Source organism: Sarcophilus harrisii, chromosome 2 (assembly GCF_902635505.1).
Source record: "Sarcophilus harrisii chromosome 2, mSarHar1.11, whole genome shotgun sequence".
NCBI classification, from domain to species: Eukaryota; Metazoa; Chordata; class Mammalia; order Dasyuromorphia; family Dasyuridae; genus Sarcophilus; species Sarcophilus harrisii.
The window spans coordinates 605643480-605709802 of record NC_045427.1 but is presented as its reverse complement, the minus strand read 5'-3'; the positions used below and the strand labels follow the sequence as shown (position 1 = coordinate 605709802).

Here is a 66323-nt window from a genome sequence, read left to right as displayed (position 1 = left end):
AGCTGACAACCCCATTTGTCTTGCTATCTTCAACTGTACAATGGGGATAGTTAATAAGAGCACCTATCTCCCAAAGCTGCTGTGAGCATAAAATTAAAGAATACTTGTAAATCGCTTTTTAAACTTAAAAATGTGACATTCATTTCAGCTACTAGTAGTGTGTTATTAACTGGTTGAAAATTATATCCTATTTTTCTATTTGATTTTTTATCAGACTAATTATATAAAACAGATTTGTAGATTACCAGCCTGGTACAGATAATTTTTCTATTTTGTTTATAATTTTTCTATGTGTGTATACACACATGACACCCAGAGATTTGTGGGGAGAGCACTAATCATTAAGAGAAAGAATTCAAGATGAATTTTAGCTGAATCATGAAGGTAAATTGGGCAGAGGCAAGGACATGCACTCAAGGCAAGTGCAAAGGAAAAGAAATGGAAAATGAAGCAAAATGTTTCTATTGGACGCTACTAGACACGAGTTAATCAACAGAGGGCAGCAGAGCACCTATCCCACAGTAGGTATTCAAAAAATGGTTGTTAAATTGAATAATAATAGCTAGTATTTAGAAAGATCCTTAAGTGTTACAAATTTTTTACTAATATTATCTTATTCTATTCTTCCAGCAATTCTGGAAAGAGTACTATTTTTATCACTATTTTATAGATTAAGAAATTGAGGCAGATAGTGTTAAGTGATTTGTTCAGAGTCACACAGCTAGTGTGTTTTAAGGCCAAATTTGAATTCAGGTCTTCCTGGAAAGAAGTTAGAGAGAATATAAAGTTAATATGCATAATTCTACTCTGAAAATGCTTAGCAATCAAGTAGAGAGGTAAGATTTCTGATATATATATATATATATCTTGAGAGTATGGTTATTGTACAGGAGAACTTGACTTTTAAATGAGGAAATCAAGGAGGGTTTCATAGAGGAGTGGTATACAGTCCCAATTAATTGAGACTTTAAGAAAGAAAAGAATTTCACTAGATCATAATAAGAAAAGAAATTCATAGTTTCAGAGCTCAGAAGAGACTTCCAAGACCATCTGGTCCAACCCTCTCATTTGTGAATCAGTTAAGATCCAGAGGGCTTAAATCAGTTGGCCAATGTTATCTTGTTTTAGTTGGGATTTAAACCCCGGCTTATGCTGATTTCAAATCCAACATTTTATTTACTGTGCCATGCTGTCTCTGCAAAGTAGAGAGAACTAATTTCACCCAGAAATTTAAAAGCGCAAGGAATGACTTGCATCCAAGTTTAGCTGGACAACTGAATACTTGAGGGAGAATACTATGAAATAAACCTGGAAAGATTATGCCAGATTATGGAGGACTTTGAATTTCAGGACAGTATTTTATCCAGCAAGGGTTTTTGAATGGGACAAATTACATTGACCTTTATATTCTTAGAAGACAAGCAATGTGGTGAAAGGGGATGATTGTCTAGATTTCACCATCATGATTCAGCTGCCTCGTCCTCAATCCCCTGCAGTCCTTTTCTTCCATGAGTGAGATCTCCTAGGAACCTTTATTTTGAAGAAGGCTCAGTCCAGCCATCCTTCATTTTCAGAACATTACCTCCATGCCTCCAAGACCTACCTGTTTTCGGTCCCCTTTTCTGTGTGGTTTTTTCCATTAGAATGAAAGTTCTGAAGGCAGGGACTGTTTTTATATATTTTCAGCATTTAGCACAATGCCTGGTACATAATAAATGCTTAATAAATACTTATTGACTTGATTTGAAGGATGGATTAGAGGGGAGAAGGATCAGGGGCAAAGAGGTCAGGGTCTACAATAGCCAGGTCCTAAAAGCCTAAATTAGGGCAAAGGCAGTAAGTGTTAGAAAGAAGAGGAAAATTATTGCTGAGGCAGAATTGATAGGACTTAGCAAATTATTGAATGTGGATAATTTTTTTTTTAAATCCAATTCAAAAGTCTTTCTAATTCCTTCAGTAAAAATCTTCCCCTCAGAATTTATAGAACACTTTGTAGTTTTCTTTGTCCATATGAAATGATATTATGTTGTATGGTGTATCATTGTATTATATTGTATAGTATCATATGTCATAGCACATTGTATTGTAATGTATCATATTATATTGCATTATATTATAGTGATTTTTGTATGTATGTGTATGCACACATACATATCATATATCCCTAGTAGGCTGAAAGGTAAATGAAGACAAGAAACTGTACTGGGTAGATTTTATAGTGTGGTGAAAAGAGCATTTGGGTTTGAGTTAGGACTTTGAATGTATGACCATGAATAAGTCACTCAATTGTTCTAAGCCTAGTTACCTTATCTTTAAAATGAGATGCTGATATTTATTATAGACCATACCTCATAAATCTTAGAGTTCAACATAAACATGAGTTGTTAGTATTATAGTCTATATTTCGTATATTCCTCAAAAACCATCTGTCCCTAAAGCAGAAATCTTTATGATGAAAACATTATTCCTCATTTTGGGAATTATTACATTATTGCATGACTGTGCATGAAAGAATTTGTCTATAGTGGGGAAAAGTAGTACTTAATATTGAAAAATTATTAGAATTTTTACTGTCCCTTAAAGTGAGTTTGCAAATACAGTGGACATACTTCCCAGCACCTAGCATAGCTGATTCCCACCTCTGCAAGTAGCACTTGCTTAATAAAAGTTTGTTGAATTGAATCATTTAATTGAATCTTAGATTCAAAGCCCACATCTGGACGGGATGGTCTCTTATGGTTTACCCTCTTGTTTCAGACAGTTTTAACCCATCCATATTAGAAGGTGCCTAAATAATGCTTTTAATTACATTCCCAACTACCAATTTCAAAACCACAGGCCAGTTCCAAATTTCATTTCCACCCCTTCCCATTCTCCACACTAAGGGTCACCAACAGATCATTCCTTTCATCTGGATTTCTTAGGCACGAGGTTGTTTTTTGTTTGTTTGTTTGTTTGTTTTGTTTTGTTTTTCCCTTTAAGGCATGAATTTCTTAACCATTTTTGTGTCATGGATCACCTGGGCAGTCTGGAAAAGCCTGTCTTAGAATGATGCTTTTAAAAAGAAATTAAAAGGACCAAAAAAAAAAAAAAAAAAAGATTGTAAAGGAATTCAAGGGGCAGCTAGTTAGCACAGTGCTGGAGTCAGGAGGGCCTGAGTTCAAATCCAGCTTCAGCCGTTAATAATTTCTAGCTGTGACCCCAACTGCCTCAGAAAAGAGAAAGAAGAAAAGAAAGTAATTACATTGAAGGGCAATTATAAAACAATACCAAAATTGCAAGTTTAAGGACACCGGGTTAAGGATTTTGAATGGTGGATCAGAAAATGCTGTGCTCATCATAAAGTCAGTTTTGTGTAAAGGGATTGTGTTACGGAACCATTTTCTCTAATTTCCTTTGACATTTCCTCCCTCAAAGAACAAGAGCTTGATTCAGATTGCAGTCTCACTTGTACAATTTACCTCACATCTAAGTACTAAAAACTCAGTAATAACAAATGCTATAGACACAATCATTCATTTCTAAATGCATTAATATTGTTACCACCCCACAAACAGCTATTTTTCAGGGGTCCTCAAACTACGGCCCGCGGGCCAGATGCGGCAGCTGAGGACGATTATCCCCCTCACCCAGGGATATGAAGTTTCTTTATTTAAAGGCCCACAAAACAAAGTTTTTGTTTTTATTATAGTCCAGCCCTCCAACAGTCTGAGGGACAGTGAACTGGCCCCCTATTTAAAAAGTTTGAGGACCCTTGTATCTAATCCAAGCCTACACCAAGATCTAAAATATGCCCAAGAAGCATCAGATGAGAGAGGTATAAGTACTGCCAGCCTCAGAATATATACGTAGTCCAGTGGTTAAAGTTTTAGACACAGACTCATGAAGACCCGAATTTTAATTCCATCGATTGATCAATAAGAATTTTATTTATTTATTTTTAATTTTTGCCTCAATAGCATTTTATTTTTCCAAATACACGTAAAAATGGTTTTCGACATTCATTTTTGTAATATTTTGTTTGCCAATTTTTTTTCTCCTTCTCTCTCTTACAGCAAGACAGCGAGCAGTCTGATATAGACTATACATTTGCAATATTTTTAAATATATTTCCGCATTTGTCATATTGTACAAGAAAAATCAGACTAAAGGGTAAAAAAAAACCATGAGAAAGAAAAATCAAATAAACAAAAAGATGACAATACTATGCTCTGTTTCACATTCATTCTCTGTAGTTCTCTCTCTGGATGTGAATGGCATTTTCCATCTTGAGTCAATTGGAATTGTCTTGGATCACTGCATTGCTTAGAACTGGGTCCATCACAGTCGATCATCACATAATCTTGTTGTTGTGTACAATGTTCTCTTGGTACTGCTCACTTCACTTAGCATCAGTTCATGCAAGACTTTTCAGGTAGTAAGAATTTTATTAAGCACTTACTTATGAACCAGACATTTCTAAGATAAGATACAGGAAAAAAGAAAAGAAAATCAGTCCCTACCCTCAAGGAGCTTATATTCTTTTTTTTTTTTATTTAATAGCCTTTTATTTACAGAATATATACATGGGTAACTTTACAGCATTAACAATTGCCAAACCTCTTGTTCCAATTTTTCACCTCTTACCCCCCCCACCCTCTCCCCTAGATGGCAGGATGACCAGTAGATGTTAAATATATTAAAATATAACTTAGATACACAATAAGTATACATGACCAAAACGTTATTTTGCTGTACAAAAAGAATCAGACTCTGAATTATTGTACAATTAGCTTGTGAAGGAAATCAAAGATGCAGGTGTGCATAAATATAGGGATTGGGAATTCAATGTAATGGTTTTTAGTCATCTCCCAGAGTTATTTTTCTGGGCATAGCTGGTTCAGTTCATTACTGCTCCATTAGAAATGATTTGGTTGATCTCGTTGCTGAGGATGGCCTGATCCATCAGAACTGGTCATCATCTAGTATTGTTGTTGAAGTATATAATGATCAAGGAGCTTATATTCTATTGCTAAGAGATAACATGTATGACTTTGTATATTGTGTGTATGTATAAAGTATATATAAGAAATATACAAATGGATACAAAGAAACAAAGGGGGAGGCACTAACAAATTGGGAGAGTTGAACGAGACTTTCTTCTTTAAAAATTGAACTGATAATTTAAAGAATATTGGGCTAGAGTGACCCATGACTATTGTCCCTGTGGCTGGGGAAGCTCTAAGGTTGTCCATCTGTCTATCCCAGTAATTAGTTCCCACAGATGTTACTGGAGATTGAATAGCCCTTCCAGAAACAAAGGCAGAGTTAACATGGTCATAGTTTAAGAAAGGGAGGGTGGAAACCTTTTGAAGTTGTTTTTAAAAAAGATGCAGAATAGGGAGTAAAAAGGTGTGTCTTAGGTATTCTTGACATAATGATCCAGGTGAGGCAGAAGTGAAGTAGGGCTTATTTCCTAGAGATAAAGTGAATTAAAATCAACTGAACCAAATCTCTTGTATTATCTCCTCTATTAGGATGTAAACTTCTGGAAGGCAAGGACCAAGGCTTTTTGTTTATTTTGTTTTTGCCTTTCATTTGTATCCCTAATCCGTTGCCTATGGTAAATACTGAATACATAAATGAAAGTTGACTGATTGACTAACAGGGCTGGTGAAAAGATGAATGGGAAGTACAAAGAAAAATGCAGAGTTTTGAGAAAGTCTTTAACTCTTGGGACTCAGTTTCTTTATATGTCAAATGGGGATAATATCTGTGCTGCCACAGAGGATTGTGATGAAGCTCTAATGAATGAACATATAGGGACATATATATGTTTATTCATTAGAGAGGAAATGAATTTACTTGTAGTTAAACAATTAACATAGGATAGCAGGACCAGGAAACAAATTAATTTCATTCTTTCCACAAAAAAATGTAACAAATTCTCTGAGGTCCTTCCAACTTGAAATCCTATGAAAGCCTACCATTCCTTAAAGATGTTCTGGGTTCTTCAGCATCAAAATTATATGATCTTTGGGGAGGAAGGGAGGGAGACAGTTTGGAACCTAAAATGTAACCAAAAAAAAAATAAATAAATAAATCATACCGGGGGGGGGAGGGGAATTATATAATCTCTGACACTCTCCAATTTAAAATCCTACAAAAGCCTACCATTTCTTTTTTTAAAAAAATAATTGTTATTTTTCTGGTTATACATGTATATTAACTTTTTAATTTTTTAAAAGCTTTTTATTTTCAAAACATATAACATAATTTCCAATATTCATCCTTGCAAAATCTTGTGTTCTAAATTTTCCCCCCTCCCTTCCCTCCATTCCCTCTCCTACATGGCAAATAATCCAATATATGTTAAACGTGTAATTCTATACATATTTCCATAATTATCATGTGCACAAGAAACATGAGAGCAAAAAGGGGGAAAAAATGAGGAAGAAAACAAAATGCAAGAAAAAAACAACAGCAAAATGTGAAAATATGCTGTGAGCCATCCTCAGTCCCCACAGTCCCCTCTCTGGGTGCAGATAAACCTACCATAAAAGGAAATTCCTTGTCCTTGGACATTTTCACACGAAAAATTCCCCTAATTTCCCCTTTCTGTTAACAGGCTTCCAATTCTTAGGTGGCTAAACTGTAAACACCTAAAACCTTAATTCTCTGGGGACTGCTAATCCCACAGAGCCCTCAAATTGACAGAGACAGACTGGGCTTGTGAGCTAAGCTCTTTAAATAGCAGCAAATGCTCCAGGAGTCACTGGGGGCATGTGCTGGAGGTCAGTTAGCTCCCCGGTCCGCTTTAACAAAGGACAGGGGGCTAATGCTGAGTGGGAAGGAGGGTGAGACACGTAGAACTATGAATTTTGTGGCCCGGTTGCTTTACTTGAAGGAACCACTGAACCGAACTCCTCGGGCTCACTTTGGAGGTGAAGAAGAGTATGATCTATTCTGGCCAAGGTTGGAGAACTCTGGGATCTAAGTTAGAACTAGAGCTGTGTCTGCCCCTGTCCACCCCTAACTTCCCTTAGAAGCTCATGGATCGTCCCCCAGCTAAGAACAGACCTAGACTCAGGGGAACTGACCTCGTAGAAATCCAGTCACCCTGGCTGCCTCCTTACACTTCTGTGGTTAAGATTCTGCTTCAACTCTTTGTCTATGTGGCTGTTGTATTGTTTAGGTAATGCCTTTTACTCATTTTTTCTCTTCTCTGTCCCTGGGGCTCAGGTCTACAGCTTTTACCTTGCTTTTATCAGGAAAGAAAACTGGGTGTTTCAGGGTGAGAATTTTGGGGGGTGGGTAAAGAAGTAACCAAATTCCTAGTGAATTTTATCTCAGCTCTATAATCTTGGGAAACGATTTTATGTATATATATATAATATATGAGGAAGTGAGCCATTTTTCTGTGAAGTCATCTGTATAGTTTTATTTTGATGGGAGGGTGGTGTGTACAAATTGCCACCTTAGAAAACTGTTAGTGACTGGCATTTGGGGTGTTCCCATAATGCTTGATAGAGATCATCCAGTTTTGATTCTAAAGTTTCTGTGGCTTTCATGGGCAGAAAAATGTTGTAATTGAAGTCATAGAAAAATCTTATTGGAGAAAAATTCAATGAGGTTCAAAAACCTCATTCTATGTATAACATTTTTTCTTGGTTGTCACAAGTTTTTTGGGGGGAGTAATTCAATTCCTTCCTTATTATTGCGACATGACAGCTTTGTCACAATGAGCTCTTTCATAAGTTGGAGCGTGGATTATTGAATCCGAAAGTCATTTAAATATCATGAGGTCTTGGTTTTCTCATCTGTAAATTGGCAATAAGAGCAATAATATTTATACTACCTCACAGGATTGTCATGAAAAAATTGGTTTGTGCACCTCAAAATTTTATAGGGTTCTGAGGCTTTCCTAGCAAGGTCTAGATCAGTGAAGAAAGGAAATACTTTCTACCAGCTGGGAATTTTTATTCACTACAGCACTTCAAGGACAGACTGGATGACCACTTGCTGAGTCCTGGAAGGAATGCTTTGGATTAAATGGCCTCTGAAGTCCCATCTAAAAAAAAAAGAAAAGAAAAGAAAGAAATACCAATCAACTCTTATATAGAGTTTTAAAGTATATGCATATTAAAATTTAATTTTTGCTTATTGTAATTTTATCTGCACCCCACAACAGTCATAGGAAATAGGTTTTGGAGGAAGTCCTGGGAAGTCTCATAGATAGTAAATGTCTGAAGTTTTGAGCCCAGATCTTCTTTACTTTGATGCCTTATTTTTTTTTTAAAGCACAATTGTATGATTATTTTTGTAATGAGAATTGGTGTTATCAATGACCTATCTCAGATTTCCTTCTAGGCATGTTAATGCATACTTTAATACAATGCATTCATAAAACTAGATTTCCACAAGATAGGTAGAGGAGACTGGATTAAGGATATCTGTGACATTTTACTTAATAGTTGGTTCAGGCCCATAAGGATTATTATTAAAGCCTCTTTAAATTTACATATGTGTATGGAATGGGATTTCTTAAAATCCCTAACTTCAGTCATAGTTTAAAGCTTAAGAGGTTTTAACTCACAGTATTGCAATACCTTATATAATTTGGTCCTTAGAATACTCCTGTGGGGTAGCTTGCACAAATATTATTATACCTGTTTTATGGATGAAGAAACTGAGGTTCAGGGAGGTTACGTAATTAGCCATTCTTGCACGGCTGGAATGTGGGATAGCTAGCTAATCAAGGCTTCATGTTTTCAAGTCCAGTTCTCTGTTCACAATACTGTTGTGCTAGATAATCTTCTGCCTTGTTCAGATGGGACAAATGTCAAGAGTTCTGTTTCCCATAAGGCCTTTTGGGTCGGAACATTGAGACTTCTCAGTCAAATACAATATCATACATGAAAAAAAAAAAAAAAAAAAAACCAAACGGATTCAATATTGCCATTCAGGGTAATAAAGTGAATAAAGTAAAAACGACAGCTTTATTGTGTGGTTTTGCAAGTCAGCCTTTCTCCTCAGAATGGGGTTAAGAAATCTTTCCCCCTAGTCCCTGGAATGTGTCTCATTGTCCCTTCCTGATCTTATTTTGCTGTTTTTGCAGCTATGCTGAGGAGCTGATTTCCAAGAGGTAAGTTTCTTGAATCACATCTGACCACTCTTTGTGCACGATGTCTAACAAAACTTAAAGACTCCTGAAGACCACCCGGGTGAATGTGAAGGGCATAGAAGGGAATATACGTGTGTGGATGCATTTATATATACATACATACATATATATTCACAGAAAGAGACAGACACATACAGAGACAAACAGATAAAGAGACAGAGACAAAGACAGGGACAAAGCGCATATTCAGAAACATTTGATATTTGTAGAGAACCATACTAACTGCTAGGGATACACATACAAGCAAAAAAAAGTCAAGATAGTTTCTGCCTCTCAAGATGCTTATAATCTAAAAGAGGGAAAGGCAATGCGCATGTACACACACACACACACACACACACACACACACACACAAGCTGAAAGGGCGGTTGGATGGAAAATAATTGGGATCATGGTGAAGTCAGAACTGGAACTGGGAGAGGAATGAAGGCAAGCTGTCCCTGCCATTCCTCCAAATGGAAGAATCCTTTCATTCACCCTCAAACACAACTTAGTATATGATGGATTTGGTTTAAGTAAATGTATTAATCACTTGAACAATATGAAACTGCTTTATCCACGAAGTACCTTTGCTCCACAGGCTCCTCTTAATACATGTGCTCAACTGGGACATAAAAATATGGTATTGACAGCTGACATATATGAAGTGATTTGTCAAGGGTTTATGTACGTTATCCCAGGGGAATCTAGATTCCCCAGACCATGACTTTTACATAAATCAGACAGCCAGGTGGTCTGATCTCCCAGATCAGAAAGATTCATGATCCCTAGTTCAAATCTGGCCTCAGACACTGACCTAGGCAAGCCATCTAACCTTATTTCCTCACCTTAGTTTCCTGATTTGTAAAATGAGATAGAGAAGGAAACTACTCTAGTATCTTTGGCAAGGGGGGCGGGGGGTGGGGGTGGGGTGGGAATCCATATGGGATCATGGAGAGTTAGAAAGGACTGACCAACAACAAAATTAGCAAATCACTTTGGAGTAGTTACAACAACCTTTCCGCTGGAATCCCAAAACAATTAGAAAAGGGGTGTTTACTCAATGACCCGATGGCAATGTTGTATTTCAATGGAATAAGTCAGTAAAGTGATTCTAGAAAGCTGAATTTGTAAACACCCCTAGTTCTTAGAATAGTTCGATATCAGGAGTGTTATGGGATTCAAATGAGGTAATGAATGTAAAGTACTTTGCAAATCTTATAGTGCTATATAAATGCCAGTAGTAATAGTAATAGTGGTGATAATAGTCCAGTGGCAGTGCATGATGGCATCTGAGGTAGCAGCAGCAGCACCAGTACTACTACTAGTAGTAATAGTAGCAGTAGTGGTAGTAGTTATTATTATTTTTACCCTCCTATCCATCTGTTTTGGTGATGATTTCATACCCTGAGTCACTTCCAATTGTACTTTCATGGAGCTCAAGCAGTGTTTGTGGAGCAAACAGGGGTGGGGGGATAAATGTTTAACACCTGACTCTGGAGGAAAAGAATGTTTGCATATACTTTTCAGTTTATTCGGCATTAACATTCTATTAAGCCCAGACAATCAACAAAACATTAAATTAATCCCTGATTTGCAAATCTGAGATAGAGGTGTAAAAATTCACTTAGAAAATTTAGAATTTCAGCTCAATGGCTCCAACCAGTCTCTGAATCAATTCCCTGAGAGTTCCCTGTATGACCGTATATGTATGTGTATATATATTAATACATGTTATACATATATACGTATACACACCATTCATATTTGTGTAAATTTACATATGTTGATATGGGTTTCTATCTGCACATGTATATTTGGTCACAAAAATGTGCGCATGTATATCTATGTGTGTATAACATATATTTACATAGTTAGTTATTTGCTTATTTGTGTCTCCCTTGTTAGAAAGTTATCGTTTCAGCTCCTAGAGAGCCAGGACCGTAGTTTTTAACATTCTTTGTATTCCCAGAAATTAATATCCTACCTGGCAATAATAGGAACTCAATAAATGTTTGCTGATGGGCTGATTGACTGACCTTGGATTTCCATGGGGGGGGGGGGGGAAATGAGAAGAAGAAAGGGAGGGAGGGAGGGGGAGAGAGACACACAAAGACAGAGAGACACAGACAGAGAGATAGACAAACAGGTAGAGACAGACATGGACACAGATAGGGAAAGGAGAGAGAGAGACAGAGAGACTGAGAGAAAGATGGTGGTGGTGAGAGCTAGAATTTTGACTGGCAAAGGAAAAAGTTTTTCTTTGTCTCTGATTAATATGTTAATGATGATTCCAAACACTCAAACTGATATAAACCATCCCAGGATTATTTTCTAATTATGCATGCACCTGATTAAAGGGTGGGTTGGGTCTAGAGAGGCTGGTCTAGAAATAACTTGACCCCAGGTTATTTCTTAATGGGTGGGAAACCCATTAAGTTTACTGATGTCAGGGCAGCTAGGTGGCGCAGTGGATAGAGCACCAGAAATAAAATACTACTTTAAGAACTTTATAACTATAATATTAGGGCAGAAAGGCACTTTATATATTATTGATTCTCAGATTACCTCTGATTATCTTACATTTAAGGAAACTGAAACAAAATTGAATGATTTTTATCAAGCTTGGGAAGCTATTAGGTCTAGAGCTAAAATATATACCCAAACAAAGAGTTAGATAATCGAATCCTGGTGCCTTTTTTCTGAAGAGGGATGTAAAGGAAAGAAGTGAGCCATTTCTTTTATAACTTTAATCATTAATGGAATATCACCTCAGTCAAACTAATACACATGTTAAAGACCTTCAATTAAAAATTCCAAGGTCTTCCATTGCATTCAGGGCCATCTCTAGTTTTCTTACTTCATATTTTGTTCAGGAGAAGAAAGTGAAATATCTTTGCACAGCTGTCCTTTAATTTTATACAATTATATTTCATAGCCTAGAGTCTTGGATCTGGGAAGAACATGGAGGACTAGGAATTGATTTTACAATGACAACTTCTGGAAAAAGTAATAGGCTTTCCTGTGGCTGTGTTCCCTTATATTTCAAATTTGCTCAGCAAAGATTTCCCTGAGCCCTGAATGTGAAGGGCATTATTTGCGTTTCAATTATTCTTGGAGATTAAGAAATTGAGGACCTAAGGGGATGAAGGGGGAAGTAGGGAAGGGTATATCACAAAACCAGACAGCAAATGGAACTGGGCAAAGAACCCAGATGGCCCTGCTCTCCAGTCCAGTTTTCTTTCCTTTATTGACTTTAGCAAACTTTTTTCCCCTAAGGCAATGGGCATTAAGTCACTTGCCCAAAGTCACATAGTTAGGACATGTTAAATATCTGAGGCGGATTTGAACCTGACTTCAGGGCTGATGCTCTATTCACTGTGCCACCCAGCTGCCCTGACATTAGTAAACTTAATGGGTTTCCCACCCATTAAATTCTAAACTCCTTAAGAGCAGGGTCTATTTTTGTTTGTTTCTTTTTTGTTTCTAATCTTTCTTTATAAACCCAGTGTTTAGCATATGTATGCTTGGAACTGAGTCAGTCAACAAGCATTTATAGTGGTAGTTTCTGGAGGGGCAAGGGGTTTGGGGGGGGTGGGATAGTAGATAATCCACGTAGTCCATTTCATTAAATGATTATAATTTTTTTTTCTTTTTTTCTGAGACAATTGGGGTTAAGTGACTTGCCCAGGATCACACAGCCAGGAAGTGTTAAGTGTCTGAGGTCAGATTGGTACTCAGGTCCTCCTGACTTCAGGGCTGGTGCTCTATTCACTACACCAATTAACTGCCCCATGACTATAATTTTTAAAAAAGTAAATATATATTTTGCAGGTTGAAGGACAAATGTGATACACAGATATCTAAATCTGCATATTTATACATATACCAATAGTAATTAATACTAAGTAAAATACAAGTACAGTTAAAGGGATTATCAGTTACATAGTAGCTTTTTGATATTGCATAAATTCTTAATTGATTATTACAAATAGCATTATCTAGAATTAGGAAGGAAGCAAACTTTGAAAAAAATTTTAAGATATAAATTTCATTTTATCTTCAGACAAAGATTAACCTTCTTTCCCACTCTCTTTTCTCCCCTGCTTCCCTATTCAAGAAAGCAAGAAAAACAAAATCCCTGTTACAAACATCTATGGTCAAGCAAAACAGAATTTTTCAATGATTGTGTCTGAAACATTTACATTTTAATCTGTATTCTAACATCATTTCCTTTTCATCAAGAGGTGGTGACCATGTTTCATCAATAGTCCTCAAGAATTATACTTAGTCATTGCATTGTTCAGTTCCCAAGATGTCTCTGTCTCTCTCTGTGTTTCTGTGTGTGTGTGTAAGCCTGTCTCAGTCTCTACCTCAGTCTCAGTCTTAGTGTCTCTTTCTCTCTCTCTCTCTCTCTCTTTCTCTCTCTCTCTCTCTCTCTCTCTCTCTCTCATTGGCCTAGATCTGCATTCTTATCCTCTTGAACAGGTATATTCAATCACAACAAATTTCTTCATTATATCCTAAATGATATTTATCTCATTTTGCATTCTGAGTCCTTCACTTCTCTATCAGGAGGTAGGTAATATGTTTCATCATTAATTCTCCGGAACTCTGATTGGAATAAAAATGGTCATATAGATATTTATCTAAGCACTTTGACATGAGACAATTTCCTCTGACTTTCCTTTCCCTTCCTCCCCACCCCCTAGAGTATTCTTTCTCTTTTTTGTTCCCATTCTTTTCTTAAAATAAGTAAGTTGTTTAATTTATATGGCACTGAATAGTACATTTATTTGAATAGACTTGTCATTTTTATTATATTGTCCTAGCTTACCCATAAGCAATTAATACTTTTCCAGTTGTTTTAGATCTGACTATATATGTGAAAAGTGTTTTGTAATTATGTCCATATACTTCCTAGCATATATATATGGACATAATTACAAACAGTGCCATATAAATTAAACAACTCAAAATTATTTTATGGAGCTGGAAAATAATTTGGAAGAATTATCAAGAATATCAAGGGAATAAATAAAAAAAAATTGTGAAGGAAGATACTCTAGCTGTACCAGATTTTAAACTATATTATGGAGTTGTAATTATCAAAATAATATGATACTGTCTAAGAAATAGAATTCTGTCTAAGAAAGAATGGATCAGTGTAATAGATTAGGTAGACAATATATAATAGCAAATGACCATAGTAATTGAGTTTTTGATAAATCAAAAGATGCAAACTTTGGGGACAAGAACTCACCACGTAAGAAACCTGTTAGGAAAACTAGAAAATGATATGACAAAAACTAGGTATAGATCAACATCTCACACTATATACCAACATAAATTCAAAATGGTAATGATTTAGACATAAAGCATGATATCATAAGCAGATATAGGGAAGCATGGAATAGTAATTGAGAAATTTTTTTTCTTTTTTTGCCTAGGCCATTGAGGTTAAGTGACTTGCCCAGGGTCACACAGCTAGGAAGTGTTAAGTGTCTGAGGACAAATTTGAACTCAGGTCCTCCTGACTTCAGGGCTGGTGCTCTATCCATTGCACCACCTAGCTGCCCCTCAAAAAAATTATTTTTTAAAAAACCTATGTGAAATGATACAAAGAGAAAGTCTGAAGAAACAGGAAGTCATTGTGCACAGGAACTGCTAGCAGTATTGTAATGAATATTAACTGTGAAAGACTTGCCTACTCTGATCAATAAAAAACTCCTGATGAAAAAATACTATCCACCTTCAGTGAAAGAATTGATGAATTCTGAATGCATATCAAATTATAATTCTCTTTATTTTTTCTTGCTTTTTAAAAGATGTGGCTAATATAGAAATATGTTTTGCATGATTTCAATGTATAATTGATATCATATCTCTTGTCTTCTCAGTGCGTGTTGGGGTGGGTTGGAGAGAAAGAATTTGGAACTCAAAATTTAAAAAGAAAAGAATGTTAAAAATAAATAATAGTGTTTTCTTTCTTTCTTTTTTAAAGAAAAGGAAACCTTTGGGATTATAATCAAAGCTAGATATGGATTAATGGACTATTCATCCAAGATTGGTTTAATATCCCATGATGTGTAGTTTTAGTGATGAAAAATTAAAGAGAATCTTATAACCTCAATACCAAATCATATAAAATAATTTACATTGCAGAGCACTATTATTTCATATTAATTTTTGTAAAGATGGAAAAAAGAAAGAAATATAAGTTGGGCAGGAGAGAATTATAGATTCAGCTTTGAGTATGGTGAATTTGAGATGCTGCCTATAGAACATCCGATTGGAATTGTCCAGTAGGCAGTTGGTACTGGATTTCCAAGGAGACAGTAGGGCTGAATACATAGTTTTAGGAGTCATATGCACAGAAATAAGAATGGAACCCATGGAAGCTGATGAGATGATCAAGTGAGAGAGTGTAAAGAGAAAAAAAAATAGGGCCTTGGAGGACACCTATAATTGGATGGTGGGGTGGGATTGATGACCCAGAAAAGAAAAATGAGAAAAGAGAGGTGGGATAAATAGGACAAAAACTAGGAAAGAACTTTGTCATGGAAACTCACAGGAAAGAGAGTTGACAGCAGGAAAGGGTAGTTTAAAAGTTGGTACAATGAGGTCAAGAGAGATGATGACTGAAAACAGGTAATATTTGTTGCTGTTTAGTCATTTTTCAGTTGTATCCAACTCTTTGTTACCCTTTTTAGGGTTTTCTTGGCAAAGACATTGGAGTAGTTTGCCATTTCCTTGTTTAGATTATTTTTGCAGATGAGGAAACTAAGGGAAACAGAGTTAAGTGTTAAGTTCCAGGGTCAATCACATGGCTAGTAAGTATCTGAAGCAAAATTTGAACTCAGGTCTTCTTGTCTCCAACCATGCTCTGCTCCCTTTGACACAGCGGGCCACCTTACTGCCCTTGAGAAAAGGTCACTGTATTTGTTAAATAAAAGACCATTGATGCCTTTGGAGACAGAAAGTTAAATTGAATAATATGGTAGGAAGTCAGATGGCAAGAAAAAATAAAGTGGTGGACAGAGTTTGGTTTTTTAAATGGAGTTTATCTGTGAAAAGCAAGAGAGATAGAGGACAAAGTAGCTTGAGAAGATTATGGGATCCAGGGATGGTTTTTTAAGGATGGGAGAATTTGGGTGTATTTTTAACAAATGATATCTTACTGAGAAATTCCTAGTACTTAGATCCCCCATAGCGAGTAGTTTCTTGGCTAGACAAACTCCTAATCCTTCCTTTTATTTCTCTTTCCAGGAACGATGATAAAGAAAAACCTGAAGCTCCCGTCCTTCCAGAATGCATCTATGAAGAAGAGCCCTTGGAAAACAGCAGCCTTAGTTCATGTCAGTCACCTGATCAGCTTGACCAGTTAAATGATTATTTAGAAGAGGATGATATTGAAGGGAATATTAAGACATGGAAGTTGATGGTGCTAGAGCATGGAGATGAGCATCCAGTCATACCATCTACACCCCCAGTCTGCATCCAAACAACCAACTTCCAGTTGATCGAATTGGAAGATATTAAAAAAGCAGCCTCGCAGATCGAGGGGAGTATCCAGGTCACTCCATGCATGGTATGGTATAAGATAAACAGACCTAGATTTTAGTTGTATGTTTGCCACTAACTAGCTGTGGGGTTTGGGCCACAGCTCTCTAGTCTAAGTGCTTTCTAAAGTATTTTCTAAATACTGTTTCTGTGGCAAATGTGTCCTTTTGAAGACCAAATGGGACGAGGTCTTTAAAAAGTTCTGGATGCTAGTCCACTGTGAGGGACTCTTGATTATTAAAATTAGTTTCTCTAATTTACAGGCCATTTTGGAATAGAAAAAAATGCTTTAAAGCAGTCGGTCATGGAATCAACAAGCATTTTTTTAAGTGCTTATTATGTGTGTAGCAATGTACTAACTGCTAGGGATGCAAGAAAAAGCAAGAAATGCTTTAAAGCAGTTGGTCATGGAATCAATAAACATTTTTAAGTGCTTATTTTCTGTGCAGCAATGTACTAAGTGCTAGGGATGCAACAATAAACAAAAATCTGGGTCCTTGACTATGAGGAAATTACAGTCTTATGAAGGAGACCATATGTAAACAACTGTATAAATGCCAAATATACATAGGGCAAGGGAGGAAGAGTATAATCTCAGAATGTTCTTAATAATTGCTTTCTTTTGCATCCTCATATGTTTTACTTTATGCCTTTTAAAAGCAATATTCTGATAAGAGGTTCTGAAGCTTCATAAGACCATCAAAAGAATCTGTGGAATATGATTTTTAAAAACTTTGTCTTAGAGGGAAAGAGTCATTCTCTATAGGCAACTCAGAAGAAAGAAGGAACTGATATGGTGATGACTTTTAGAACTCTAAAGAGAGTAGTTGCATCTTTCTAACATCCAACTTAGTAATTCCATGCCATTTCATTAACATCACCAATGGCTGTTTTCTGTTTTCCCCTTTTCAGCTACTCTTAAAAAAGAATTCTACATCAGATGCCTATATTTCCTCTCCTTATATATATGACCTCTCCTCTCCTCTTAACCTTATGCAATATGATTTCTGACATCATTTAACTGGAATTGCTCTTTCCAAAATTACTAATGATCTAAGTGACAAATCTAATGACTTTTTCTCAATACTCATTGTTCTTGATCTCTGAGCCATCTGTCCTTGTTGATAAATGAAGAGATTGTAAGAGGCTATTTAGGTGGCCTTAAATTCCAATCATTTGTACTAGTTGAACTAAATCATTGATTTATTTTTGAAAGAACTGGCAAATAAAATAATTTAAAAATTCAAATTAGAGCAATTTCTGAGGTTTCCTTTATATTCATCAGAGTGGCAAAGGTAACCAAAGAAAAAGAAAATGATAAATGTTGAAGAGGCAATGGGGAAACAAGCACATTAATGCATTATTGACAGAATTGTGAATACTACCTGTAGCATCCTGCTGACGACTTCCAGCCAGGCAAACTTCCAACAATTACTGTTTGAGTTTAGCCAAGATAACTTTTTAAAAAATTCTGGAATTAACAAACAACAAAAAAAAAGACAATATTAATAGCAGAACAGAAAGAGGTTTATGTGAAACCACAAGTCTCTATTATGTACTTGCTTTTAAAGTTTTATGTAATAAATTCTGTTACCCTCAGAACTCTGTTTCCTTCCAAACTCCCTCCTTTTCTCTTCTATGCCTTAAAAAGTGCTTAGGAAAAACCCCTTTCTTCCTTCCTTTCTTCTCTTTCTTCCTCTTTCCTTTTCTCTGTTCTTCCCTCCTCTCTTCCTCCCTCTTTCCCTTTCTCCCTTTCTCCTTCCCTAAACCACAAGTCTCTATTATGTACTTGCTTTTAAAGTTTTATGTAATAAATTCTGTTACCCTCAGAACTCTGTTTCCTTCCAAACTCCCTCCTTTTCTCTTCTATGCCTTAAAAAGTGCTTAGGAAAAACCCCTTCCTTCCTTCCTTCCTTCCTTCCTTCCTTCCTTCCTTCCTTCCTTCCTTCCTTCCTTCCTTCCTTCTTTCCTTCTTTCCTTTTTTCTTTTCTTTTTCTCTTTCTTTTTTCTCCTTCTCCTCCTCCTCCATCACCTTCTTCTTATTGTTTTTCTCTTCTTCTTCATAATTGCTGAGTCACTACTAGTAATGTTTGAAAAAACCTAGAGAACAAGAGGTATCAGATGACAGAAGAAGAGAAAAATGTCTTGATTTTTTAAAATATAAAGATAAGAACAGGATTTGCAAACTTTAGGGCAATTGATTTGATTTTAATTCCTAGAAAAAGCACAGATCATTAAAAAGAAGTCTTGATTACAAAAGACCAGCATAGTTTCATCCAGAACAACTCAGGTCAAACTAACAACTTTTTTTTTTTTTATTATTATAGCTTTTTATTTACAAGATATATGTATGGGTAATTTTTCAGCATTGACAATTGCAAAACCTTTTGTTCCAATTTTTCCCCTCCTTCTCCCCACCCTCTCCCCCAGATGGCAGGTTGACCGATACATGTTATATATGAAACTAACAACTTTTTTGAACAGGATTATTAAACAAGTAGGTGAGGGAAATGCTACAGATGTAGTTTACCAAGATTTTAGCAAAATTTTGGAGAAAGTGATTTCATTCTTATGGTGAATATGGAGAGATGTAATTTAGATGAAAATATAATTTATCAATGAAAGACTCTTGAAAATCAGTTATAATAAAACATGCTAGTCATCTCCTGACACAGGAGTGATGGATTTGAGATGTAGAACAAGACTTACTTTTCTGGATATTTTACTTGATTTTGATTCTTTGTTTTATGGCTATGCTTGGAGGAAGGCAATGTGTGTGAGAGGGGAAGCTAGTGGTTATATGAGTGGAGAGAAGAATGAGAGCTACTGTGAAGGTAAAAATGAGAATTGGTGACTGAATAGATAAAAAGATGAGGAAGAGAATGTGGAAGAGGAAACAAGATTTCAGATCTGGACGACTAGAAGGATGGTGGGTGATACCCTCAACAGAAATTGGGAAGTTTGAAAGAAAAGAGGGGGTGATACAGGACCAAGATGCAGGACCCAATTGAACACTCCCAATATTCCCCTCCAAAAAAAACTTAAAAAAAAAACAAACCTCAAACTCAATTGGAGCGGCAGAGATACCAAAAGGTCAGAAGGCAACATTTTTTCAATCTAAGACAAATTAGGTCCACACTACCAGGATGGGAGCAATAGTAGTGGGCCTTGGAGGTATTTGTGACAGTAGCAGCAGCTTTAGGGACTCTCAACCCAAACATCATAAGGAGGGGTTGGATAACTAGTCAGAAAGAGATTACAGGGGATGTTTTGCTATCAGTGAGCCCCTATGCAGTTCCAGAACAGAAGAGAACCTTCTGGTCAGTCACAAGGGAACAGGGACCTGATCAAAGTTTCAAGGCAAAGAGAAGCTTCCAAAGGGAAGCAAAGGCCCTTCCTTAGTAAAAACTAAAGGTCAGACCAGAAGAACAGGCTTTCCTGGATCATACCTCCTTGGAATATCAAAAACCTGCTCATTCCCAAAGTAACTCTAAAAACAGCATCATAAAAAATCTTAAAGCTTGGGACACTGCCTCTCTACCCGCAAGTGAGCAGAGTCCATTTTTATATAAAGTTCAGAGCCAAGAAGTAGCCTAGAAAAATGAGCAAATAACAAAAATAGAACTACGGCGGGGAAGATCTAGACATGAACTCAGAAGCTGAAAACATCTACCAAAACCAAACCAAAACTTTTTTTAAAACCTCAAAGAAAAATGCCAGTTGGAACTGAGAACAGGAAGAATATCTGGAAGAATTAAAGCAAGACATAAAAATGATAGAGACAGCATTTCCTTCTCAAGGTCATTCCCCTCCCACCACATACCTCATTCCTACTCCTTGTACTTTGGTTCCCCCTTATTCATGTTAATTCTAAGTTTCTTAAAGTTTCTCCCTTTTCAAAATCCATTTATCTTCTTGTTGGGATCCAGATGGTTCTTTGAATCTAGATAATTAATAGACTCATTTAAATTCACCTCCTCTCAAACTGGTCACCTCTTAAAAGAGTCACCTAGTAATGTGGCCAATCATTTCACAGCCAACTATACTGTAGTTCTAATCCAGTAAAGGAATATTTTTCATACTTTATAAAAAGACCACCTTATTTTGAATTAGTTTAACACTTCCTTTTGTGTTCCTTACTTTCAGGATTTGGTTAGGATTATACTTCAATTTGTGCTCTAGAATTTATCAGTTTTCTCTCTAGAGGTGGGAAGCATTTTTCATGGAGTCTTTGCTAATTGTCTTGGTTCATTATATTGATCAGAGTAGTTGTCTTTCACAAGTGATCATATTATAATATTGCTGTTACTGAATACAATAATCTCCTGGTTCTTCTTATTTCACTTTGTATCAGTTCACATAGACCTTCCCATATTTTTGGAAATCATTCCACTTGTCATTTTTTATAGCACCATAGTGTTCTATCACAATCAAAACACTCCTCCAACTAATGGACATCCCCTCAAAACTCTGCCACAATAAAAGAATTGTTATAAATATCTTTGGATACATAGGTCATTTTCCTTTGCTCCCCAGGATACAAACCTAATAGTGGTCTTGCTGGGTTTTTACACATATTTTCAATGTAACACTCCTTTTACTCTATCTTCTCTTCTTCCCAAGCTGTGGAATCATGAGACTTTGTGTATGTGTGTGTATGTATGTGAGGGGATAATCAAGAAAAATTTAAGCTCTATTTTTTTTGCAGATTTAATTTTTTATTATTATTATAGCTTTTTATTTACAAGATATATGCATGTGTAATTTTTCAGCATCGACAATTGCAAAACCTTTTGTTCCAACTTTTCCCCTCCTTCTCCCCACCCCTTCCCCCAGATGGCAGGTTGACCAATACATGTTAAATATGCTAAAGTATATGTTAAATACAATATATGTATATATGTCCATACAGTTGTTTTGCTGTACAAAAAGAATAGGATTTTGAAATAGTGTACAATTAGCCTGTGAAGGAAATCAAAAGTGCAGTGGACAAAAATAAGAGGGATTGGGAATTCTATGTAATGGTTCACATTCATTTCCCAGAGTTCTTTTGCTGGGTGTAGCTGGTTCAATTCATTACTGCTCTATTGGAACTAATTTGGTTCATCTCATTGTTTAAGATGGCCACTTCCATCAGAATTGATCATCATATAGTATTGTTGTTGAAGTATATAATGATCTCCTGGTCCTGCTCATTTCACTCAGCATCAGTTCGTGTAAGTCTCTCCAGGCCTTTCTGAAATCATCCTGCTGCTCATTTCTCACTGAACAATAATATTCCATAACATTTATATACCACAATTTCTTCAGCCATTCTCCAACTGATGGGCATCCACTCAGTTTCCAGTTTCTGGCCACTACAAAGAGACTTGCCACAAACATTCTGGCACATACAGGTCCCTTTCCCTTCTTTAAGATCTTTTTGAGATATAAGCCCAGTAGAAACATGGCTGGATCAAAGAGTATGCACAGTTTGATAACTTTTTGAGCATAGTTCCAAATTGTTCTCCAGAATGGTTGGATCTGTTCACAGTTCCACCAACAATGTATCAGGGTCCCAGTTTTCCCGCATCCCCTCCAACATTCCGCGTTATCTTTAAGCCCTATTTTTAAGCACTGTCTTGTTTACTAGTTTGTATACGACTATACAAAGTGGAAGATTGAGAATATATGGACAAATAGGAGCTAGATGTATTGCTTTGAATAAGGGAGTTTGGTAAATTTTTGTTCTCATCACAGCAGACTATTTCCTTCCATCTCCAGCACTCTAGACTGTCCAAGAAATACGGCATGGAGCTCTTTCTAAAGAAGGAATTTCTCCAGTACACAGGCTCAGTGAAGGAGCGAGGAGTATTGAATATCTTGACATCCTTGAAGCAGGTAGGACTTGATAGAAAAGTAGCTTGTCAGTAAGCATATATAAAATGTTATAGTTGATTGGGAGGGTAGGGAATATAGGTTGGGAGGGTAGAAGCTAGTGATTGGTTGAATAGTTATAGACAGACAGGTGATGTAATTTATACTTGTAAGTAGACCGTGGCAATGGCAGTGCTTTATTGAGCATATTAGGCATTCTGAATGCTGGCAGATGTTGCAAATATCAAGGAGATTAGAGATGGAAAGAGACCCTGCCCACACTCTCTGAAGAGTTCTGCCTTATAATATTTCTCTCTGATAATTTCACCTGCTTTTTCCTTCTTTCCCTTATGGTATCACAAAATAAATATATACATACACATATATGTGTATGTATATATATATATCATATTTGTTTGTATATGTTATATAAATTTAACTATTTAAATACATACAAAATATTTATTCATATTTGATCCTTGGGGGGGGGGGGGGGGCAAGTATGGGTTAAATGACTTGCCTTGGGACACATAGCTAATAAGTGTCTAAGTTCAGATTTGAACTCAGGACTGGCACTCTATCCCTGGGCCAACTAGCTGTCCCAAAGTAATTCCTGTTCCCAAAACTTTGGGGTAGATTTGAAATATTGGGTTTAATTTTTACTATCTGATTTATGGCCTTGTTTTGATATTTAATACTTATGTATATTTTAGAAGCTGCTTATTGTAGTGAGCAGGGCAGCTAGGTAATTCAATGGATAGAGCTCTGGGCTTGAAGTCAAGAATACTCATCTTTCTGCATTCAAAACTGGCCTCAGACATTTATTAGCTGTGTGCTCCAGGACAAGTTATTTTGCCCTGTTTGCCTCAGTTTCCTCCTCTGTTAAATGAACTGAAGAAAGAAATGGCTAACCACTCCAGTATCTCTGGCAAGAAAACCCCACATGGAGTCATGGAAAGTCAGAGAGGATTGAAATGACTCAACAGCAAAAAAAAAAAAAAAAAACAGTGGGCAGAGCTGTAGATTTAGTTAGAAAGACCTGGATCTAATCCTATCTCTAATGCTTAATAATTATGTGACTACATGCCAATCACTTAGACTTTGAGCCTCAGTTTCCCCATCTGTAAAATGGAGGTAATGATACTTATAGTACTTGCCTTTTAAGTTTTGAGGATCAAATGAGATAGGCATTTAACTTCCCATGTAAATAGAAGCAAGATGTATTACTTAGCTACCTACTTATAGTATTTAAAAAATTCTTCCCCAGATCAAAGAATATGTGATGGGGAATAAGGTGTGAGAAGATGTGGGGTGGGACAGATTATGAAAGGTTTTAGACACCAAACAGAGGGTTTAGAGTTCAGGAGCCATTGGAGTTTATTGAGTAGGGATGGATGGGTGACGTGGTCAAATTCTGTATTTTAGGAAAATGACTTTAGAGGGTAAATGGAGGATGGATTGGTCTGGGGAGAGGCTTGTGACAAGGAGACTAAGCCAGCAGGTAATTGCAATATAACAGGAGATGAGAAGAAGGAGAATATATGAAACTGATGAGAATCTAAAATGGGCAAGATTTGACAAGGTGGGGTGAGAGGGTGAAGAATTAAGCATGACATTTAATCTCTATGAGAAATGATCCAATTGGAACCCTACTCTGGCCCAATCAGTATTGATCAGTTTGATAAAATTCCACAGGGGTAGTGATTATTATAAGTTCTATATGTAAGGCTCCAGAGCCTTACAGTTTTTAAGTTTACTTGCTTAATCATAGGAGGCTAACTAGAGACCCTCCCCTCTTGGTGTTCCTTGATACAATGACCAAGCCCAGCAGGGCAAAGGTGACTCAATTACATGGAATGTCCCCAAACTTATTTTTGTATTCTGCATTTCTCTCTCTTGTCCAACTTGAGTAGGTTACCATCTTATGAACTATGAGCAGAGATGCCCCAAGATTTGCTCAACCCAAGATATACCATTTTAGATGATTTGCCATTTTTTTTGGCCCTTGAAGTAATTGCTGAGGTTCTATAGTGTAGTAGCCTTTCTAGAGTATTCACAGATCAACTCTATCATCAAGCCCTGGCACAAAGGGGACATCTCAAACCATGAGGAAAGTCTAGGGTCCACTTCATTAGAGGGGACTGTGGACCTTTAGTAAAGTGCCGTTGGCTCAGAGTTCTGCCTCATTTTCTTTTATTGTAGACTGGACAATTTTAAAATCCTACACCTGGAATACTTGTATTTTCTTTGAACAAATCAAAAGCTAGGTAGTCGATAACCAAGGGAGAACAGATCCTGGAAAATTGCACAAAGCAAGGATCCAAAATTCGAGCTACCAGATTTCATAGGATCTGCAGGAGTAGAATTAGCAAGAGAACAAATTCAGATTTGTGTATATTCTATCTGGGGTAACCGGTTCTTGCAAGTGGTTAGTCTGGAGCTTTTTAATAGAGGTCAGTAGTCACATTTGATTAGAGTGTGTGTGGAAGAATGGAGGAATAGGGTTGCTTCTAAGAATCAGGCTTTCTCCCAGGCAGAAGCTGACAGGATTATATGTTTGTACAGATCCAGCAGAAAAAGGGAGTGATCGTTGCCTCTGACAGCAACTTCTCCATGGCAGTGGCCTACCATGCAACTGAACTTCAGATTCCAGTGTTTGTCATCATGCCCAGCAATACCTCTGTGGCAAGCGTGAAGATGTGTCGGGACTATGGCGCTGTGGTGATCACCTTTGGTGGGTCACCCAAAGACTCCCGGACTCATGCCCAACAGCTAGCCAAGAAGAATGATTATCTCTTTTTGGAGGAGTAAGTGAACCAGACCTGAAGTCTGTCAGGTTCAACTGGGAGACAGGAGGGAGTAATCATCCTAGAATCTAGAACCCTAGCAGTCAGCTTTTATCATGATAATCAGATCCTGAGCCCTTTCCCTCCCTTTTCAGAAATATTTATTAGGTGTCCATTATATGTATAGAACACTTTGTTATATATAGAAGAGATGTATATATATATATATATATATATATATATATATATATATATATAATATATATTCTATATACAGAATGTATATATATAGAATATACATTATATACAAAATGTATATAATACACGTTTGTCCTCAGAGAATTTATTATATTTAGTTGGGAGATTCTGTGAAGCACTCAAGCTATTTACCTATTATTACTTGCTTTCACAACATGACTAGCCCATATAACTTATTTTAAAATTTAAATTGTATTTTTTCAATGAAATAATTACTTTCTCTACCTCCTATCTTACCAAATCCCTTATATACATTGAGAAAAAGAAAAAGAAAATCCTGGTATCAAATATGCATTATTAAATAAAACAAATGACAGATTTTTAAAAAGTCCTCTTTCACATTCATCACCTTTATGTTAGAAAGTGGAGAATATGCTTCATCATTTCTCCTCTGGAATCATGCTTAGTTACTGCTTTGATTAGAAATTTCCAATCTTTCATGGTTGTTTTTCTTTATAATGTTGTTATTGTGTACATTGTTCTCCTGGTTCTATCCACTCCATTCTATATCAGTTCATACAAATCTTCTGAAGTCATCCCCTTTATCATCTACATTTTTTCAGCACAATAGTATTCCATTAAATTCCTATACTATTATTTGTTCAGCTACCCTTCAATTGATATGTACCCTTTTAGTTCCCAATTCTTTGCTGACTTGGAAAGAGCTGTTATCAATATTTGTGTACATGAGTTCTTTTCCTTTCTTTGATCTCTTTGGAGTTTCATTCTAGTAATCGAACCATGATTATATAAGATTACATGCTTCTTCAACCACTGGGAATTGTAATCTGCTTGTACCCACAATACATATATCCATTGCCACCTGGATCAATTCTTTGGAGATGGCAATTTGCAACTATACAGTATCATTGGGAGAACATATGTCTTAAAAAGATTGGTTTCTGCCCCAAGGAGTCACTTGGGATTATTAAAGGTACTGTTTGATATCCTAATTCAACCTCCTCTCTTCCAATTAATCATTGATGATCTATCTTAATGAGATTATCAAAGAACTTCCTGCCTGATCAAAATTCAATTTGGGGTTCAAAGAACTTTTGAGGGCAGGAAGGGGTAATTAGGTTCTCTTGTCCATCTTCCCTACCATTTGGCAGCAAATGTTTTCTAAGTGGCTGATTTTGTGCTGGGTCAGAGGACCCCCCAGAAAAAATGAAAGATCACTCACCATACTTATGGATCCTAACAATGTTTAGTGAAGGACTTTTTCTAAGACTTCCATTAAAAGACCAAAGATACAGGGGCTTCAGTTTCCTCCAGGTAACAGATGAAGTCTCCCTCAAGTACCAGTGTTTAATAATGCTGCTGTTCTGAGATCAGTTTGTGAGATACAGCTTCCACAAAGGGTTTTTTGCTTGTTACTAAAATGAAGGGTCCTGTTCCTTACATGATATTACAATGACATTTGTATAATTTCTCTCACTTCTCAAAGATTCTAGGGCAATGATTGTTGAGGAGACAAGGTATTACCTGTTGCTTTCACCCCAAATCTAGCTGTGTTGTAATTCTGTATTCTCTACACAGCTGCCAATCTTTCTAAGGCACATAGTTGACCACATCCCTGTCTTGCTCTAAACTCTTCAAGAAATTTTTATAGTTTTTGTATCCAAAGCAAATGTTTTAGTCTAACATTCTAGGTCTTTCAAAATCTGGGTTCTTCCAGAATGGGGCCCCCTGAAGCAGGAGGGCCTGCAAACTCACTGACTGCTCCCTCCCTTTCTGCTCCATTTTTGTATATAAGAGAATAAATCAATTTTACCCTAGTAGCTTTTCTGTCCACTGGTTTCTCATAAATGGAGGTGCCCAGCATGCCCATAATTCCAGTAGGCCCTCTGAAGGACTAGAAACCTCATACACAGGTGAGGAGAAGTTCCATGTTCATATAGTCTCTTTAAATCACCTTTGCATAAAAAATAAACTTTTTGATTTGTAGGAAAAAAAATTGGGATCCTTCCAGTCTTTTCAGATTGTTTGACTTTAGTGGTACACACTTTCCATTCTGGTCAAATTGGATTAAGTTGTTCTTGAGTTCAAAACTCTTTCCTCCATGAATCATCCCCACCCCAGGAATCTTTTTTTCTCATCTCTGAAAATCTTTGAGACTTGTTTGCAATATTCTGGTTTGCTCTCTGGAGATCCTCCAAATGGGCCTTGTTTTCAGCAGAATAATCACCACAAGAATAGTCGAGAATAAAGTCCAAAGTCTTTATTATCTCCTTCACAGTCTGTCTCCTTCATCTGGGGCTGGACTAGCTTTGGGGGGACCTTCACATGGGCCTTGGTCTTAGTGGAGAAATGAAGGAGACAGGATAGCTCCCACAAGGGTCTTTATCTTCCAGTCTGTCCTCCAGTCCTCTGTCTTCTCTATCTCAGAGTCTCTCTTCCCTCCCAGATCTCTTAACTCTTACATACTCTATTATGAATACATCATCATAGGTGTCAATCTTATAGAATAGGTATCAATTTGTAGAGTTATACTAAGTACTAAGTACATCTAAACTAGAGAATCATTACCTCAATTCCACTGAGTTAACACCTTGTTGTGAGATTGTTTCAAGTACATTTGGCCCTCTACATTTGTTACTTTCTCTCACTATTGATCTTAGGTTCCCTCTCTTTTGAGAAAACTTTGCAGGTCCCAGAAGATTCCTAGCTTTTAATCTACCTTAAATTACTTTGTATTAATCTTAGATGGAAGAAACTAAAATTTGACCTAAAATTCTTTTTTTTTTTTTATACATGACCAAACTGTTATTTTGCTGTACAAAAAGAATCAGACTCTGAAATATTGTACAATTAGCTTGTGAAGGAAATCAAAAATGCAGGTGGGCATAAATATAGGGATTGGGAATGACCTAAAATTCAAATCACTTACTAGCTTTGATTCTAGAAAAGTCACTTAATCTCTTCAGCTTCAGTTTACTCATTTGGAGAAAGGGAAAAATAAGGCACCTCCTCCATAAAACCATTCTTAGGATCAAATGAGTTCATGTATTTGTAAAACTTTGTTGTCCTTGTTCAGTCTTCTCTGATTCTGTGACCCCATTTGTTGTTGTTGTTTTTTTTTTTTTTTTTTGGCAGAGATACTGAAGCAGTATGCTATTTCCTTCCCCAGCTAATTTTACAGATGAGAAACTGAAGCAAACTGGGTTAAGTGACTTGCCTAGGGTTACACAGCCAGTTCAAGGTCTGATATCATATTTGAATTTGGGAAGATGAATCTTCCTGGTTCCCGGTTCTGTGTGCTATCCCTCAATCAACAACTGTTTCACCCATATACCCCTATCTTGCATGTACTAGGTATTTAATAAATGTTTGTTTAACTTGTTGATCCAGTTTTCAGTGAGTCAGAAGTGGATTTTGTTTTTCTTTTCCCCTCTCATATTTTCTTCTATCTTCCAACAGAGAAGACAGCCTCGAGTACGTCTCTGGTCTGGGCACTATGGGGTTGGAAATCTTCAGGCAGGTACCAAGCCTGGATGCAGTGGTGTTCCCTGCTGGAGGCCCTTGTGCACTTCTGGCAGGCTCTGCAGCTGCACTGAAGCAGCTGAGCTCCCATATCTCTGTGATTGTAAGTTCCCACCTCCTCCACCACTCCTGGCCTTGATATGAGACTCAGTGGTACTTGTACAACTAGTCCTCAGCCTGCCCTGAACTCCTTATATAGCTGATCAATTCCCAGCCTTTCATTGGCAAAGAAGAAAGAGCAACATGTAGAAAGGAGAGCAGAAGAAAACAAATAGGGAGCCAGGCAGAAAGTTAGAGCTGGTATAGACTTTGAGGTCATCCTCCCAAACCCCCTCATTTGACAGATGAGCAAAATGAAATAAATGCTTTTCCACTTGTGCTGGAAAAATCACAGAGCAAATTTGTGCTTCCTGATTCCTCACCTCAATGTTTTTTTTTCCATGCAACTACATTTCTCCAAGTCACTTGATGCCATTCTCTTTCCCCAGGGTGTCCAACCTGAGAGTTTCCCTGTCCTAAAGCATTCTCTGAAGGTAGGCCATCCAGTGGAGAGCCAAGCCGGGAGCGGCCACCTGTTCTATAAAGGTAGGAGCCCTCCCAATCTCCTCAAGACCTTGATTTTATAATGGCCTTACCCTGGGTCCTGGATCTATGCCTTATTGTATGTTTTTCATATACCAATTGATTAATTAACCAACCAATTGATTTAGAAAACACCTACTATCCATTAGGCATTATCCTGTGCTCTAGAATTGTGATAGGGAAAAGGATTTTGCACGCTATACCACTGGTACAGTATAGATCAGGAAACTCTTCCCATCAATGCAGGTCATCACCTTCTCTGTAACTCAGAAGATCCCTGAGTTGTGATAGGCAGCATATGCCAGACTGACTCTCTGACAATGTGGCTTCCTGAGGATACAAAACAACAATAAAACAGTATCTGTCCTCAAAGTAGTTATTTTTTTGATCATAGGTTTCCTATTTCATTATTAGACCAACTTTAATTCAACATTGTCTTAGTTAACACCATCAAGCTAACTCCTATCATACTTTTAACTTTGCAGAAACTCACAAATTCCAGTCTTTTCCCTAAGAAACTGACTGAAGAGGTAACTAAGGTGGGCCAATCGGAGCTTTATCTTAGGGCACTGAACTTAGAAGGTGCCTTATTACTTGAAGTATTAGAGCAGAAGTTAAAGAGTAAAGGTTTTTTGCCTCAATGTTACAGGAATAAAGTTAAAAGTTATTAGGTGGTGGCTGGTGGATCTTTTTGTCTAGCCAAATTGGTGTCCAATTTGACAACTTTCCTAAAAATAGCCTCACACTCATGGCCCAGGTTGTCTATTTTCTTAGGGATTAGTATCCTGATTCCTCCAACCCAAGGGGTATCATCCTGATACCTCTCTTTTCAATGTAGGGCTTTTGCCTTTCCTTGGACAAGGGGTATGATACTTGACAGAGAGCAGAAATCCCCAGTTTCTGACTCTGCCCCTAAATCTACCCAACTACAAAGTTAGTAGAACTTTGGGAGGGAGCTCCTTAATCCAGGACATATCAATTTTTCTCCACAGACTTGAGTGAACCATGCTCCAGAAAAAATACCCTGCAGCTGGTGGGGCAGCTTGTGGACAAGATTGTCACAGTGACGTATGTTTCCTAGATAGCTCCCATGTGTAAGGGGTACTCAAGACTTGCAGCTATCATGGAGGGAAAGGGGGTCCTGTCTTTTTTTTCCTTATTTCTTTATTTTACATCCTTCTGGCAGGGAAGAAGACATTTTGATTGCCATGCTGAGGCTGCTGGAGTACGAAAGAGCCACTGTAGATGCAGAAGGTGCCATTGGTCTAGCTGCTATTGTGTCTGGGAAGTTACCAGAGTTAAAGGGCAAAAGGTACCTAATGGATAGACAAAATCCTGGAAAATGTATTTATTTGTGGTTGTCTATGTGCTCTGGCTGAATCCAGATATTCGGCATCTATTTACATCAATATCAAATCAACATCCATATAATCTTTACTATGTTCAAGATGCCATGATGGGTCTGTGGGAACACTGTTACTCAGGATATAGTTTGCCCTGGCCCATCGCCAGTCATTCTGATTTATTTTTGCTGTGATCTCTTTAATGAGATCTCTTATTGTGGAACAAAAAATTCTTTTTAAGAGAATCTAGGACAAAATTGAGCTGTAGGAAAAGGATCCAGCTTTGCATAAACACAACTTCTTGCTATAAGCTTAAGTTTTTTCTTCTCATTACTTTATAAATTTTTGCTGATCTCCAATCTCTGGCTCAAGGCACTCATTCCCCTAATCTGATTGGTCTGGTCACTGGACCTAGGTAGGGGGAGAACATGAGACTGGTGATTTGCAACTACTCCCTCACTTAAATCCAATTCATTGCCTCCTTAATGTCATGGTTCTCTTCAAGAACAAAGAACAAACAGCAATAAAAAACTCTAGTTGTATATAGGAGATAAAATTCATACCTAATGTTTGTCCTCTGTCTTATCTGTCTCTCTTAGCAGAGGAAATTAAGTGATTAAGTGATTTACCTAAGTACAGTTTGATAGCATCAAGAGTTTGAACTGAGGTCCACATGACTCCAGAGTTGGTACTTGCCCTATTGTATCACCCAGTTGCCCTCCCCTCCCACCTACTGTTTGTTCTCTAAACAAATACCATGAACTTTAAAACTGGAGCTGTGATCTCTTTAATGAGATCCCTTATTGTGGAACAAAAAATTCTTTTTAAGAGAATCTAGAACAAAATTGAGGAAAAGGATCCGGCTTTGCATAAACACAACTTCTTGCTATAAGCTTAAGTTTTTTCTTCTCATTACTTTATAAATTTTTGCTGATCTCCAATCTCTGGCTCAAGGCACTCATTCCCCTAATCAGATTGGTTGGTTTCCTGAATATTCATACACAAGCAGCCCTCTCCCCAATTATTTCAGCCGCCTTTTTTTTTTCCATTACCACTTAATGATCATATGACTGATATAGCATCCACTCTCCCTTAATTGAGCACTATTTAGACTTGATAACATGCTGTAATTCCACATTTACTCTTTGTACACTGCATGTAAATTAGCAGGTAAAAGAATGTGATGTGAAGATGAGGCAGGATAAAGGGTACAGGTTAGCATGATTTTCTAAAAAAAAAAGTCTGCATTCTCTGGTGCTCTTGGAAAAGAAGTTTAAAGTGTGGATATTTTATCTTTGAGGTAAGAATCTGAACACAAGAGATTAAACAAGTTCCTCAAAGTTAATGAGAATATCCAATTCAGAGTCTTTTAGCAGATATATCTAATGTCCAGCCAGCTTTTTGAGGCATTCCCAAAAAATTTTCCTTGAAAAACATTTTCCTTCTCCTAGCCCCAATATTGCCAGAAACCTGTCCATTAGAAATAGAAGGAATCCATATTGCACAATGGCCAGAGTGATGGATTTGAAGTCAAGATGATTTGAACTAAAATCTCACCTTAGCTGTTTACTACCTGGGTGATCCTGTGCAAACCATTTAACCTTTCCTAGCCTCAATTTCATCATCTGTAAAACTGAGATAATAATAAAACCTAATTTATAAGACATTGTGGGGCTCAAATGAGATGGCATTTTGCAAACAGTAAAACACAATATGAATACCAACTAATATTCTTTTGGATTAGATACTGCCCCCATCCCATTACCTACTTGATAAAACACACATACTCACTAGAAAAGACAACATAGGCAGTCCCAAATGCCTCAGTGGGATTGACTTTACCAAATGACTCTCTTGTTTGAATAGGTATGATGCTTTATAGCATACGGGGTCACTAAATACTAGATTAGGGGAGATGGTGGTCTAAAGGGAAACTGAAAATAGAGAACTGGGAGTTCTGGAGAAAAGAAAAGGTTTGCTACCTTTATAATTGTCCTAAGCTTAGTGTATACCCTTGAATAGCATGGGCGATGAACTTTGACTGATGTGCAAGGAAAATATAGTAAAATATATGTTTAGGTTTTGAGTAAGAGTACCATATGTCTCTGATCTGAGAAAAATCAGATGAGACTCATGGTAAATTAACAACTCCTTCAGGAATGGACCCTTTGGAGATTTTTTCCCCTCTATATCCCTAGTGCCTTGCACATAGTAGGAATTCAATAAATGCCTACTTTGAATTATAGATTAACCACCAAGCTTTTTCTGGATGATTATTATAGTTCTAGGTGGGTTTTTTCCTGGAACAATTATGAATGCTAATTCTAATGGGGAGAGTCATTCAGCAAATAATAATTGAGAGCCTACTATGTGTTATGTACTGTACACTATGTATATATAAAAAATAAAGTGAAAAGGAAGGAGCCCAGGTGGATTTTAGAGGATAGATAGAATTTGGACAGACAGACGATAGGGAGAGACAGCCTAGGCATAGAGGAATTGAGAAAAACACCAAAGTTGGAATATGCAAAGGTTGTTGACAAGAAGATGAGCAGCAGAATGAACACATCAGAGAAAGATCACAAGCTTATCGAAGTGATTCTCAAAGCTGAGATCCAGGGGGGGAAAAATTGTCTAAGATCATGCATGTGCTGAGTGACAGAGCCAGTCCAGCCCAGGGACTCTGCCTCCAAATTCAGAACTCTAGACAGGAGGGTTTAGATTTAAGCCATTGCTAACATTAAGAATCTCTGCTCTCAGGGCAGCTAGGTAGCGCAGTGAATAGAGCATCAGTCCAGTCCACGGTGGTCTCAGACACTTAACACTTCTTAGCTGTGTGACCAATTACCTCAGCAAAAAAAAAAAAAAAAATCTCTCTTCTCACAAAGTCCCTGTCTGTAGTAACTTACAATACAGTGGGAGAGGCAAGGAGAATTAAAGTGCAGCAGGGTTAAGAAATCCTGAGACATCATCCTATAGGGTTTGAGGAAAAAAGAACCCATAATATTAAAAAACTGTCGTGTGGCTAGAAGAGAGCCAAGCTGGGGAAAAGCTTCGATGGGGAATGACTGCTGGAGAAATAATCATAATCATCCTCTTTTTTATCTAATTAATCTTGATTACTAAGATTAATTTTTTAAAATGATACTTGAAAGTATTCCCCAGTGTCCTACAGATTTTGGTACTCTTGAAAAAAGTTCTAATTGTTTTACCCTTGTAATAGTTCTAACAAATTCCTCTGTGTGTGTGTGTGTGTGTGTGTGTGTGTGTGTGTGTTTAATATGGGATCTCACAAATCTATGTCACACAAATGAACTTGATAGTTATTGGGATGTTTGAGAAATAGTCTTGACAAAAATAATCTGAGGGAAAATGATATTAGTTATAAAATAAAGAAGGCTAAAACTAAGCTGCTAAAATACCTAATCTATGTTAACATGTTGTCTGAGCTTAGAAATGTAATAATGAGGTGCTTTATTCTTTATAAACAGAGTTCTTTGTTTTACTAACAGCCCAGCCACTCAAGGAAAGAAAGACAATCTTTGAACTGTGAAAACCCCTCCCACAATGTCGTTTTAAAAATACCTTCCATTTAAAATGCATTAAGCTTCTTAAGGAAATAAATATTGGAACCAAGAAAAGGAATGTTTATACAATGAAAAACAGAGGTTAAATCTATAATATAATGAAGAAAAATCTCTCCTCTGCTTGCTGAGAATAGGGCCTGTTTCAAGAGATGTCCTGGGAAATTTATTCATTTCCCAGTTCAGGAGACAGTGGTGACTGATGCTAAGAAATTCATGTTATCTGAAGTAAACCCAGCCAAAACTGGACACTCTAGCATAGAGACATCTCCCTTTCTGTTTCTAGCCAGCAGACAACTAGATCATGTGAAAGCTAATTTTGCTGGCAAATCCACAGTCTGCATTCCAAGGGGGAGGGAGCAGTGGCGATCAATAAAAAAACAAAACCACTGTGCAAGGCCCCTCCTTGAAAACTGATGATTTGATATAGAGACGGGTCATCTTGCACTTGGCGTCACACTCGGTCAACAAGGGGTGGTAAAGCACTGTTTCCAAGCTGGACAGACCCTGACTCAGCGAGAGTCAGATGGCTTATTTAGAAACAGTTCATTTTTAAGTGCTTAGGTCAGCCTAAATGTTGTAGGAACAAATATGCTTATTATTTAGTCCATTTCCTTATTCGTACTATTATTCAACAAACATTTATTAAACTACCATATGCAAGTCACTGTAAGGTTTGGAGAAATCCAAAGCTCTAGAGGGGGCAGCAAGGTGGCACAGTGTATAGATTACAGGGGACCTCAAACTTTTTAAATAGGGGGCCAGTTCACTGTCCCTCAGACTGTTGGAGGGCCGGACTATAGTAAAAACAAAAACTTTGTTTTGTGGGCCTTTAAATAAAGAAACTTCATAACCCTAGGTGAAGGGAATAAACGTCCTCAGCTGCCACATCTGGCCCACGGGCCGTAGTTTGAGGACCCCTGGCAGAAAACTGGGCTTAGAATTATAATAATAATAATAATAAATCTTCCTGAGTTCAAATCTGGCCTCAGAAACTTATTAGCTGAGTGACTCTAGCCAAGTCACTGAATCCTATTTGCCTCAGTTCCTCATCTGCAAAATGAGTTGAAGAAGGAAGTGGCCAAATCACTGCAGTGTTGTTATTAATATTATTATTTTTTGGTGAGGTAACTGGGTTTAAGAGCTTGATAGTAGTCACACTAAGTGATTAGTAACATTAATAAGTGTTAAATGTCTGAAGTTGGATTTGAACTTACATCCTCCTGGTTCCAGGCCTTGTGGTTTATTCACTCTGCCATTTAGCTGCCCCCCTCCAGGATCCAAGCTCAAGAGCTTGGAGGCATAAATCTGAGAAGTTATAATCTGATAAGGGAAAAAATATGTAGACACACACATACAACCCTGGAATACATAGAAGAATGTGATAATGATCATCAGAGAGGTATAAACTAAGTGCTACAGAAATTCAAAAGAAAAAAGGGATACTTTTGACTGGAAGAAATCAGGGAAGGCTTAATGGATGAGGTGACTTTTGAGTTGGGCTTCTAAAGTTGGCTTGAAACTGTGTGGAACAGAGAGATAAGGTGAAGAATTTATAGGAATGTGTGAATTCTTTTTCTGTATTTTATTTTCATTATTTCTGTGTTTCCCTATGACCTGTATAATTTACTTAACCAGAGATGATGACATTTATCCTTGTTCAATGTTATCAATATTTAGACTATTAGTTTAAATGCCACCAGTTCAGTAATCTGAAGTTTGAAGGTCTGATTGATGATTCTTCTCAGAACCAGGGAACAAAACATTCCGTTCTAATCTGCCTTTGGCACCAATGTTTAACATTCAATTGGGGGGAAAAGGGCACCTGTTTCTCAATGCTCCCCAGCTTATGATGTAATCCTTTATAACAGAACCTAGAAAAGTTGTATATCTTTACTAATTCTTTAGAATTTAGGTTGTTTATTAATAACCTTTCTGCTTTCTACTGAGTGATTTCTGCATAGTCATTTTGGGTAAGGGTCTTCTACATCCCTAACAGTACCCTATAGTTGGAAATGGAGAAACTATTCCAAGTAGAGAGACAAACCATGGGGGTGAGAAATTGTGGCCTATGTATAAGAAATCTTGAGTAGCCCAGTTTGGCTCATACACAAAGGGGAGTTTTGAGAGGTACAGAACCACGTCAGAAAATCTTGAGTTTGGACTCATATTCTAAGTATAACTAGCCAATGTCAATCATGAAAGGCAGTGTGGGGCAGTGGGCAGTGAACTGGGCTTGGAGTTAGGAAGACCAGAACCTCTGTAATTTAGCTATATGACCATGGACTACAGTCATTTAACTTAAAGGCAACTGAGAAGAATCTGAAGCAAATCATAAAGATCATTAAGATACTCATCATTTTTAGAAAGAGGAGCCCTAAACTGGTCTCAAGAGCTTCCTCACTTGCTATCTTCCTTTACAGAGTGAGCGTGGTCCTGTGCAGTGGAAACCTTAGCCTGCCCCTCTTACAGCAATGCATCCAGAGGGCCCTGACCCTGGACAGCCAGACCTGCAAGTTCTCTCTCTGGATACCTGACAACGCAAGGGACATGGCCAAGCTGCTGGAGGTTCTAGACCGAGAGGTAGTAAGGTAATTTCAGAGCTTGCTCTAGATGACCAAGCCTTTGTCAGAGTCTGTGCTGGGTGATAAAGTTGCTCTCTTAGGAAGGAGAGAAATCAAGGGGACTTAATAAACAAATGGAAAGGGAGAAGGAGATTTAGGACCCAGTGTAGAGATTAGAATCCTTAAAAGCTTGGATTAGTCCAAATAGCTTCACTTCCTCAGGCTAAAGAACTATGCAGATTTCAGGCGAAATCTTGATTTTTAAATCAGTTAGTTTTTATCCTGAGGCAGTTAGAATCTAAAAGAGGTTTCTTCCTAAGAGTTTTAAATTAAATGAAGGGTCTTTACATCTAAAGGTTGCACAGACCAGCGGAAATTTTTCTTGCCCTCAAGGAATTCATTTTCTACTAGGCCTTCAGAATAATTGGAAATTTAATAAGATAATGCTCAGGAGAAGGGATTGAATTGGAAGGATCTGGTTTTCCTTAGAAGAAATGGTGACTTTTATGATTCCCTAATCAAGGGTTCTTAAACTTTTTCTACTCATGGTTCCCTTTCCCCCCAAGAAATTTTATGCAATCCTGGGTATATAGATATATAAAATAGATAAATAAATCAAATATTTATTGATAATAAATCATAATTTTGTGATCCTCACAGTTAATTATGCAACCCTATATGTCACAACTCAGTTTAAGAAGCTTTGTCCTAGGCCAAGTAGGAGAAATTGAACTATATTAGGAGCATATTTTAAAGTTTTAGGTCACTCTTCCAAGAACTATAATCTACTCAGAAAGTGGGTCTTTGGGAATTGTAGAGATGGAGTTTAAAAGGAGGAGGAGGGTACATAAGAAGGAACAAGAGAAACTGTAGAATTATAGATTTGCAGCTGAAAGAGACTTTAGGAGTCCCATAATTCTCTCTTTCTCATTTTAAAGATGAGGGACCTAAAGCCCAGAGAAAGGAACTGCATTGTCTGATGTCATACAGGTAGCGGAAGCGGGATTTAAGCCATGGTTCACTGATTTGAAAGTCAATGTTCTTTGTACTGCTCAATGCATAATATACAAGTGTCTTTCGAGCTTAAAAAAAAGGAAGTTAATCACGATATTTGTGAAACTATGTATAGAAGAATTGCACATGTTTAACATATATTGGATCATCTGCTGACTGGGGGAGGTGCTGGGAGGAAGGGAGAAAAAAAAATTAAAACACAGAGCTTTGTAGCGGTGAATGTTGAAAATTATCCATATACATATTTTGAAAATAAAAAGCTTTAGTTAAAAAATAAACATTTTCAATGTTTACTCAAATGTAAAAATAAAAAGGAGACTAATGGACTATGAGAACCACTGTCACAAGCCTCTAAGCAGAAATATAGATTGAGCGGATCAGAGAGATAATATGTTATAGTAGAACACTGATTTGGGAGTTTTAAGACATTCTAAAAAGAGATGTTTCTAATGCCCCTACTTCCTACCAGCTGTAAGACTCTGGTAAATCATGCAACTCTGGGTTTCGTCGATTTTTCAACCCTGGTTCACTATCTTGCAGATAAAGCTCAAAGAAAGACAGGAGGTTAGTCTTTTGTCAAAAGTATTACCAACAGTGAAATAAGAGCTCTGCTTGCAATGTGAGTGGCAAGGCCCAGCTGGAAAGCAGAAGAGAGAGACAGTATTGTCATCTGGCTGTTGACTTACTCGTGGTGTAATTGTAACTGTTCAATTAAGGACAGTCACGGAGCACCGCAGTGCATTTCTCTGTATGACTCTCTGTATCTTTTAGGGTGCTGGACATTCAGAAGGAACATGGATTTATGACCTCTAAGCTCTTCATGACAAAGGTAAGAAAAATAGGATTGGTAGGCATCCTAAAGATGGGTGATTTCTGAGCAGTACTTGCCAATAGCTCGCTAATTCAATCAAGGAACAGAAATATACCCCCAGTTCCATTGTGTCCTAAATTCTATTCTATTGTTCCTAAGAGAAAAGGTCCTTGATCTGGATTAAATGACTTGGAGTTTTTTATTTTTAATTTTAAATACTTTTCATATCTTTTGTTTTTAACATCACTTTCATCTCCAAGTATAGCTTGAAAAATATGTGTATTTACATGTATCTGTATAAATATATATATGTGCAGATATGTCTTTATATGTGTATTTATATGTTTATCCATATATATTCTCCCCTTCCCTATTTACATGTATCTGTATAAATATATATGTGTGTGTGTGTGTATCCATATATGTTCTCCCCTTCCCTATTCAGGAAATAATCCCTTGAAACAAAAAATAAGAAAGAGAGAAAAAAAGAAGGGAAATCATTAATGTTAGCAAACATGTCAACTGAGTCTGACAATATATGCAGTGTTCTTTACCCATCTTTTGCAAAGGAGGGGGAGAGGAATATTTTCTCTTTTGTTCTAAACATAAATCAGTTATTATAATTATACAATGTTAATTTTCATTGTTGTTGTTTCCATTGACATTGTATTCATTGAGTATGTTGTTTTTGATAGAACTAATCTACTCTAGATCAGTTTACATGTCTTCCCATGCTTCTCTGAATTCTTTTATAGAAGTGACATAGCAATATTCCATTCTATTTTATGTAACACAATCTGCTTCGTCATTCTGTATTCCATGGCCATCTTCTTTGTAGAAGTCCTGAGTTCTGATCTCAGCTTTGCTGTTAGCTAAGTATGTGTGACCTTGGGCAAGCTCTTTCTTCCATACCACATTGACACCACTGGTCCAAGAAAGCCGGGCTTTTTTCCCCCTATAAGAGATAGGAAGTAGATAAGCAGAAAAAAGTTAGAGTTGCCTGTTAGGAGTATTCTTGGTTAAATATAGTTTTTGAAAGAAAGAAAAAGAAAGAAAGAAAGAAAGAAAGAAAGAAAGAAAGAAAGAAAGAAAGAAAGAAAGAAAGAAAGAAAGAAAGGAAGGAAGGAAGGAAGGAAGGAAGGAAGGAAGAAAGAAAGAAAGAAAGAAAGAAAGAAAGAAAGAAAGAAAGAAAGAAAGAAAGAAAGAAAGAAAGAAAGAAGGAAGGAAAGAAAGAAAAGAAAGAAAAGAAAAGAAAGAAGGAAGGAAAGAAAAGAAAGAGAAAAAAAGAAAGAGAAAGAGGAAAACATTCAAACTTGGTTGACTTTTTTTTTTCTTATACAAGATGCATAATAGAATGTGTCACATAGGGACAATATATTATTGTTACTCATGCTCACAAAGTCAGACAATGTCTCCTTGGTATCTTCAACAACTTTATGGATAGAGTGCTGAGTTTGGAATCAGAAAGACATCTTCCCGAGTTCAAATCTGACCTCAAATATTTACTGTCTGTGTGGCCTTGGGCAAATTTATTAATCTTGTTTGCCACACTCTAGTATGGCAAACCACACTCTAGTATCTCTCCCAAATGGAGTCATAGAGAGTTGGACATGACTAAAAACAACTAAATAAATGACTAAATAAAACAACAACAAAGAATGAACATCATTTACCTTGTTTACACTGTCCAAAAAAGTGATGCATAAAGCAATACTCCAGAGGAAAATTAATGAGAGAATGTATAAAATTAATACCAAAAACAAGTGGAACAGAAAATGAAGGAACAACTGAGATGTAGAAGATTGTTGTCATTAATCTCAGAGCTTTTTTTTTAGTTAAGAAAGGCAGTTGAAAATTATGCTTGGTACAATGGAAAAAGCTGAGTCGGTGCATCTCGGTGTGCATCATTGTTCTTCTAATTCATTGTGACTTCAGACAAATTATTTGTATCTCTATGGGTCTCCACTTTCTTATTTGTAAAATGATAGTATGTAAGATTCCCTACCTATAAGATGTAGGATTCCCATGGGCTTGCTTTCCTTCTTCCTCTTTCCCTGCATATCAACATCCCCTTTATTCCACTTTGCAAGCTAATTTTATTTCTTTGAAGAGTTGCTTGCCTCCTCCCCCTCTTTCTGAGTTTCCTCTTACATAAAATGAAATTGAATTTACTGGCCTTTGAAATCCTTTCCAGTTCCAGATATGCAATTCTATAGTTCATAGCTTTTTAAGAATTGGCAGCCTTTCCTAATAACTACATTGGGAAGTAGAACAAACCCTACTCCCATTTTACAGCTTACAACTGGATTTGCATCCACTCTTGGGACAAATCATAAGAATTTAATGTTTCCAATCAGGAAAATAAGGAAAGCTGGAAAGAATGGCAATGGTTTTCCAAGCTGTGATCGTCCTAGGCAAAATATGGTTCCCATGCCTTTAGTCTCTTTTTCAGCAGTCACCAGCATCATGATCAAATAAGAATAAATGTTCAGATAAACATTGTGTTGTGTGGAACACCACAGAGGCGAAAGAAATAAGCACATCTTGTAGAGATAAAAGAAGAGGAAAGGAAATGTAAGGAGGGGATATGGGATAATAATGGTGCTTGAGAATTGTGAGGCCCAAATATTAAATCCCACCTCTCACTTCTTGAAAGACCAAGCAAATTACATCGTCATTGGGTCTGTTTGCTTCTCTATAAAATGGGAAGAGGAATGGCTAATGGTTTATCACAGATACAAGATTCAAGTGTTTAATGCCTTAGGAGCAAAAGGATAATGGAACTGACTAGTATTAAGAAACTTGACCAGCATATTCAAATACACTAAGACCATGCAAAGTGTCTATTTAAAAACTTTATAGCTAGGTCTGTGAATTTTGATGAAAAACCTATCCTCTCTCTTCTACCCTAGGTCACCTGTGTTACTGAGACTAGAGACAAGCAACAAGCAACTCAGCTCCGGAATGCCCTCTTAGAACGCTACCCATCCCTGGAGTGGATGTAGCAGTGAGGGAAAATTACATCACTAACACTAGTTACAGAAGCCCTTATGGTTGTAGACCCCTCGTGGCCAGAGCAGGAGGTGGGCTTGTGAAAAGCAGTGGCAAAAAAAAAAAATGCTGAGGGAATATCCGTAGAGTGTAAATGAAAAGAAGGCAGAGATCACAATGTTGTAGAATGGGAAAGCACTCAGTTTGGAGTCAGAAGTTCAAAACCTGGCTTGGTTACTTACCACTTGTGACCATTCTAAGAGAGTCACAACCTCTGTGGGTTGAAAGTTCCTTATCTGTAAAAATAATATTTAAGACCTCAAATCAGATTGGACTGTGTGCATATAAACATTTCCTGCAGCACCTAGTGTAGTGCTCTGCCCACAACAGAAGCTTAATAAATGTTGGTTGAATCAATGAATGAAGTTTCTGTAAGGTCATTGGAAAACTTAAGTTGCGTAGCAATTCTAAAATTGTCCTATTTGCAATAAAAAAAAACACTAGTCAGAGCTCTGAACCAAAGGTACTTTATTGAAGAGTCCATGACCTCCAGTAATGATGTCAACCTCAGATCTTCCTCATGATCTGAGATACTTTCTCTAGAGCCTTAGTTTTTATAGTATTGCCTGATATCCAGGCAATACAGGTGAAGCAGACCAAGAACAGAGTTTTATTGGGGGATTGAGATTGCCCTTGACCCTCTAGGAGGGTCTACCCAAAATACAAATTCCCTTGAGTGACAAATAGCTAGTGAGCAGATCTTATGAGACATATCTAGACCTTTCTGAAGGTCCTACCAAGTCAATGAGCGCACCCATAGGCTAAGCTGATAAATATATGTCAAAACAGCTACCTACATGGGTCAATAGATCCGTAGAAAGGCAGGCTGCAAGCCTGCAACCAGAGTCACTCATTGACCAGATGTTCATAGTCCTCTCCCCAAGTTGAGAAAGAGATGTAAGAAGACAAAGTGAAAACAAAAATAGCTGGGGGGCTTTCTATGTAAATTGAGTCACCTCTACCTAGCTGACCTTAAGTTACCATAAAAAGGAAAAACAAGGGTGGAGATCCTCTAGTTGGCTTCCGTGATTAAGAAAGTGAATTTAGAACCTGCAGTTCACAGCTCTGTCGTCCACAATCAGAACTCATATCAAACTGATTAATACTGATTGGAAATAAACAGAGATCCAATAAGCCATCTATCACATTCCCACCTTTGATCCAAAGAAAGGGTAGATTTTCTATGGATTATCGCAATTTAGGTGGATAGGTGCACTTCTCTATGAGAACCAAAGTGGGCAATTAGCTGTGTAAGGGGGAAAAAAAGAGATTGATTGAAGCATTGATAAGAGGCATTAGGGGCAGTCCCCTTTAAATAAATCTTACAATGGCATAACCCCTTTCTTAGTAACCCATTTCCTTTTGTGTGTTTTTTTGAGTTCATTATACCTAAGGTTCAGACTCTCATCGTATACAGTTACCTGGTTTCTGATACTGGATATAATGTTCTGGGACTCTGGGGACTTATCCTCTTAGGCACATATGAATGGGTGGGATCTTAGAGTAGCTTCTAGTGTAATTATTTCTTCAATTCTGTCACTTGTAGAGATCCCCCTTTCTGTCAATAAATCTTAATTCAAGACAACTTTGCTATGACAATAAAGTGAGGTAGTGAAAGCTAGCTTAAACATAATAGCACTAATGTGAATAACAAATGAAAAAGCCAGAGAATCTACAATTTTTGGCATATATAATTATCTAATTTTTGTTATTATTATTATCTTTTATAAACAAAATTAATTTTCAAAACATTCCCCTCAAAGGAGGATAAGAGTCTGCTAAAGAATTAATAACACTTTTTCTAAGGAAATGAATTCATTAATGAATTCATTTAAATAAATGAATTCATTTAAAAGTTACAAAATAGCTGCAATTGTCAGAAAAAGCTCTGGTGTGGGAGATACAAGATTGAGTAATCAATTTCATGAAAGTGCATATTATATAAGTTGTTTATAATAAAACACGGTCACCTTTCAAAAAATGTTCAATGTCCAGATGGTAATAACAAATCCAATTAAATTGGCTTTTTCCATTTAGATAACACAAGAAATTCCATAAATAACTCTCCTCCAAGGAAACTGCACTAAAATTCTTTTCTTCAAACCAAAATGGAAGATGTTTCCATTTTAGATTTAATTAGAACAATAACTTAGTTCCATAAACTTTCCCACTAATACCCAGTTGTTCTCATATTAATTTTAGAAAGGACTAAAATTCTAGGCTAAATCATTGAAAATTTATACCTGTATCTTATTATAGTAGCTCAGAAATGCTTCAGTATTAGCCTATAGATAAAAGATTCTATCTTGTGTTCATACTGATGACTTTTCATGAATATAGAAATTTGCCATAGAATGATAAAGAGGGTATAGTTATAGTGAGGGAGAAAAATACTGAGCTAAATTAATGTTACTTCCAGAAAAAACAGCCACTTGTGCTGACAAAATGGTACAAATAAGCTTAGACTTTTAACCAGGTGGGAAAATCATTCAAGAGAAAATCAAGTCAGGAAAGTTCTACCTATGCTAATGCTAAAAATTAACTTTCTTCACCTTTTCTTGAGACCAAACTCCACTTGAAGTAGTTTGCAGATATTCTTGTTGCCTTCTGGTTTCATAGATCATTGGCTCAATAGGATTTCTTGATAGTCACATAGTTGGTGAAAACTATGGTACCAGAGTGGCTTTAGAACTAAATAATTCAGTCTTGCTCAATGTTTGCCTTGGTCATCATAGTTTTTTTCTCAAGTGTTCAAGAAGAGGTAATAGCTAATGTGACAATACACAGGCTGGTTAAAACCTACACAAGTTGGACAAGTGTCTGTTATGCAAGTTGCCACTAGGATGATACCAGGAGCAACCCAACTTTGCTTAACTGAATCAATTATCTATTATCACTTTCCCCCTCTGGCCCTCCACTAATAAACTAAAAAAAGAATACCTGGTAATAGAAACTCTGGGAAGGAGTAACTTACCTTCCTCAATCAGCTAGACCTAAGAGACCTGTTTATCATTACCCTTCTATTCCCACTTTGCTCAATATCATTGTGTAGGGATTGTTTCAATGAGAGTTAGGAATTACACCCATATTTAGTAATACAAGTTCACACATGTACACAGTAAATTTTTGGATTCAGGGTTTAAGTTCATGATTTTCTAGATAATCTGTTGGCACATTTATCCATTTTGGCCAGAAGACAGTTTCTCAAACCCCAGTGCTACAATCACCATACCCTGTCAGCAGGGTTGTAAAAATTTTACAACTCACAAAAATGTTGGAACAGGATTTTGTCACTTATTCCTCCCAATTGCAAGTTATTTCAGGTTCACCAAATCATAGAAAGCCATTTATGTTAAAAGGCCTAATATGTTTTTTTTTCACACAATAGGTTTTCCTAGGCCCCTTTAAAAATTGTTTTAAGGTATTTCAAAGGCCTATTTTCAGAAACACTTTAAAATGCTTAATCTATGACTTTTCAGTTAGAATTTGCATTCCTGAAACAAAGCAACAAATTTGTTAATTTTTCATGCTAATTAGGAAAAATATCTATATCTAATTGAAATCCTACACAAGTCAGACATTATGCTAAGCACTTCATAATCGAATGCTTCTCTCAACAATCCTGGGAGATTGTCTGCATACAAAGACAAATAAATTCTTCTAATTTACTACAATAAAAATTTTAGCCCAATAAATTATTGACATAATTGTTATTGGCAGTACTTAAATTTCAATTTTTTTTAAAACAGTAATTATTTTTAGTTAGCTCATCTCAAAAATTCACGGTATCACTCCCAATTTCCCTTTATTGTTTTTTAATTTCTTTGAATTACCCAAAGACCCAAATCGATTCCTTTAAATTTTCTAAATTACTAAATTTTGAATTCCAAAATTTCTAATTCCCTTCCTTCCTTCCTCATTGAAAAAGCAAATAATTTGATATACATACATATTATACATGTGCAGATATGTTAAACATATTTCTACATTACATTAGTAATATAAAATAAACACAGACCAAAACCCTCCAAGAAAAATAAAGCAAAAAAACAAACAAACAAACAAAAAACTTTGTTTCAATCTGCATTCAGATTCATCAATTCTTTTTTTTGGACATATATAGCATTTTGCACCATGAGTTCTTTGGAATTGTCTTATGTTGTTGTATTGGTTAAAACAGCTAAGTGATTCACAATTGACTATTGTACAATGTTGCTGTTAATTGTGTACAATGTTCTCCTGGTTGTACATATTTCACTTTGCACTAGTTCATGTAAGTCTTTCCAGGTTTTGTGAGAGCATCCTGCTCATCATTTCTTATAGTAGAATATTTCACCCACACACAAATATTCACATACAAGTATATACATGCACGCACACATATAATATTCTATCAATCATAGACCACAACTTGTTCAGTCATTCCTTATTGATGGGCATCTCCCCCCAATCTCTAATACTTTGTCACTACTAAAAGAACCACTATAAATTTTTATGTACAAACATGTCTTTTTTACTTTATAAAACATCTTTTTGGAATACATACCTAGTAGTGGTATTGCTGGTTCAAAGTGTATGCCCTTTTTGGGCATAGTTCCCAACTGCTCTCCAATATGGTTGAATCAGTTCATAACTCCACTAATAGTGATTAGCATCCTCTTTAATATTTGTCATTTTCTTTTTCTGTCATATAAGACAATCTGACAGGTATAAGGTAGTACCTCAGAATTGTTTCAATTTCCATTTCATTAATCAATAGTGATTTTGAACATTTTTTCCATATGACTATAGATAGATTTGATTATTTCATCTGAAAACTATTTATATCCTTTGACCATCTCTCAACTGGGGAATGCTTTTTATTTTCCCCAATTTTCCATATATTTGAGAAATGGGGTCTTTATCAGAGAAATTTGCTGGAAACTTTCCTCCCCCCCCCCCATGGTTATGATTACTGTGTATTTCCCTCCATCCCATTCCCCTCGACTTTTGTCCTTCTCCCTGTCCTTTCATCCTGTCCATTCTCAAAAATGTTTTGCTTCTAACAACCACCTCCCCTACTCTGCCCTCCCTTCTGTCATGCCTTCCTCCTCAATCCCCTTTCCCTTCTAACACATTAGACGTTTGTTAGGTCTCTTAATCAGTCAACTAGACACTGCAGTGTAACTCAGGAATAGGCATGTGGTTCCATGCCTTTTCTCTGGTTTGGCTCACACTGGCAGCTCGGGATTCTCAAAAATACAACACTACTACTAGACCACTATTGAAATTCTCTAAGCATTCTACACATTCTTACCTACTTATTATAGTTATTCATGAGTTCTCATCAATATGCTTTTCATTTACACAATTACAATTACATTAACTCTTATTTAACAATAGGGGAAAGCAAGAATAATTGAGGCATTACAGTTACTCAATATAAAAGAAATACAGTAACAATAAGTACATCACAGTTCATATATAAATCAACAATATATTTAGCATCTGTGGTGGAAAACAGGCACCATACTTAGAGACAGCATATGAATAGGGAAAATTCACATGCTCAATGCAACTCACAATTCCAGTCTATAAATCACAAGTTCCATGATCTTGTTCTGATAATTAAATAATAAATTTAAAAGGAATTATCAGAACAAAATAGTGAAATCACTTCCCTTATTAATCAATTAGCTCTGATAATTAAACCTCAGTTAATTAAAGTCATTTATTAAATAGAGAAACTTCTTTTCCCATAAGTTTTTACTCATTTCTCTATCTCTAAAAACTCTCTAATCTGCTTAACTAAACAACAAGTGTATTGGTGCTATAATTTATTTAACGAGTTATCAAATGATAAAACAAAAATAGTAATTACTTATAATTTATCAGTTGTGTTCTGGGCTACAGACGTCTGACTTAATTCACTCTCCTAGTAGTTTAGATTAAATAATAAAATGAAATGAAATATTTGCAAGTCATTCAACAGATAACAAAAAGGACATTATTTTAGCTATAGTTGGGGAATGCTATTTGGCAATGATATACATTGAGTACTTGAAGAATTGACTTAGTTGATTGACATTTCCATGCCTCTGAGTTGCCTATTATGATCCAATAGCCAAGCTTTAAAGGAGCTTTACTCCTCTTGATTGTTTTGTACTCAGGATACCAGGAAGTATCCCTTCAGACCTTCTGTGTATTCAAAAGTTATAGAATTAAGAAAAAAGGAAGGTCCTGGGAGAGCATTGCATCTTTTCTGTGGGTTTGAAAAGGAGAAGAGAAGGTAAGTAAACAAGAACACACTAGTGTAAAAAGGAGGAGGGAGTGGGCTTGAGAAGAAGAGTAAAGAAACTTGAAGGAAGAAAAGCAGATAGGCTTTAGATGAACTTCACTTATCTGAAATGGACAAAAGATTGAACACATGCATCCATGCATGGTTTGATGCAGAGGTACATCAGACTTAACAGGGAAATCAAGAAGAAAGATAGTGTAAGGGAGTTAAATAGAAACAAATCATTAAATGCATTAAATCATCATTAAATGCATTAGGGAGTAGAAATCCATACCTTCCAAACAGCTTTAAGAAGAGAATTTTTGGTAGCAGAAGTAAGCCAGCTTTATAATCAAGAGAGATCTAGCTCTCAAAATAGAGATGCAAGTTGCAGAAAGAAGCAGGTTTTAGTACTAGCTAAGCAAGTGATTTAACAGAAGCTATGAAGAGAAGAGACTTTGTGAGAGCTCTATGAGGAATGAGCATTGAGGCACACTAGTATCTTGAGTTGTCTTGGTCATATAATCTATGTGTTTCTTGCTATAAATACAGTATTTGTTCCCACTTTTCTTATAGATGTTTTTGTGGGAGAGTACAATGTAGATTTTTTTAGGAGGGACTTGTTTAGGGGTGTTTTCACTATGTCATTTTAATGTTTTTGTTTTGAGTTAATTGTGTCTACTATTAAAGGACAGCACTGATGGAGGCTTGCTTGCTATAAATGTAGGAGACTGGAACTTACACTACTAAAGGTAGTATTCATTCATTGCTCTGAAGACCCAACTTTGTGTGAGTGCAACTACTATATAAGCAAAATGGAGAATGATTAAGAACTTATAAAGTTTGATTTTTCCTCTTTAATGTATACCTTAATAACTTTGAAGTTAAGTCTAAGTGACATGTGTCCCATTTGCCCTTTCCCCTCAAATACCCTTGTTTTTGGCACACATGTTTCTTTCTTTTCTGAATTCAGCCTGCTTATCGTTTCATTTTAAAAAAATTTTTTTCTTTTATTGTCCCCAATCATATGTAAAAATATCATTTTTAATACATGTATATTCATTTTTTAAAAAACACTTCCTCATGAATCGTTCTGGAAGAGAAAAATCAGAACAAAAGGGAAAAATAAAAATAGAAGAAAAAGAAAAAGAAGTGAACATAGCATATGTTGATTTACATTGTCTCTATAGTTTATTCTCTGGATGCAGATAATAGTTTTAAAATCCAAAAGTTTATTGGAATTGTCTTGAATCACTGAACCACTGAAAAGAATCAAGTTGGTCATGGTTCCACAATCTTGCTGTTGCTGTGTACAGTGTTTTTCTGGTTCTGTTTGTTTCGCTCAGCATTTGTTTATGTCAAGCTTTCCAGGCCTTTCTAAAATCAGCCTGTTCATCATTTTTTATAAAAACTGATATTCCATTACATTCATATGCCATAACTTACTCAGTCATTCTCCAATTGGTAGGCATCTACTCATTTCCCAATTCTTTGTCACCAGAAAAAGAGCTGCTGAAAACATTTTTGCACATGTGGGTCCATTTCCCACTCTTATGATTTCTTTGGGATATAGATCCAGCAGTAGCACTGCTGAATTAAAAAATCATGCACAGTCTTATAGCCCTTTGGGTATAGTTCCAAATTGCTCTCCAGAATAGCTGGATCAGTTCACAATTCTACCAATGATGGCATCTTAGTCAATCTGAGAGGTGTGAAGTGGTACCTCAGAGTTGTTTTAATTTACATTTCTCCAGCCAATAATGATTTAGAGCATTTTTTTTTCATGTGACTATAGATGGCTTTAATTTCTTCCTCTGAAAATTGTCTGTTCATATCCTTTGGCCATTAATCATTTGGGGAATAACCTGTATTCTTATAAATTTGAGTCAGTTCTCTCTATATTTTAGAAATGAGGCTTTTATTGTACATGTTTAATCTATGTCAGATTGCTCACTGTCTTGGGGAGGGAGGGCATGAGGGAGGGAGAAAAATTTGGAATATAAAATGTCATAAAAATAAATATTGGATACTAGGTGTGTGTTTAGAAAAAAAACTAAATACTATTGAGGAAAAAAAAAATAACAGCAAAAGGCTAAGAACAGATTCTTCTTTATTTCCTTTCTTTTTTTCTTTCACTTTTTCTTTTTTTTCAATTTAATGTTATCAAAATTATCCATTTTGTATTCACTAGTTTTCTAGTTCTTCTGTGGTCATAAATTCCTCTCTTTTTCACAGATCTGACAGGTTTTTTTCTGAAAGATATTTCAAATACATGGAGAAACTTAATAAAGGATTTACTATTTTGAATTCCAGTGTGGTAGCAATCCCTAAAGAGATATTAGACATGTAGATGCGCCAGGCTCTATGTTAAGTATTGAGAATACAAACATGAAAAAGATAGAGAAAATTGTACAAACAAAACCAATGCAGACATGATTAGACAGGAAGCAATAAATTGGGAACATTTTTTACATTCAAGGGTTATGAAAGCCTCATTTCTACAATATATAGACAACTGACTCAAATTTATAAGAATTCAAGCCATTATTCAATTGATAACTTGTCAAAGGATATGAACAGATAATTTTCAGATAAGGAAATTAAAACCATTTCTAGTCATATAAAAAGATGCCCTAATCATTACTGGCTAGTGAAATATAAATTTAGACAACTCTAAGGTATCACTTCACACTTCTCAGATTGGCTAAGATGAAAGGAAAAGATAATGATGAATGTTGGAGGGGAATGATGAATGGGAAAACTGGGACACTTTGTTGGTGGAGTTCTTAACTGATTCAACCATTCTGGAAAGCAATTTGAAACTATGCCCAAAGGGGTATCAAAATGTGCATACCCTTTGATCCAGCAGTGTTTCTACTGGGCTTTGTATCCCAAAGAAACCAATAAAGAAGAGAAAAGGATTCATGTGCAAAAATGTTTGTAGAAGCCCTTTTTGTGGTAGCAAAGAATTAGAAAATGGGTAGATACCCATCAATTGTGGAATGGCTGAATAAGCTATGGTATATGAATATTATGGAATATTATTGTTTTATAAGAAATGATCAGCAGAATGATTTCAGAGAGGCCTGGAAGGACTTACATGAACTGATGCTAAGTGGAAAGAGCGGAGCCAGGAGATCATTTTACAACAAGACTATAGGACAATCAGTTCTGATGGACGTGGCTCTTTCCAACAATGAGATGATTTAAACCAGTTCCAATTGATCAACAATGAAGAGAGTCATCTATACCCAGAGAGAGGACTATGGGAACTGAGTGTGGACAACAACATAGAATTTGCTCTCTTTCTGTTGTTGTTTGTTTGCATTTTTGTTTCTCATTTTTTCTTTTTTGGTCTGATCTTTCTTGTGCATCATGATGTTTGTGGAAATAAGAATAGAAGAATTGCACATGTTTAACATATATTGGATTACTTGCCCTCTAGAGGAGATGGGGGAAGAGAGGGAAAAATTAGAACACAGGATTTTGTAGGGGTGAATGTTGAAAATTATCCATGTATATATTTTGAAAATAAAAAGCTTTGTTTAAAAAAAAATAAACAATCCCTGATTTCAATCAATCAATAAACATTTATTAAGCACCCCCTATGCGCCAGGCAGGGTTCCAAGCACTCAGGATACAAAGAGGCAAAAGACAATCCCTGCTTTCAAAGAAATTTACAATCAAATGGGAAGGGAGCGATAACACACAAAAGGATGCTGAAAAGTTGGGGACAGCAAAAGGTGGGATGGTACTTTTAGAGCAGTCCAGAAGTGCTACTGGGTGGGAAATAAATGGTTGCCCTGGGCCTTTTCCTTAAATGGGATTTTTTTTGGGAGGAGTTCTCCACCCTCTAAATCAGAGGGAAGGCCCTCAGGGGCCTTAGGTGCTGATGAAGTAAAAATTCTAGGGCTAAAGGATAGATAGGTTCCTAGGATATCCAAAGGAATATTGCCAGATTGGGACATTTTATACATAATTAAGTATTAGCTGACTTTTTAATGTTCTTTCTAACCCTGAAAAGCCTATGGTAACTATTTCAATTTTGCTCTTGCTTTTTCAAGAGAGACAATGACGAGAAGGTAGAAAAAACACTGGATTTTATGTCAAAGGCTCTAAATTGGAGATCCCGTTTGGTGCCTGTGGCATAGTGAATAAGAAGTCCCTCTATTTAGGCTTAGTTTCCTCATAGTAACATCACTTTCTTTAATCTCTAAAATCCCAATTTGCCTCACTTTCCCTCAAGAACACAGAGTATATCCTCTAACCTCAATCAGACATATTCTAAATGTCTGCCATTAATCTTAAAACTAAGGTTGAGTAAGAGAGTTTAGATAGATTAACACAGATCCACTACTGGAAAAAGAACAACACATGAAGACTGCATGTTCAATATTTTAAATGACACAAATACAATTCCTTCGTAATAGTTTCATGTTAGAAAAAGGAATAAAATTATTCTCAACTATCCTATGCTTTTTAAAAAAATTTAGTAGTTTTTTCCTCAATCTTTCCTTTGTAGATATACTATCTGCTAATAATCATAGTTCAAGGGAAATTTTAATTGAAAAGTATGTTATAAATGCTTTTGAATATTATAAAATTTTCTAAAGTGAACCCTAACACTAGAGGTTGTGTTATTTATTTCATTTTATAATTAATTTCAGAACATGTAACAATTATACAGATAGTATTTTACAAATATTAGAATATTAATTTTTAACTTGTTTTTCTTTCCTTTGCAATATGCCATTTAATAAAGTGGCATTTTGTAAAACGTTATCATTTTAAAAAAGCTTTTCCAAATTGCAGAGAAATCTATAAACCCTAAAACTGATATTTTGTGTCTCCCAGTTCAGTGAGAAGTAATGGAAACTAATCCATGTCTAACTTTACATTCTTTCTAAGTCCTATTTTTCTTATGCAGCAAGATAACTGTTTAAATATGTATACATATATTGTATTTAATGTATACTTTAACATATTTAACATGTATTGGTCTACCTGCCATCTTGGGGAGGGGGGTGAGAGGAAGGAGGAGAAAAATTGGAACAAAAGGTTTCAAAAGGGTCAATAATGAAAAATTGCCCATGCATATGTTTTGTCATGTCTGATACAAATAATATTTATATTAAATGTATAGTGAGGAACATATAAATGCATCTGTGGTTTGTAAATAAAGCTCTTTGAGTGGCAAGAGGAAAAAACAGGATGTCCGAGGGATGAATCAGTAGTATTTTATTACTATGAGAACAACAGATCAAATCACATTAAGATTTTCTTACATGAAGCAGTTTTTTTTTTTTTAATTGAAGCTTTTTATTTTTAAAATTTATGCAAGGATAATTTTTCACCACTAACCCTTAAAAAACCTTGTGTTCCAATTCCCCCATTTCTCTCCACCTCCTCCCCTAGATGTCAAGTAATCTAATATGTGTTAAATATGGTACAAATATATGTAAATCCATACATATTTATACAATTATCTTACTGCACAAGAAAAATCAGATCAAAAAGGAAAAAAATGAGAAAGAAAATAAAATTGAATCGAACAACAAAAAAAGAAGTGAAAACTATGTTGTGATTCACACTCAGTTCCCACAGATCTTTCTCTCAGTGTAGATGGCTCTCATCATCATAAGATCCTTGGAACTGGCTTGAATCATCTCATTGTTAAGAGCCAAGTCCATCAGAATCAATCATTGTATATAACCTTGCTGTTTCCGTGTACAATGATCTTCTAGTTTTGCTCATTTCACTTAGCATCAGTTCATGTAAGTCCCTCCAGGCCTCTCTGAAATCATTCTGCTGATCATTTCTTATAGAATAATAATATTACATAACATTCATATACCATAATTTATTCAGTTTTTTAAAGAATAAAATGAACAACAAAAAATTGTAAAATGGTTGCTTCTGTATAATGTAATCATAATCAAAACAGGAAACCCCAAATAGATCACAATACTAAAAAACCATTCAATTCAATTTATTATATATTCCAAATTCCTTTATGGACTTGAGATGGAGTTACAAGGGAAGGATTCTGAACAAAGAGTGAAAACTGAAATTGTGAATTATACGGCAAAAAATATATATATATACAAACACATTTATTCCTCAAATACCAATTTCGTGCAAAAGTTATTCAGAATTGTACAATACCTTAGGCAAACATAGAACTTTACATACATTGTCATTTGATCTTCATAATAATCCTAAAGAAGAGTAAGTTTTATGTTTTGTTGTTTTAGTGCAAGTATTATCCCATTTTACAGATAGGAAATTGAATTTCTTTTTTATTATTATTATTATTTTATTACAGCTTTTTATTTACAAAACATATGCATGGGTAAATTTTTCATCATTGACCCTTTTGAAACCTTTTGTTCCAACTCCTCCTTCCTCTCACCCCCTTCCCCAAGATGGCAGGTAGACCAATACATGTTAAATATGTAAAGTATGCATTAAATACAATATGTGTATACATATTTTTACAGTTATCTTGCTGCACAAGAAAAATAGGACTTAGAAAAAATGTAAAAATAACCTGAGAAGGAAAATAAAAATGCAAACAAACAATAACAGATAGAGTGGAAATGCTACGTTGTGGTCTATACTCAAGGAAATTGATTTCAAAGAAAACCTTAAAGTTGCTTGCCAAAGGCAAGACTAATAAGTAGAAGTGGAAGTAAAAAATAGGTTTAATGCACTATAACAACCTTTATTGTCCTCAACCTCAACAAATTTTGATATCTAGTAGGGAAAAGAAGACTAAGTTGACATTAACATTTGGAAGTGATGAATCATCCAAATGAATAATACAGCATAAGTGATATAGAAGCTTAGGGGAGGAAATAATCATTTTCTTGAAGGTAGGGAGATCTGCAAAGTAAGATTTCAAATTGAAATTTTCATAGTTGAAAGAAAAGGAGGACTAGGAAGAGACATTAACTACTTATTGGACTTGAAGATTAAGAGAGGAAAAGTAGTTAGAGATGACTCCACCATCTCTAAAAGTGATGACTATTAATGGAAGTGCCATGAATAAAAATAGGGAAGCCTTAAGAAGTATACAAGGTGGTTCCCTTTAGGTATTTGAAATCTGAAAAAGCATATGGAAAAAGCATTAGAGTGGTCTTCTTGGGTAACAGGGAAGGCAAAAGAAGGCAATTGGAAAGAAGTTGATTTCAATTCCATGAAAGGAAAGACTTCCTAACAATTAGACCTCTCAGAATAAACTTAATTATCTCAGGAAGAAGTGAGTTAACCTTGCTGAAGGTTTCTCAAGTTAAAGTTGGATGTTCTCTACTGGTCATCCTACCATCTAGGGGAGGGGGTGGGGGGTAAGAGGTGAAAAATTGGAACAAGAGGTTTGGCAGTTGTTTTTTTTTTTTTTTTTTTTTTTTTTTTTTTTTTAATAGCCTTTAATTTACAGGATATATACATGGGTAACTTTACAGCATTAACAATTGGGTTTGGCAGTTGTTAATGCTGTAAAGTTACCCATGCATATAACCTGTAAATAAAAGGCTATTAAATTTAAAAAAATAAATAAATTAGAGCTATTAAAAAAAAAAGTTGGATGTTCATTGTTTACTTTTAGGATATTCAAGAAGAGATTTTTCAACACATACATACACATGCATATAGATTATAATAATAGAAATGAATACAACACTAAAAGGCTTTAAAGTACTAGTCAAATACTCAATCCAAGCAACAATAATCATATTTTTTAAAATGCTTGAGATCACTAAAAATTGGATACATGGTATGGGAGTGAGGTCCTACTTATGGCTTGGAGGAGGAAAGGAGTGCAGAGGTTGGGCCCAGGACAAAGCTCAAAAAAATAACAGAAGAACCTGAGACCTGAGGCACTATCCCTCAAACCTCAGGCTTAGAGGTGGTTATAATAAGCTGCTAAAAATAAAAAATAAAAATAAAAATTAGCAGGCAAAGGAGAAAGAACCCTAACACAGTTACTATGGGAATAGAGAAAACCAGGATTCATCTTCAGAGGAGAACAATGAAGAAAAAAAAAAGCCTCTCTTATCCTGAAAAGTAACATTAAATAGTCACCTATCCAAAAATAATTCATTGAACTCAAAAAAGACTACAAATTTACTAAGAAAGATTGAGAAAAAAGATTTTTTAAAAAGAATAATACAAAAAAAATGAGATTATGAAAAGAAAGTCAACTAACTAGAAAAGGAAATCCAGAATTTTTTAAAATAGTATTTTATTTTTCCAAATATATGTAAAAATAGTTTTCAGCCGTCATTTATGTAATATTTTGTGTTCCAAATTTTTTCTTCCCCTCCCCCCCAGACAGCAAGCAATCTGATATAGGTAATATATGTACCATACTTTTAAACATATTTTCATATTGGTCATGTTGTACAAGAAAAATCAGATCAAAAGGGAAAAAAATGAAAAAGATAAACAAAAGTATGAAAATACTATGCTTTGATCCACACTCAATCTCCATAGTTATTTCTCTGGATGTGGATGGCATTTTCTGTCTTAAGTCTATTGGAATTGTCTTGGATCATTGCATGGCTGAGAAGAGCTAATCATAACTGATTATCATATAATCTTGTTACTTTGAACAATATTCTCCTGGTTCTGCTCAATTCACTCATCAGTTCATGTAAGTCTTTCAGACTTTCTTGAAATCAGCTTTCTCATTTTTTATAGAATAATATCTCATTACAATCATACAATCTAACTTATTCAGTCATTCCCCAACTGATGGATATCCACTTGATTTCCAATTCTTGTCGCTATAAAACTTTTTGAACACATAGAGCCTTTCCCCTCTTTTATGGAGATTCAGAATTTTTTTTTAAAAAATGACTTTGAAAATTAGAATTGGACAAAAGGAAGCTAGTGGAGTTATAAAAGACCAAGAAATAATAAAACAAAATATAAAGTGAAAAAACAGAAGAGAATGAAATATATTATTTAAAAAACAAGTAACTGATTTGGAGAACATATTAGGACGAGAAAACAAAAATAATCAGAATACCTGAAAGCTATGATCAAAAAGAAAGATTTTTTTTTTAACAATAATGCAATAAATAATTGAAGAAAAATTACCCTGAAGTGTTAGAACAAGAGGAAAAAATAGAAATAAAAAAAAAAAAAATCTACCAATCACTACCAGAAAGAGATCCTAGGAGGAAAACCTATAGGAATATCATAGCTAAATTCCTAAACCCCTGTGCTAAGGAGAAAATACTATGGACAACAGGAAAAAAAATACCAAGGAGACACAATTAGAATTACACAAGATTTAGCAGCAGCTACAGTAAAAGACTGTAGGTTTGGAACATCATATATGAAAGAGTAAAAGAACTAGCTTGCATTGAATCAGCAAAGTTGACCATAATTCTGTATATTCCCTCTTATCTAATGAATTATTAGAATTTCAAAATTTTGTTGCCAGAATGAGTAGATTTTTTTAGTGTTCTTCTTTTCTAAAATATGTTTCTCTGGGAGCAGGTTTCTTGGGGGGCTTCTGGAGGCAGCCTTAGTTTCAGTTCAATGTAATAATCATCTCAAATGCAGCCAGCTGTTAAAAGTACAGTCCTTTATTGTTTCTTCCAAAATAGCCCGGTTAGTTTTCTTAGAGTCCTATCTCCCTCCTTGGTTCCAAGAGCTCTTGTTGCTATTCCTTTGCCTCTATCAGCTTCAGCCTCTAGTTCTCTCTCAGATCCTGGCTCTGAATCTCCTGACTGAATTTTGGCTCTCTCAGTCTCCTAAACTGACTCTTGCTTTCTCCATCTCTCAAAGTCTCTAGTGCTTGTCCTTTAATATGCTCTTTTAGAGGTGTGAACTCAAAGGTTGACTCCTACTCCAAGAGAGTGGGATTGTGGGTTCCTGACTTGTGAATCTCCTCCACTGAACTTGTGAATCTCATACTGAATCCTGACGTGTGAATCTCAAACACTAATGTGTGAACTAATGTGTGAACTCCTAAAGGTGTGAAAGGTGTGAACTCCGAACTAGAGAACTGCTAAGCACGATGCTAAAATTAGACAACTGACTTATCACTTTGTAAGAATCCTAACAGATTTTATTAGAAAATTTGACATACAAGAGAAATATAAGGTAAACTTCAAAGTCTAATTATAAGGGATTCAATAATGACAAATTGTTTAATTTTTATATGTAGACATGTTTATGTCTAAGATTTTTGTTAGTAATTGGTTTGTTTGAAAGAAAGAGCTGAATATATTGTTATTCTAAACAGCATAATAGTGTAGGAAAAGTTAAAAAGAGTAATTTCATACAAATGAAGCGCAAAAGGAAGAACTGATACAGTGAAATTAAATGGGGGAGGAGAGCTGGTAGTTCTGGAATACTCATCTCATTGGAAAGGCGTTAAAGAGGGAAATAGACACACATACACATGCATATACACTCATACATGCACACACAGGTATACATGCATGTATATGTGCACACACACATATATAAAAGTGCATGTGATTGTGTGTGTGTAAAATCTAGAAGGGTATAAAAGTCTTCTAAATTCAGAAAGAAATGAGGACAAGAGAATATAGGGAGGGGGCAGAGGATGAGGGATTTTTATAGAGAACCTTACATCAGATCTGAGTCAAAGAGAGAACAACATATACATTTTTAAATGGTATAAAAGTGTTCTAAATTTATAAAGAAATAAGAGAGTCAGGGAAGATGGGGTATAGAAGGGTTTGTAGATTAACAGGAATAGGATAAAAAGGGAATAACACACACACACATATATATATATAACATCTACATCTACATTCAGTTAGAAACAAGAGGGCAAGAAGATAAAAGTGGGGGAGAGGATAAGAGAGGGATTTGTATACATATATTGTCAATGCTGAAAAATTATTCATAAATCTTATAAATAAAAAGCTATAATAAAAAAACAAAACAAAACAACAAAAACAAAGTTTCCATTATAGCTTAGAATGAGAATTGGATGAATTCACCCATAACATGAAAATTGATAGCAGATTAAAAACTTTATTTAACAATATATTGCTTTCAGAAAATGCTATAAAAATGAGATACATTCAAACTTAAAATAAAATTCAGGAGTAGAATTTATTATGTAAAAAAAGCATGGGTAATGATTATGATCATAAAGTTAAACTATATTTAATCAAAAGAGAAAAAACAGGAAAACTCATCATCTTAAAATAGTTTTAAACTATTTAAAATAATGAGACAGCATAAGGTTGGAATATTGCTGTGATATAGAAAATGATGAGCTGCTGGATTTAGAAAAAATATGGACAGATGACAAGTGGAAATAAGCATAGACCAGTCTTACATATATGTTTATGATTGTGGATATTTATATATTTCTATAAATATAAATATGCATGCACATATATACAAATACAGATATACATACATATATTCACAAACATATCTATAGCTATATCTAATACATTCATGCTTAAGTATAGCTTTCTGGGGCGGGGGGGGGGTGAAAAGGGAGGAAAAATAAAAAATGCAAAGCACAGAACAAAAGAAAACCTATAAGGAAACAATGAAAAGACAGATGGACAGCTTAAAACACAACATTTAGTATTTTTTATATAGATTTATATATTTATATAGATTTCTTTGAAATGGAAATTTATTGCTTTATAATGAATCTTTTATATTCTACTGTGTACATGGCAATGCTTTTTTTCCTTATTTTGTATTTAAGTTTAAAAAGTGTACTACTCATCTCCTGAGAGAAGTGATGTGTCCAAGATAATGAGACAACTGGACATGGTCAATTCAGGAATTTGACTTCACTATGCATATTTATTATAAAGAGGTAGAAAATGTAGGAAGGAGAAGAGGAAAGATTAGGGCTCTTCTTCCTACTTTCAAAGTGACAACAGAAGGAAATCTAGAAAGAATCACAGACCAGCAGAACTACTTTGAAATTATATTTTGAATTTATTACATGTTTAAAGAGAAAAACAAGATCTACATAATCAATTCACAATTTCATATAGGATGTTCCCCTTTTGTTTCACAATGTATATGGAAATACTCATTTGATGTTTGTAAAGTTGAGAATTTTTTTAAAATTATATATATCATTTTGTATATCCCCTTCATTTTACAGGCTCAGAATATTTATTCACTTTCATATGTATCTTCTCTCTTCTATTAAACTATACAAATCTTGAAGGAAGTTGCTGTTTAGTAGATTAGTTGTATCCCACTCCTTGTGATCCCCTTAGAAGTCTTCTTGGCAAAGATGCTAGAGCAATTTGCCATTGTCCAGCTTATTTACACATATGGAAACTTTGTTTTTGTTGTTGTTTTGTTTTTTATTATAACTTTTTATTTATAAGTATATGAATAATTTTTCAGCATTGACAATATATGTATACATATCCATACAGTTATTTTACTGCATAAGAAGAATCGGATTTTGAAATAGTGTACAATTAACCTGTGAAGGAAATAAAAATGCAAGCAGACAAAAACAGAGGGATTGGAAATGCTATGTAATGGTTCACACTCATTTCCCAGAGTTCTTTCGCTGGGTATAGCTGGTTCTACTCATTATTGAACAAATGGAACTGATTTGGTTCATCTCATTGTTGAAGAGGGCCACGCCTATCAGAAATGATCATCATATAATATTGTTGCTGAAGTAAATAATGATCTCCTGGTCCTGCTCATTTCACTCAGCATCAGTTCGTGTAAGTCTCTCCAGGCCTTTCTGAAATCATCCTGTTGGTCATTTTTTATACAACAATAATATTCCATAATATTCATATACCACAATTTATTCAACCATTCTCCAATTGATGGGCATCCACTCAGTTTCCAGTTTCTGGCCACTACCGAAAGGGCTGCCATGAACATATTTGCACATGTGGGTCCCTTTCCCTTCTTTAGTATCTCTCTGGGATATAAGCTCAACACTAACACTGCTGGGTCAAAGGGTATGTAGTTTGATAACTTTTTGAGCATACTTCCAAATCGTTCTCCAGAATGGCTGGATGTATTCACAATTCTACCAACAATGTGTCAGTGTCCCAGTTTTTCCACATCCCCTCCAACATTCCACATTATCTTTCCCTGTCATTCTGGCCAATCTGACAGGTGTGTAGTGGTATCTCAGAGTTGTCTTAATTTGCATTTCTCTGATTAATAATGACTTGGAACATTTTTCCATATGGCTAGAAAAGTTTCAATTTCATCATCTGAAAATTGTCTTCATATCCTTTGACCATTTATCAACTGGACAATGGCTTAATTTCTTATAGAGTCAATTCTCTATATATTTTGGAAATGAGTCCTTTATCAGAACCTTTGACTGTAAAAATGTTTTCCCAGTTTACTGCTTCCCTTCTAATCTTGTCTGCATTCTCAATTTGATATAATCAAAATTTTCTATTTACACATATGAAAACTTAAGCAAACAGAGTTAGATGACTTGCTTAGGGTCACACAGCAAGGTAAACGTCAAGTGTCTGAAGCTGGACTTGAAGTCAGGTGCTCCTGACTCCAGGGCCACTGCTCTAAACATGTCTAATTCATACTGTGTCTTGCACACTAGAGATATTCAATAAATGTTGAGCTACACGGAATTCAATAAACTTAGGCAGCCTCTGAATTCAATAAACTTAGGCAGCCTCTGTTCAGAGATGATGAAAATCATCAATTATATGCAAAAATTTTAAGATCAGGAAAAGGAATCAAATCTATTCACAGTATAGACATTTTCTAAAACAATGAAGAAAACACTAATTAAAAAAAGTTTTAGACAAAGTTGCAATGACTATACAATGTACAAAAAAATCATTTAATTTCTTCTTTACTTTTTTTTGTGATGGTAAGGTTTATAGGCAAGTAAGATGGAGAGAGAAGCAATCCCAAAAAAGAATGTTTGTAGCAACCATAGAAATTGAGCCCGGCCACTTGTGATACCTTTTTGACTGCAGGGGAAGAAAAAAAGAACATTAGAAACTTAATCATTTTCATTTTGTAAGAATTACTTAATAAAGGGAAATAAGTGGAAGAAAAATCAAACTAAAGACTTATTTTCTTGCCCTGGTCTCTGAAATCCTTATTAATGTTTGTTTACCTAAAGACAAGTTCAATTGGGGAAAAGCTGATTTATAGCATCTCACACAAGTGGGTTTTCTTCTGTCTAAGAATTAAGAATTTATTGAAAATTATCTAGTTTGTAATTTTCATGCTTTCTTAGAACCATTGGTAAATGATTTTAGGAATGCTTTTCACGTAAAGGTCCTTCTGATGAAATGTGGCTAGTCCCCACCTCTCTTTCCCAAATAGGGAAAATATTTAAGCTATAGTGTTGCCTTTTATTTTTTCTTGACTTGCCAAAATAAAACATACAATGATTTTAAATTGTAATTAAAGCACTAAATGGAATTATATATTAGATTTCATGTAGCTTATATGTAGGTTCAAAAGATTTAAATCTGAAAGGGACTATGGAAATGGTTACAGAGGAAGGAAGTAGCATCCCCAAAATTAGAACTCAGGTCTTGTGATTCAAAATGCTCCTTTCCTTCCCTATTAGCAAAGTGTTCTATCCTCATTACTTTGTATATATTTATACATGTATTAGCTGTTTCCTGGATACTTTGTAAACTCCTTGAGCAATGGACTCTTTCACTTGTCAACCCCATATAGCACACAGTTAAATACAGATAATAATAAATTTTAGTTGATTATTTTCCCTTGATACCACATTACCCCCTCCTAACTGGTGTGTAACTATTATAAAATTTTTACACCTTGTCTCCTTTGATCTTGTCTATTTATTACTATCGTAAGGATTTCTTTACAAACATAAAAAATGAAAACAGCATTTATGCTAGAATTGGAGATTTAATGATACCAATTAACCTATTTTTTAAACCAATTTTTAGATAAAAAATTGTAGATGAATGCTATTTTGAAAAATTGGGTTTGTTTTTGTTTTTTTTTTTGGCAACCTCTTTTTTGTACAATATGTATTTTAAAAACTAATATACTGGGATATATTATGATCTGGACATGGTTTATCTACAAAATTTGCTAGCACGACTTGTCCTTACTTGCTTGAATCATTTGACAATTTCAAGAGATTTTATAACCAGATAATCTAATCACACAAGGTATCTCTATTACAGATGTAACCATGAAGTCTTGAATAAAAAGGAATGCTGTGTCTTGTTCTTTTTCCATGTTCTAATCAAATTAAGAGATCTGAACTTCAAAATTCTAAGTTCTCAAATGTCTGAAAACTTCCCCCCATCTCCCCTCCAGTATATGGCCTTGCAAAATGAGGGAAGCACATGGTCTAAACCTAATTTTATGATGTCAGACGGTGATACTTCACCAGGGAAGGAAGGAAGGAATGAAGGACGGAAGGGAGGGAGGCAGGGAGAGAAGGAGGGAGGAAGGAAGAAAGGAAGAAATGGAGGGAAGAAAGAATGAAAGAAGGGAGAGAGGAAGGGAGGGAGGGAAGGAGGGAAAAAGGAAAGAAAGGGAAAGAAGAAAGGAAGAGAAAGAAAGAAAAGGAAGGAAAAGAGAAAGAAAAAAGATGGGAGGGAGGGAAGGAAGAAAGGGACAAAGAAATAAGTATAAGAAAGAAAGGGAAGAAGGAAGGAAGGAAGGAAGGAAGGAAGGAAGGAAGGAAGAAAAACAAAGAAATCACTAGTTAGTGACTTCAGATTATGAATAGTTTGCAGCTGTGCCAATGGTAATATTTTAAAAAAAAATTATTACTAGATTGTTTCCTAAACCAAAATATTTTTTCAAATTTTGTTTGAAATGGCTATAATCTTGAACAGAACTTAAATTTTCATCCTTTATCCCTAGTCCTGACTGAAAAGAAATCAAGGATAGTAAAAAAAAAAAAAAAAAAAGAGTTGGTTTGGAGTTGTGCAACTGGTTTCAGATCCCTATTCTTATACTTGATAAATGTATGACCTTTAGAAAAGTTTCAACCCTTCTGAGCTTCAACATCTTCCTTGATAAAATAAATGGGTTAGACTAGATCAAAGCTTCTTAAACTATGGGTCATAATTCCATGGGCTTGGGTAACTGAATGTGGAGGTTGGAAAAAAATCTGTAAAAAACAGTAAAAGATTTCTGAATGCAGTAACCAAAAAATTTAAAATCAAACATAATGAATCCAAAAAGTTTCTGGTAGCATGTTGCATCAGTGTAAATTTACTGCAGTCTTAGTTCTGAAAACATTATGTGCACTTTGTATTGCACATGCATAAGTGCTGCCAGACACTTCTTGGCTCAGATTTGAGACAGGTATGTAAACATTTCTTGAGTGAAAAGGGGTCATGAAGCCTTGACCAGATAATCTCGAAATTCTCTGATTATTTTTAATTTGAATACTAACTTTCCTTCAAAACATTGAATGACCTAGGACTAGCTTACTTTAACATAATTTATTTCTAATTTCAATGAATTTTTTAAAAAGAGGGGAGGAAGTTGGGATTAAAGAAAATCCCAATTACTTACTTGCACAGTATCATAGCATATATAGATTCTCCCACATGAATCAACCAAGCAAGCCAATATCTGAAACAGAAAGTCAATGCTGATTTTAGATGTACTGTTTCTGATAAGTGAATGCTGTCACAGAAATGCAATAGAAAATTGCCAGCTAACTGAGAAATAGATGTTGGTCTAAGATTAAAATATAAAAGATCAGCAATACAGGCTACCCAGATCTCCATGAGTCTCTAAAATACTGCATGATCAATATCTATTTGTTCCAGATCTCACTTACCCATTACGCATAAGTGCAAGATGATTATCCACCAAATACTGAGTAAAATGCCCAAGAAGTCCAAGTTTCTGATAGGGGATGCTCTGAGGCCAGAAGACTACCCACTGAAAGAGAAGCAGAAAAGAAACAGAATACACATGAAGTCACTTGATAGGCACGGAAACTTTCCCTTTTAAGAGACTGGCTGTAAAAGAATCCTTGGTTTTACAAAACAAGAACTGCCCCTTATCTGTATTTGAAAGATAGCAAAGTGATCTCTACCCACACATATTAGATCATCACAGCAATTCTGAATAAAATCCATTAAGTCCCATCTCATCTGTCTCCAATTCTAAAAATCTAGCAAAAGAGGAACACTATATATGTAGTTTGAATTCTAGGTATCCATGGAAAAGTGGACACCTGAAAATGGTAAGTTAGAACAAATTTGATAATATTAAATAATCCTCCAGAACTGTATTTGTCAGCTTGTACAAATTTCTTTCTGAAAGAGATCATAACTTGCATATTAAAAATGCTACTGCTTCCATGAAGTCTTGCTGTGGTTTCCACCTATAATGACCTTTTTTACCCTCTGGTGGGCTATCAAGGTAATTGTGTACTTACATTCTTCTACAGCTGTCTTAATGTCCTGTAGATTTTAAGATTCATGAGGGCTGGGCCCCAAATTGTACATGTCCCTCAGAACCTAGTACAGTGCTCTAAATACAATAGGAACTCAATGTTTGTTGAACTGTCCACTTTTCCATGGGTACCTAGAATTCAAACTACATATATAGTGTTCCTCTTTTGCTAGATTTTTAGAATTGGGAACAGATGAGCTGGGACTTAATGGATTTTATTCAGAATTGCTGTGATGATCCAATATGTGTGGGTAGAGATCACTTTGCTAGCTTTCAAATACAGATAAGGGGCAGTTCCTGTTTTGTAAACAAATTTATTCATTATTCATAAATTTCCATTTACCTTTCCCATTTATAAGACTCGAATATTAGAAGATAAATTACAACTTATGTTTTAACTGTCTCATTTATATTATTCTGAACATCTCTCTCCTAAATATGACTGTTGCTAGTTACAGATTTCATTTTGTTAAAGTTCTCCTTCAGCTTCCAATTAAGTTCTTTAATTAAGATTTTCCTCTCTTATTTTAGTTTTTCATGCTGTTTCTCCCTTTCTATTTAAATTATTTCTGAAATTCCCAAGTTGTCTCAAAGTGTGGTCAATGGAAATGAGAACATTCA

General features: G+C 35.6%; 2 protein-coding genes across 7 annotated transcripts in view; one reads left to right on the top strand and one right to left on the bottom strand.

Moving 5' to 3' along the window:
• The first annotated feature begins 6769 nt into the window (after nt 1-6769).
• LOC100920518 (L-threonine dehydratase catabolic TdcB-like) lies at nt 6770-42390 on the top strand. 4 transcript variants are annotated; one of them, XM_023495399.2, is made up of 12 exons: nt 6770-6954; nt 9098-9124; nt 16412-16733; nt 22469-22585; nt 25127-25368; nt 29026-29191; nt 29577-29673; nt 30663-30738; nt 30857-30982; nt 37021-37188; nt 38947-39004; nt 41899-42390. In XM_023495399.2, the coding sequence occupies exons 1-12, from the start codon at nt 6818-6820 to the stop codon at nt 41989-41991; spliced, it is 1629 nt and encodes a 542-aa protein (XP_023351167.1). In that variant the 5' UTR covers nt 6770-6817; the 3' UTR covers nt 41992-42390. The 4 variants fall into 4 exon arrangements, with proteins under 4 accessions (XP_023351167.1, XP_023351166.1, XP_031812244.1 ...); XM_023495398.2 differs by having other exon boundaries at nt 6770-7174; XM_031956384.1 differs by lacking the exons at nt 6770-6954; nt 9098-9124 and adding an exon at nt 15449-15559.
• A 19247-nt stretch (nt 42391-61637) lies between these two features.
• Nucleotides 61638-66323, bottom strand: part of TMEM254 (transmembrane protein 254) — a 7615-nt gene continuing 2929 nt past the window's right edge. For all 3 annotated transcript variants that reach the window (XM_012540683.3, XM_012540682.3, XM_031956382.1), the window contains exons 2-4: nt 65080-65183; nt 64809-64868; nt 61638-62251 (exon numbers count right to left, since the gene is read on the bottom strand). In XM_012540683.3, the coding sequence (XP_012396137.1) occupies nt 62131-62251; nt 64809-64868; nt 65080-65183 (285 nt within the window). In that variant the 3' untranslated portion in view covers nt 61638-62130. The remainder of the gene's footprint in view (nt 62252-64808; nt 64869-65079; nt 65184-66323) is intronic.

What these genes read in the sequence shown, in the direction of transcription:
- LOC100920518 (XM_023495398.2), top strand. Translation starts at nt 7,032, where the DNA reads ATGGATCGTCCCCCAGCTAAGAACAGACCTAGACTCAGGGGAACTGAC. An exon ending in TCCAGGTCACTCCATGCATG is followed by an intron (nt 16,734 to 22,468) that starts GTATGGTATAAG and finishes TTCCATCTCCAG; the next exon opens with CACTCTAGACTGTCCAAGAA. An exon ending in GACAAGATTGTCACAGTGAC is followed by an intron (nt 30,739 to 30,856) that starts GTATGTTTCCTA and finishes TCCTTCTGGCAG; the next exon opens with GGAAGAAGACATTTTGATTG.